Source organism: Barbatula barbatula (assembly GCF_947034865.1).
Source record: "Barbatula barbatula genome assembly, chromosome: 7".
NCBI classification, from domain to species: Eukaryota; Metazoa; Chordata; class Actinopteri; order Cypriniformes; family Nemacheilidae; genus Barbatula; species Barbatula barbatula.
The window spans coordinates 4,411,052-4,473,765 of NC_136770.1; the positions used below are offsets into that span (position 1 = coordinate 4,411,052).

Here is a 62,714-nt window from a genome sequence, read left to right on the forward strand (position 1 = left end):
AACACGTATCCCAGATCTTCTTGCTGTTCGGCGGTGCAGAAAAAGCATCCTCACAGGAGAGTGTCAGAGGTCACAGGCCGACAACCGTTAGACGCGTTCAGCTCACGGTTAGAAGTGAAATTAATCTGCAATGCTAACTGCCTCTGCTGTTGCTGTTTAAATCCCAACTGAGACCAACATATGAAACACAGTGATATAGCTCAGAAGCTGGAAAAACAGCTTGACATCCGATTGATTTTAAAATGTTCCTTTCTTGAAATTGTAATAAAGACATGAGTATGTGAGTACCCTGTGTCTTAACCGCACACATACATGGTGTATAGCGAATGTTGTTTCCAGTAATGATGGCAGGGGACGTGTCTTTGATCACAGGTGCAGAAACGACAGACATTTGACTGGCAAGAGCTTCATAGGTTTGATGGACAACTGACTCATTTGTCTCCAGATTCACTCGACAGGTTTTCTTACATTCACTACTCCCTGAAAGACGTTTGAAACCACTTTCAGTCTTGGACAGTTTTTTTCGGTATGGTCAGATATAGGTGAAAAGAAAGTTAAGGAAATGTCGAAAAAAGTTAACACGAGCAATCTCGTTTGTTTTTATAAATTCTGTAGAACAGCCATGAATATGTTTTTTTAAACATGGAATCCAACAATCTTTTATCAAAGGTTTTTAACTTCATGTGTAAAAAAGTTAAGAGATTGCTTTACTGTGGGATTCAGAGAGAAAGAGTGAATAGTCATGTAAAACCAAATTTCTGGTTTTGGTGCGTACATCCATATACCGTATATTTAACAACTTTTAGATTTTTTAATTTGTTAATCATGTAAATAAATCATTAGATATATTATACAAATTTCGTACATCAAAAAGTATTTTGGCATAAAACTATGTTTTGTCATCTCTCTTTAAACGAAACATCAAATGCACTGTTCGATTGGTGACATCATCATGACATCATACAACACCCCAACGGGTGCCAACATGTCCTCAGGTGAAACAACATCAAAGATGTCGGTCTGCTTTCGACTGTGTACTTATTCATCCGAACGACTCGGACAATTTCAGATCAATACGCTTTGCTTTCATAAAACAATAATCATTCATCAACTCAAATGGGCTTGTCTGGTGTTGGAGGAATATGCAGGTTGTTATGAATGATCCCAAAGTAAGAGCATTTTTAAAGAACCACTTTGCGGTATCGTTCGCTCAGGTATTTTCTCAGGTGGCGTCACACGTCTATCTGTTATATATTACAGAGACATTAATCTTTCCATTAGAAGCAACATTTGAGCCTTAAAACTGATTAATTGCGGAGATAAATTGGTACCAGCGAGAAGACCTCAGACTATGAGATTACAGTCAACTCATAATTCAATAATTGATAACGTCTCTGATTGTGATTGCTCTGCGAGATGGTAGACTACGAAGAAAAGTCATGGGAGAAAGTTTATGGGAGAAATGTTCGCTAATGGCCATTCAGAGTTGTTCAACGCACAGCAGTCCATTTCCTGTCCCTCAGAGTGCCACGTCCCATAATGCACTTCAATTTGTTATATCAGACAAGAACTTTTAAGACTGGTAATTTCTTCTGAGTCATAAGAATAATTTATATATTTTTCTTTTCTTAACAGAATCACTTTCATAACGTTTTACTTGACAAACAACACGCTACCTGTTTGTGTTGCTACTGTACTTCTTTAAGTATTCAGTTACAGCTTTGCTGTTATCCGGCGAGGACTGTTTGGCAAACTCCTTCAGATTGTTGTGACATCACCAACGAAGGGCGTTAAACGGACACGCAAGGTCTTGGGAAACGCTACGACGAGCGTGTCCGTTCATTTTCCGTCTCCTGTTCTTCGGCTGTCATCCTTACGTGTGTTTCATTGCTCGGCTCGGAGTGTGAAGGGAAGTATGTCAGAGTGATACACATGAGGGGAAATTTTATGTGGCACTCCTTCATTTCACATTCACACACACTAAGAGTTTGAATGGAGATGGGCTGGCTCATTTGTAATAATGCTAGAACATTTTTCAGGACTGTTGTTTATGTTGCGTGTGCGTGCGTGATTCGCAGTTAATGAAATATTAAAATGACTGGCCTACTTCAACCATTCCCTGTTAAACAAAATCTTTTTTGTGAACCGCCAAACCAGGTTCTTCGGAAAGATCATAATAGCGGAGCAGCTTTCACAACAGTGCGCACTGTATAAGTAAATTATTCTAGGCTTATTTTTGCCTACAAAGACACACCTTAACCGTGGTAAAATGACTTTAACATATGGCCTCTCGGGGAGTGTGCTTTTGTTTTACCCCACATTTCACTTGAGCTGTAAGGTTTGCAAGTTTATAATACCTTATTTTCTTCTAAAGTATCGATATTTTCCTCAAGAGGACGTGAAGAGTTCAAATAGGCAGCCACAGAATGATCACCGTCTCAGAGGGCCAGAAACATTACAGTGTAGTCCACGGAAATCAATACATTTAGCATCTGTTCCCTGTACACACGCATCCTGATGCAATTTCTTGCTCTCGTGAGAATACTCACTTCCGACCTTTCATGGTCTGATACTCATCGACAGATGTGATCATCTTTGTAAGTATTTATTTGAATATAACGTTTTTGAAGATGGTTCGAGGACCCTCATCAACCTAATTTTCTTGCTATATAGACGCAGACAAATGCCGCTAACGTGCACCTCCTCGGGAGGTGAGGCAAGAAGCTGTCCAGAGCCGAGAAATAAATGGCTTTTGAACAGAAGAATAATGTCCTGTCTGGAAGAGGAAGTCTCAGGAAGTCAATGGGAGCTGGGAAGCCAAAGGCCACGCAGCAGCTACAGGTGAAACTCATTCCTCTCCGACTGACGTAGATTGATTCTACCAATCTGCGCCGCTGGTGTCGCAGTAAGTCGAATCTAAATAATTCAAAGGGGGCCAGATATTTCAGATGACTTTATTTTATTCAAATGCGAGCGAGTGGCTGAGAATTGGCCGCCGTTTGCTGTGCAGAATTGGGTTGTGCGGCATCTTGCTGTGAATAAAGATGTGATGCGATGTGTCTCGTTGCATTTTAGATTTTAATTTAGATTTTCTGTTTTATTGTATATAGGCCTATATTGTATTCACATTGACTTGTTTTTCTTATGATTTTACGATTTTCATAACAACATTAGTCAGTTTTTGACATTTGTGAGACAAGACTGACATTTTAAATCAGGTATTTTGCTAAACTTAATATTAGCTCATCTAGCCTATTAGCATTTTGGATACGTTCTTAGTTAAAAGGGATAGTTTATCCAAAACTGAAAATTCTCCCAGAATTTATTCACCCTCATGTTGTTCAAAACCTGTATTTGACTTTTCTGTGAAACACAAAAGAAGATTTTTCGTGAAATATTTCTGTTGTTTTGTGTCCATACAGTGGAAGTCAATGCGGCCCAGTGTTGTTTGTTTACCATATTTTGGCTTCAAAATATCTTTTGTGTTCTGCAGAAGATAGAAAGGTTTGGAATGACACGAGTGAGTAAATGGTACAAAAATTGTTTTATTTCTGGGTGAACTATCCCTTTAAGATCAGAAAAATGCTCAATACCGCCAATGCATATATGCAATATTCTTCATATGCAGGTTTTGTACTGATCTCGGAAGACAAACAAAATGTGAAGTTCCCTTTACAAGTTTTAGCACCTGTTTACATTTAGACACAATGCAGCGCCCCTTGTGGCAGTACTGAGAATGCAGCAGGAATGGCACATTCTAGTTGATAAGTTAAAGGAACAAACAGTTCTGGGGTGCTTTTGACTGCCATTGTCATTTTGCCTACTATGGTAGTCAATGGTGGCAAAAAACTTTTTGGTTTGAAGCATTCCTCGAAATATCTTTCTCTGTGTCCATTAGAACCAAGAAATGTATATAAATTGGGAAAAACTCAAGGGTAAGTAAAGGATGACAGATTTTTAAATTTTTGGGGGAGCTGTCCCTTTAAGACAGTGATGTCATGCGATGTACAACTTGTTGTACAACACCTAACACAGGTACACATTCTTGTATATGTCGATTGCAGAAGGAAAAGGTACTTTTTCAATAGTCTGTGCTATCAAACCACATGTTATCATTTGGACATTGCTTTCAACTGTCAACTTGAAAACACTGAATGTCAAAAGGAGACTGATGTCACTGATGCCCACTACATGTGCGCACTCGCATCGCATTCTGACACATTTAAAAAAACAACTTGTGAGATGGAGATGAGTGCGTTCGGGCCTCGTTTTTAGATGGTTTCAATGGATTTTAAAGCAGCTAGCATTAAAATCTGCGCACGCTCCTCGCCACACAAAGCCTCTCATGTTCAAGGCCTCCTTCTCCTCCAAGACATGTGAATCTGTCAATCAAACGAAAAAATAACCAACCGCCCTCCATTGGTTTCAAGATGGCTCGTGATCAATATCATCAATCCAAGCCTCCCTCCTTGTTGTCTTCCCCACGGTTTCTCTCTCTTTCCGTTCGTCTTTCGTTCATTCGTTCTCTCGCTCTCTCCCTCTCCCTATCTCTCCAGCTGTATCCATTTCCTTCTGGCAAAAAGGGACTTTATGAATAAATGATACTGAATAGCTGAAGGTTCAGATACTAAATAATGAATTTCACCACCAAAAACACAACAACTTCTCCAATCATAAAATACCGCTCCCCTTCCGTATTGATTGTGCTTTGCTTTGGCAACCAGATGCAGAGCAACACGGGCAGCATCCATGTGTGCGTGAGAGAGTGTGATTCTGTGCAGGAGTTACACGACTTCCTCCCACCCAAAAGCAGTGGAAGCCAGGGCTGATGCTCCAGAGATGAGCCTGGGCACCGGCGCGGTCCCGCCGGCTTTTTTCCGTGCCCGAGATGGAGAGGCGGAATATAAGAGAGGCAGGGGGAGGGTGTTGGTGGAGGGGAGGGGGGTTAAATTCAGCGAAAGAACTTCTTCACGGGACGCCTGATACACAGTAAGTGCGGTCATCTGTTCTGTGGCTTTTTCCGGCGAAGGGTGATGGTGCTGTGTGTCAGCACGCGTGCGGCACGTTGAGGCGAGCGAGCACGCAAGCGATAGAGAGAGAGGGTGGGGTGGGTAAGGGGCTGAATGCACGCTCTAGAAAGTTTGATTCAGGCTCACTGGTGTTCTCTTATGGTGTTATGACCCATGTGGACGGGCGCGTGTGCGTGTAGATTGCTTCACACCTGCCGGAGCGTGTCATTGTGTTGAGCAGGCCGCAGTCTCAGAGCTTTTGAGACGGGTCAGGTATTGTTTTTCTCAATGGAATAGTGTTAAAATTATTGTTTTTTTAACTTACGGTTAGCATTTAAAATTAGGATGTCACAAAATAAAAAATATTTAGGAAGGTATAATTGATCGTATTTTGCATGTTTGTTTTTAAACATATAGTACTCAGCAAAATATTGATAATATTCATGTTTGTTTTTAAAAGTATAATAAAAATATATAAATGTACTTAAAGTCTATACCAAAAATACATACATTTAATGCATAAAGTACTGGAGTTCAAATATATTACAAAATAAATTAATAATTGATATTCAAAATTAAAACTGATTACGGTTAGATGTTTGTAATAAAAATGCCTAGAAATTCAACAATAACCATGTTTTAAAGAAAAAATAAATCATACATTTATTTGAATTGATATTAAATAAGTCTTTGATGCGACTTTGAATGCAGATTGAATCTAGAAATTAGATTCAGATTAAAACTCACCTCCCTCCCCCAAAGTCAAACAATCACATCTAGACTGAGTAAATGAGTTCAGGTTTACGACCTCTCTAGTAAACAGATTCAAAATTGCAGACTGAGTGTTAAATTATTGACATCTCAATGAATAAGTGAATGCGGCGATGATGTCATAACGCATGCGCGTGACATCACGACGGCCGAAATGTGTAACAGTTTAGAATTGGAACAAACCACTTGCGTCGAGATAAAAAACATTTAGGGTTTTGCTGTTGTTCGTTGGGTGCATTTAGCATTGTTTTGTGTCGTCTTATTTGCTTTGAAGTTATTGCGTCCCTTATGGACGAAAGTAGTCGGTTCATGTTTCATGCATTTCCAAAAAGGTTTAGCAGATCTGCAGGGACTGAAGTATAAACAACTGAACTTGTTAAAAACTAATTTTATTCTTCTTAGCTACTAATTTCTTACATGATATAGACGTTACATAGAACAATTCTGTATTTCAGCAATTAATTCTGCATGGACCACTTACTGTATATTTCTGCATATCTTACAGAAATATTATACTGTGCTAAGCAATGGAATGTAGATCATTTTAAATTTTAGTAATGCAACTTATTGTAGTTTTCTTATAAATATAAGTTTATATGATAAATATAGGTTATAACAGGGTTTTTTGTATGCTGAATTGCGACTGGTCTTGTCATCCTGTTATGTAATTCACCATGCTTTTTCTGCCTTAATACACTACGATTCTCCTCAGGAAATGTAAATGTAGTTTTCAAGGTTTTTGATACATAGTTTAGAGACTTTCGACTTTTACATAGTAACCTTAGATGTAGATGTGCTCCATTTTAGAATATGCGAGGACAGAATGGGGGAGAGAGAGAGAGACTTCATGGCCGAGCACACTATAAAAGTTTGATGTTAATAAGGTGATTTTGGATTAGAGATGACAGGTCCACTCTCCTCTACTTCCCCCTGTCTGACTCAATTAGACGCCGGCACAGAGAAACTTCACATTTTCACGCAGATGAGATGCTATCACACAAAGTCGCTAATACATTTATAGACTACATATTTTTACAGCATGTTTACAGTATGGCCCCGCTTTTGCAATATTCACGAGACTGACAAAACAAGCTTCTGGCAGGAAAAATAACACAAGGACATTTTGATATGCACATTGTTTTGCACTTGTTTTGTCAGTAAATGTAAATTATATTTAGTTTTTTGGGCTATTTAGCCGGGATTCATCTCATCCAGAACAAAAGTTTGTGTTTACTTAATATAAGTCTGTGCATTGTGTTTACATAAACGTCTATTTGGTTTTTGTATTTCATGTGTTTACAAATGCAAAATTAGTATAGACCGTACACAGACATATATTTTGTGAACACAAACATTTATCCTGGATGCGATATCGTAGAACAGTTCTATATGGTTTGAACTAACCTTCTGTTGATTTGCAGCTGGGTCAAAGACGAAAAAGGTTTTAAGGATAATAACAATAAGTGTTATACTGCTTTAAATTGCTGTTGTAAAAATACGAAAACGTTTTTAGTTTAATTTAATTGCATTTTTGTTTTGTTTTTCTGAGCAAGAAAATAAACATCATTCAATTTTTCTCTGATTTACAGAAGATGCCCACTTAAATGTCATTCGGTGTCACAATCTTGTCAGGCATATTTATAACAAAAATCAATATATGACATATTAAAAGACTAATAACTTTCACCCCAAATGCTTATTAGTTGTACTTTAACATTTGGAAATTGGCCACTATACTAGGTTTTGCCCATTTGTCAATAATATTTTATTATTTTTATTTAATACTCAAAGTACAATAAAATGTATTATGCTCCCTTATTCTTTAGTATATTTTAATATGTACAAGTCAGAATAAGCATGTTGTTTGAATTTGTACATAAATATTGTGTTACACTGAATGACAATGTAACATTATTTCAATTAAAATTTGACATGTTATTCTCCCAAAACTTAGTTGAGACCATAAAGTAGACATTTTACTTACTGTACATTTAATGTGCTTTCTATGGAAATAAAAACCATTTTGTAAATTTCATTTGAAATTTCATTTTTATCTTAACGTCTTTGACCCATCTATTTTTAACATTAAAGCACAAGGCCGTTCCTTAGGGTCACCAACTCTGTGGTAATAATATTTCGTCCAGTGTTCTACCCAGCCCACGTCTGTTTTACACCCACATCTCGTGTCATAACCACGACCCCTGACATGCATTGGCTCTGTAAATCACCCTGCGACTCGAGGGCCCCTAGTCCCCTCAGCTGCCCCGACCCCCTCAGGCACAGCAGACTCTCCCCTGGGTCTGAACCCTTCAGCTGGAAGTGACGAGGTTGAGCTGGTCATTATTAAATCTCTTGCTTGTCTCCCTCGCTCTCGTTTTCTTTCCTGCTATTCCCCTGTGAGCAGTAGAATCATCTCGGCCTGGGCCGCGAGCTTCCTTTCATGTCTGAGATTAGGGTACGGGGGTAGGGGGGTTCAGTGTGCTCTCTCAAAGCATCATGGGTAATAAGTGGAAGGCCCTTGGGGGCACAGAAGAGAAAGGGAGAGGGAGAGAACGCGATGGCTTTTTGAAAGTAGGAAGGTTGTTTGGTAAGTTGAATTGGGACAGTCGTGGCAGAGATGTGTCTCCTGCAGCAGGGCTTTTGTCGTCTGGAGAGATGTAGATTTTGTGGGAAATGCATTCAGTCTTTAGATGTTCACCAGTTCAGTGGTCCCAGTTGTCCGTGTCGTGCTATCTTCATGAAACACATTCCTCTTCAGTAAACTGGAAGTTGTCATAGGCTACAGGTGCAGGTGCTCTGAAGATCAGATCTGATGTGTCGATCAGAATATTCCAACTTTGCCTTTTTTATGTGTTGAGATGAAAAATCTATGAAAATAAATTGTTATAGAAATGAGTGACCAGCAGTGTAAAGAACTACATACAAGGGCTGTGAAATTGATTAATCGTGAATAGTCGATTAATCATGAATAATCGCTTACAATATAGATGTTTGTGTTTATATAAAAGATGTGTTTCTTGTATAACTTCTGTATTTGTATATTTAAATACACAAACATACATGGATATACTTAAGAAATAAGATATTTTATATTTATATATACAAAATGTAAATTATATTAATATATTTATGTACACTTTTTTGATCGATTATTTGCGATTAATCGATTTGACAGCACTATATACGGTAGTTTATGCATAAATGTATACATTATACATACGTTTTGATGTAAATGAAACCCAACAGAGAACTCCATCAGATCTCCTGAACTATAAAAGAGTAACATCTGAGCAATAAAACTTTCCTGTGGGCAACAAAACACAACAATATGTAAAGTAAAAGAAAACAATTTTGGATTGTCACCATGTTTACTCAACATCAGAACATTTGTGTTTAGTACCCTGTAAAATCTCATGTTATGATCTGTTTTCCCCATTCGTTCAAGCAAAAACAAATCTGCACCATAGCGCCTCAGATAAACCTCCCCTCTCACTGTCAGCCCTGAGCGATGTGGAGTTTTCGCAACTTGGCTCGGGATGTAATTTAAAGCTGCTATTTTGTAAAGGGTTCCTCTGTTACGACTTATCCTGTCCGAGTCCCCAGGAATTATTAGGAGCATCAATATCTTTAGCATATTGCTGGAGGCTCTCAGACACTATCTGGTTTCATTATTGGTGTCAGTTCAATTATGGCTCACACCCAAGTGTTTTTCCACCAGCGAATAGCATCAATCGACAGGACCGTTTGACGAGATGGAACCACACACGCTCGCACACGTTCTTGTCATCCGGCTAATGTACGCGGCCGTAAGACAGCAGCATGCGTAATGGATGCTGCATTCTGGGTCATGGTGCGCAGCTGAGGCAGCCGAACCCATTTTCATCAAATATTAATGAAATGGAAGCGTACACCCGGACTCCTCCACCACTGCGAGGGAGAGAGAGAGAAGTGGAATGTGTTTAGCATTAAGGTCTGATGACCGTAATTAGGACCTCGCCAATTAAAAATTCAACAGCAGCAGTTTATTTCTGAGCATGAATCTTCCTCTCGCTACACCATTTATTTCCCTTTACAAAGTATTTTATTTTACGATGCTAATTGAAGCAGGCTTTTTACCCAGCGAATCTCCTTCCATGTCTCTCGTCATCCATTTTCCTCTTTGGCCTGTGATGCTCTCGAATGGTACTATATTTCAGTGTGTTCATTTCTTGTTTTTATTGGGTGGACTCTTTATCCTGGTTTTTTTTGTATCTATTCTATTTGGTATTCTTTTTCTTTCGACTTTCTCCATTTCGTAATTTCTTATGATTTTCTCAATTCTGAAGCTTTTCTCCATCAGCTGCAGGTTATAATCGACCAAGACTTTAGGTCTGTTCACACTAAGGATAATAACTATAGACTGTTTTATCATCGACGACATATACAATAATGACGTTTCTCTTCAGTGTGCACATGGGATTACGATCAACAACGTGAGTCTGATTATTCAACCACTTTGCTATACATCGACAACCAAAAAGGAGAATCACTTCAGGCCATCCGGTTCAAGGTACATCAACAAATGAACAAAAGCAAAGTAGAGGCATAATCACAGAGGCACTTATCAATGTTCACCCGTAGTGCTGTCGGTTCCCTGAAATTTTTCACAAAATGTTTCTTTCTTAACACATCGATGTCACAATTGGTGAACAATCCCCGTAGTGCTATGAGAGCGGAAGTTACCAAGCTGGCTAAGATTTTAACGGAAGAACTTTCGGTGTGCATATACCCCATAGGACAGACGAAAACAGGGATACCTTTCAGATTGATTTTTTTTACAGCTGATGATCAACAACTTTAACAGCCAATTAGAATTTAAAGGGAATTTAAATGCTCGATGAAAAATAATAAATAGATTCCTACAGTTTTTTGTACACTACATATTTCCATTGTTATTTTTTAGTGGTGATGCTCATGTTATTCTGAAATGTGTAAAATAAGTGTGACAAATATACAGCCACGGAAAATAAATTTGATTATTTTTTTTATGTAATCAGCATTTCTAGATCATTCTAGGTCATTTTTTATCCTGTGTTTGTTGAATTTCAACAATATCAAACCTCAGGAGTGACAAAGTCATCCAACATCAATCTGACAGCAAAACACATGAAAACTGTGATAAAATCAAGGTTATAATATATAAAAAAATTATGTACTTTGCATGAATACATGTACAAATATTACTGTTGTATTGCTTAAAAGTGAATATGAACTTGTTTTCTTTCTGGTAGTAGAGGTCTGAAAAAACACAGAGCATATTTTATGTTATTTGGACCACTCCAGTTATAATAACTTGAATAAATCCAAATCGAAACAATATTTGTATTTAAAATTTGGGAGAAATATTGTTAGTCGTTGGGAGAACCAAAAAAATCGTAAATCCAGAAAATAATTTTGAAAGAGTCTCTAAATTCTTTCCGCGGATAAATGTATGCACAAACCTTTGACTAGAAGCTTATGTCAGTGTGAATGTGAGTTCCTACGAGTGTATGCATATTGTGTGTGTTTATTTCCTTGCTGTGATGTGATGTGTTTATTTGAATGAACCTCCATTCATTTGTGCACTTGACCGTACGCAACAGAACCAGTTATCTTTGGTGTTTGTGTGTATAACTCATTCACTCGACATGTGTGTGTGTTAAACAAAGCCCTGGAGAAGCTCAGTTTAGATGAACAAAACATAGAAGATGAGAGCAGAGAAACACTTTGGCCGCCACGCTTCTGATAAAGCCTGTAATCGTCTCCTGCTGACTTTAAAGTCGTATTGGGAGAGGAACAATGACAAAAGCTAGTGTTTCAGAGCACACGCACGCAAATGCAACAGTTCGGATGGTTTCAGTACGTTAAAATATCTTCCTTTCATGGCCCTGTCACCTTCTCTCTCTCTCTCTCTCTCTCTCTCTCTCTCTCTTTCTCTCTCTTTAGCAGCACTGCTGACAGAGACACAGAGAACAGTAGCACGAGAAGATGCCAAAGGGTTGAGAGAGAGAGAGAGCTTTCCCTTTGATGTCGTTCAGCAGGCGAAAAACTAAACCAAAAACCGAAAAGGAAACAAACAGTTGTGCAAAGGTGCAGCGGAGCCCAAGTCTCCCTTCATTCAGACTGAAATGCATTATCAACAGCACATCTAAATCCTGTCACAACCACAGCCGAGGCGGCCCACTGAACCACAAACCAAACCTGCTCTCATCTTCATCCTAATGGCATGCTGTTAACCTTAAAAGTATCTTTAAGAGCAGAGTGTAACTTCAAGAGCACGTCAAAATAAAAGGTTTACGTCCATAATAACACAATCTTACAGAATATAAGGCTGGTGTTATATTTTAGTGTGGATTTAAATCCATAGTGGAATAGTTTTACAAATATATTGTGTATATACTGTATTAGAATGTATGTCATAGAACTGTCTGTAATGTAGCATATTGCAACCATTGGCACGCTCGGCACTTCCGTTTCTATGCACCGCAAGGACTGACACAGAGCTAAGATATCATCAAGTTTACGCTTCTTTGCCAAAGGAGATATAGTTTTTACGAAGCGTGCTGTGTAGAGCAGTTTGTCTGTTTAGGGCTACTGTAGGAACAACATGGCAAATTCCATGCAAGGGGACCCGGGTTGTACAGTATGTAGATATTAACAGCACGGTTTTAAGCTATAAAAACATAACACTTCATTATAGTAGTAGTAGTAGTAGTAGTATACTTACTTGTTCTCAAAAGGACAATTGTCGTGGACAACATGTTGCTGCAAACAGATAGCAAATAGTAACAAACAATATATAACAAAAATAACAAAAATAGTAAAACGAAATGTGTTAAACAAATGCTCAGATACTGGTATAAAAGAATTTGTGAATTGATTTAATGTACACATCGGGACTCTGTATCTAAAGCCAGAGGGAAGCAATTCATTATACTGCATCTCTGTCTAGAGATCCTCCAAAAGAATTACACATTAGACCTGTAAAACCAACAAACATTTTTAGAAGGTTTAGCACAGACATATAATGTTAATATAATGCTTTGTGTTTAAAATGTTTTTATAACTTTGAGAGAAGAGTTAGAGAATGTTTACCAAAGTTTCCAAAAACATTCCCTCTTAGCTGGGTTTATACTGTACTAAAACTATGGCTGGAATAAAGCAGAATAGACTCAACTAGACCAGACCAGACTAGAACAGAACAAAACAGAAAAAAATACATGACTGGACTGGACTAGACCATAACAGAAAATATTAGACCAGAATAGAACAGTACTAGACTATACTAGATTAGAACATGTTAGATTAGACTAGACCAAGACCAGGAAAGACTAGACTAGACTAGCGAGACCAGACCAGACCAGAAAAGACTAGACTAGACTAGAACGGAACAGAACAGAACAGAACAGAACAGAACAGAACAGAACAGATTAGATAAAATGACCATACCGTAACGTAACGTAAAGTAACATGACTAGACTAGACTAGACTAGACTAGACTAGACTAGACTAGACTAGACTAGATTTGACCAAAATAGAATAGAATAGAATAGAATAGAATAGAATAGAATAGAATAGAATAGAATAGAATAGAATAGAATAGAATATATATTTTTTGTCATACAAATTTTAATCAATCTGCCCAAAACATGGTTACTAGTTTTAATTTTTTTACAGTTTTGGAACAACCATCTTTAACAAAGTTTTACATAACCCCTAACATTTTAGTTTTTCATATATTACATATTTGAACTAGTTTGGTTCTGATTAACACATTTCAATTCAATTCTTTTCTGTTGAATTTTCCGTACAGTCAGATCCCATGTGGGTTTGATCATTATATGTCAGGGGCTCTCAGAATTCCTGCAATCAGCTGTCCGTGTCAAAAGTCAGCTCGTGATAAATCTGTATATGCATTATAATTACCATTCGCCCCCAAATACTCCCTTATACACCTAAGCACACATAGATCTCAGGATAACTGCTCTACCTCTGCCTAATGAGCTCATAGATCACAGAGTGGAGGGGTGGGTCACATCTTCATTACATTTAAATGAGATCTGTCCGATTCATTGTTCAAACAGACTCTCACTTTTACCCCATGGAAGATTAAAAGCATTCAAAACCATTTTCTGTGTAAATTTGTCCAGGGTTCACAGTCTTATTGAGCATTATCCGGGACTGAAATGGACGAAATTCGTCCTCTGTTCGTTCTTCACAAACAATGTCTAATAAAAGCGGTTCCACGTCCTTACAACATAATCCTGCTCCATTATTTCATTTCAAATCGGATTATATGATGTCTTTAAAATAATTCATGTTATTTTTTTTAGTACTTGCAATAAAATTTTAGATATGCTACTGTGCTGCGTCTCACAGCATTTTTGCATTTATCAATTTTATCTCACCGCCTTAGGATGCAGTGGTAGGTGTACCTGTTTTTGTTATCTGTAAATTTAGGTTGCCTTTTAAGATTACAGTTTTAATATATTCCAGTGATTTAGCAATGATGACATCATCAGTAATGACATCATCATGTATAGCTGCAGTTAAACTATACAGCTGCTGTGTTTGACATCATGCAACCTACCATTTATAAAAAGACACATCTTTTCGAAAGATTGTATTTTTGCTCCACATTAGGATTTCTTTTAAGACCTGTGTATTGTCTTTTGAAATAAAGGCATGTTTTGCACATTAGTGCTGCGCATAATAGATCAGGAAGAGTTTTTTCTTCACACTGAGTGTGTGTGTGTGTGTGTGTGGGCAGTGCTGTGATTAAACCGTGCTGTATGATCACAGACAGACCCATATGTTCATTATTGCCGGGATCACAGACAGCTTCCGCCCACGGCCGTACACTGAGACAGAGCAAGTGTGCGACTCCAGGGGGACAAGGGTGGAGAGATTTACCCCATAGACCCCTTCATACATGCACACACAAATGCGTGCATGCAGAACCATGTATTCACGCTTTTCTCCACAGGTGACAGGGGAGCTGTTTTTGTGTGAAATGGTGGACTTAACAGTCCGAAAATCGTGAAAGTAATATTGAAATCTTCAATAATATTGACTTTTGATTGCAGACTTGGCCAATTTGAGCTCAGTTTGTGACATTGAGATCACTTCAGAAACTCTAATGGAGACATTTGCGAGATATCTGTGTCGTCTTTTTCAAGAGAAATAAACACAGGAAACTTTCGCAAGGTTCTCCATTTCATTTAATCTCGCTGATGCCGATACTTAAGAGAACTTTATGAATGAGATCTTATTTGTGATTTTGCTCTTCTATCGGGAATCCCACTGGTAGTTATCACAATAACGCACCACTTGTCTTTTTTCGAATACAAACAGAAACCCTCTTGGTTAAGCAGTTATATTATAGAATCCCAATTTATATGCATAAATTCTAGGTAAAAACGTAGGTAATCCTGGGACTTTTTGACATGTAGAAGTCAAGACATGAAGGCTCTAACTTGTAAGATGTTATAAATGCATATATGTAAAGACAACAGTCAAACCATGAAACAGTGATTCTGTGTCTCTCAACGTGTTCATTTTAACAGTTAATTACATTAACACAAACCTTACGTATTTCAAAGCAAAAACACACCTTGAACACTGACGCTTCCTGTTTGGCTGAGAGACATTTAGAGGATGAGAACTAGAAACTAAAATGAGTGAATCTGTACATGTAAACGGCAGGCGTCCAAAGTGTAAATTAGCATTAGTGAGTCTCTTGTGTGGTTCAGGTCCTGTCAGTGCTGTCTCGGGGGCTGTGAGGGCCCCTGCTGTAGAGTCTCTCATCTGCTCTCATAGCCTCCAGCTCTGTGCCATAAGTGCATTGATTTCCATGTACGTCTAATTACTGCTCATAATCTATTCATTCCAGCTCTGGCGGAGAGCGGCAGCTGTGACTGGACTAGTTTCTTACACCCGTAGACCCACAACACACCTACACACACATCTGATTTAATCATCATACAGACACATGCTGAAATGTATTAGTCGAGAATTACACGCCTTGAAACGAAAAACCAATGGAACTTTGGTGACAAATATACATTCATAGATGCCACATTGAATGCTGAATTTAATGCCAACAATGGCGTCATATTGCAGAGGTCAATAGAAGAGTTTTTTCTGGAAGAAAAGCACAAAGACGTAAAATTATTTTAGCCGATATCAATCATTTATGTCTCCAGTTACTTGTGATATAGTTAAACATGGATAGTTTTTCAGTATCAGAAGCATGTGGATAGTAATAAACAAATAAACCGCACATATGTGTCCTATGTTGTGACATAGCAAGAATTGAAAACAAACTCTCATAAAAAAGCTCTCTTATGCTATTTTATATTCTTAACATAAATAAATATACTTATTTTACACCATAGGACACATGGTACAGTCTATTTGTGAACTACCCATTTGTAAAGACTCATTCTTTATATAGCAATAATGTATGTTTTTTATTTTATTAGTAGTTGTGACAATTACATACCAAAGCATTCAATGCCACTTCTTTGAGTGTGGCGAAGCCCCTCTAACATATCTCAAAAACCTTTTTAAGAAATAATAGTTTAATATTTAATAATGATAATACTCTTCAATGGAATGAAAACTAAATAAAATGTAAAAAATATTTTGAGAGATGCACCGATATATCGGCCAATAATCTGTATCTTTTGTTAAAAGTGAACATACACACTATCGGCTATGAATTTGTGCTCTGTATATAGAAACTGTTTAGAAACATCACTAGTTTGATGTTCAATATTAATAGTCATTATATGAATTAACAACATTTAGAAAGTTCAGAAATATTCATTTACACTTGAGAATCGGTGTCGGCAGATATCACTCTGAATAATCTTCCAGTGTATCAGTGGAAAAATTTTGTATTGGTACATCTCTAATAATTTTTATTGTTGGGTAAACTATCCCTTTTATTGTGTTCAACAGTGATCTCTTCTTTTTCTCGCCTCTTTGTCAGCTCCAGTCCATTGAAGCCATCCTCAGATTTGCTGATTAACTAAGAATAATGAATGGTTACAACGGTGGATTCAGGTTCGGGTTGGTTTCTGTATTTAAAGTCACGTGGGGAAGGTAGACACGGGTCGGCTCGGATAGCCTGGTTCATGTATTATTAACTGACAGTTCACACTGGCCCACTGCAAACTGTATTGATTCTTCTTCAAAACTAACGTGATCGTGTGTTCAGATGCCATAATAATTAGATGCTTTACAAGAATGTTGGAGCCGTGTTGAGAATCATCGTAGTGATTTTTTGTCCTTTGCCATATTCTGCTTATGGTTGATCAATATAGATGATCGGGTAATATAGAGCCCCATCCTCCTGGGATTTAAGGTGGGAAGAATTGTACGATTTTCAAGGTGTCTGTCCTGGGTCGGATGTTGTGGTCCACCTTTAATTAGCCAGGGTAACATCTCAGATTACGTGACACTGATCACCATTGTCTCAAAAGACCAGGCCATTCTCACAGGGAGGAATGTTGTCATCCTCCGGGCCGCCTGAGTTTTGAGCGTTCCGTAGCTCACCTTGTAGGGAGGTTTGCAAATCAATGCTGACAGAGGTGCGGCGTGATGTTTGCCGGTTAATAAGATGGAGAGGAAGAACAAAGCAATCTGCTTTCCTTTGAATTCAGATGAAAACTTCTTACTGCTGTAATCTGGCACATCAAATATTCATACGGGAAAAATGAGTATGCATCAGCGATTATGCTTTCAAATTTACACAATAAAGGATACGGCCCTGTTCTTCTCTATACGTTTGAATCAAGGATGAACATTTTGAATATGGCTTTTTTTATTAGGTCTGTGTATATACTAGAGATGCACCGATATATCGGCCAATAATCGGTATCGGTCGATAGTTTAAAAACAGCCAATGATCAGGGCTGTTATATGCCGTCAATCAAAATGAATTTTGTCACGGGGTGCGTAGTGGAGAACCCAATTGCAAGGCAGCGGGGTGAAGGGGTTAGCAAACAGACTTTAATGAACAATAACAAAAACACCCTCGATGGGGAAAACACTAACTAAACAAGATACAAAAACAGGAAAAAATCACTCTGAATAATCAGTATCGGTGGAGAAATTTAGTATCGGTGCTGTACATACGCAAAAATGAAATCACATTTTGCTGAAAAGTAGATATGTGGTGAAGAGTCTCATTGGTTCAGATATGTTTTCAATATTTCAATATGGCAATTTGTTTAAAACCAGCCAACAATTTACGTGTTTTGCTATTAAATTAAATAGAGATGAAAGGGTGTGGTTGCTAGGGGTTGATATATAGTTGCTAGGGTGTTCTAAATGTTTCTGAATGCATTTCTATGCGGCTGCTTATGGTACATTTAACACTTATCTCACGGTCAATCTGATCTCAAAGGAAATGTTGTAATTGTTTGATGAGGTGATGATTTTGTGTACGTTTGTAAGATGTGATGTTATACAAAAATGTACGATCATTAAAAGCTCAAGAATGAAAAAAAGCAAGAATAAAGCCGTATTCCTAGCCTTAAAATAAAGACATATTACGGGTCACGGCACATTGACCAATGGTTCTAAAGATGTACAAAAGTAAGTTGGCATGGATCTCAAAGAAAGCGTCTGTGTCGTGAAGAGAAATGTTATTAGTGGGATCATCTGACAGTTGAGTTCCTCTGGGTTCGGTGTGTATTAACAGTCCCCTGTTTGTTTAATTCTTTTAATCTGCTGCCCTGCTCCGTGGGGTGTGTCTGATTAGTCTAATTAATTTACAGAGCCATTAGAAAGAGTAGATGTGCGCTAACAGAGCATCGCATGAGTTTGTGTAAATTGCACTCAATTTGCTGCTTGCATCAATTAAACCTGCTTGTCTGTTTCAAGGGAATATCAATCCAACACACACACACACACTGGCACAAATGTACATATACCCAAGTACACACTCACTTAATAAGCTGCTTTCTGATTTCCTCTTGCATACACATCAGAGTCCAATTCATTATGTTATTATTAACATTTACTAATACATTTTTACTTTCAAAAGTTGCAACAGTAGTGAATGCGTGATGGACTAACATGATCAAACCAGTTTTATTTATATTAAAGTCCCAGTGAAATAAAAAATGACAGTGACAGTATTTGTCACTGAAAAAAATACTGAAAATGACAGTATTTTTCCATTAAATCTATCCATCTAAAATGATGAATGTTAGACGATTTGGGCTGAGCATCCATTAACTCTTCCCCTGTAACAGTTAGTCTGCTGCCAGTTCTATTTAAAAATGCAACGGCTGTGTTTATACATCAAATCACAGCAAAAAACTTTCGAAATTCTATTTCACTCGGAAATGTGTTAAAGTACAGAAGCAAAAACAATCGCAAACTTCTGGATCACGGGGACTTTAACGTTAATTAATAAATCTGTAAACATATATCGTTTATTGTTTGTTTGTGATAGCGAATGCAATACTGTCAATAAATATAACCTTATTGTAAAGGGTTACTTGAAATTTTAAGTTGTTTTTTCGTAAACATAAAATCCTGGGTCATTTTCAACACATCATTGGGTGAAAAACGGACGAACCAACCATTTGGTTGTAGGTAAACCTATGTTGGCTTGTTTCAATTTAGAATGGTGGGTTTTTGAAAGCTATTGTCTGGGTTAAATTAACTCACGAATGGGTTCGTCTCTTTTGACCTAATACTGGTTTAAAAATAACCCAACAATTTTTATAGATTTTCTAAGTTTGACTTTCTTATGTATATGCACACATTCATAACATATGAATATTGTCAGGATAAATGTCAGCATTAGAAATAAAATTTATTTAATTTTCTTATTTGACAATTAAACTTTTAACATTTAATGAAAACATTGTTATCATTATAAATATATATTCTGTTCCCTGGAAATTAATTAAACAGGCAAATTAATTAATTTTACGGATGCATCATTAATCTGGTAATTCATTTGTTTTGTCACATGTTGGACTAATGAAATTCCTCTGTGTGGCATTTGAATTTGTAGTTCACTAAATTTCTACTCCCATCATTCCAAGTCATTCTAAGGGGCGTGGCTTATTCAATTCAAATTTACTCCCATGAATCGAGGCAATTCTTAAATTCTAGATTTGTCTCGACCCCGCTACACACACACACTCTACCCTCTGCCTCGTGCTGGTACATTAGCGAGGGGCGTTTCTCGCTGACTAATTAGAGCAAAGAGGTGTGATCTGTTTTTTCAATTAAGGCACACGCCCGGATCGCTCCAGAAGTCTTCGCCCCCCTCTTTTCCCATCTCAGAGTATGAGGGTGGCAGTCTATGCCAAACATTCAGGGGTAATTAGACTGGAAGAGTGTGTCTCGCACCAGGCCTGTTTAAGGGTTAATGAGGCCCAGCCGAGAAAGGGGCGGGTTTAGGACCCGGAGCTGCCCGCTTCAAGAGAAGAACCACCCATAGGGGTTCTCTTTGAAGTGTCAGAAGGTTCCCCTTGTTCCGGGTGGCGGGTGTTTCATTTGTGTGAGTGGTAAATCAAAAATTGATGAAGCTGCCAGGAGTCCCCCCCCACCCCATACACACGCCCCCGACATTATTCACAGATTATCTGACCCCTCCCACTCACCCCTTAATGACCCCCACAAAACCCAGTCGGAGTGACAATGGAATTAGACGTAACATGTTGTACCGAGACCACGGAAGATGGAGAGCTCCTTTTCCGGAGCATTCCAGTAAGCATCTCATTCTTTTAAAGTTCATTAAACTGAAGGCTGAACATTTTGCCCATGAATATTAAACCATCATTTGTTTAACTTCCTTTTATTGCAGGATGTTGTGTCATCGGGTTTCATTCATTCCCGCCGTTCTGTCTCTTGTATTGTGACTCTTGTGTGTGGAATGATGCTTTTATTTTGGGCCCTTGGGAAAACACTTTATTGGCCCTATTGTGGCAGGCCGTATTACATGTCAACATTGCCAAACATCTCCTATGGTCTATCTGGTCACAGCCAATGGAGAACATTCATGTTAGAGCAATACGAACAAAAGGCAGTTTACAAAAAAAAATCACAAACTGTGCAAATTAATATGAGCTTAAAGAAAAAGTTCTGTTTTATTTAACCAGGAAAGCCTCTCTGAGATAAAAAAATCTCTTTTAAATAAATGTTCTGGCCAAGATGAGCAGCAGTACAATCAGTTTCAAACACATCTCAAAACATCACACTAAAAACAATTACCATCATTGAACCATCTACCATCCATATACCATCATGTTGTTTGAATCCAGTATACGACTCTTTCTTCTGTGGAACACAAAAGAAGATATTTTGAGGATTGTCTCGGTGTTTTTTTGTCCATACAATGGAGGTCAATGGGGTCAATGTTGTCTGGCTACCAATGTTCTTCAAAATATCTTCTGTTGTGTTCTGCAGAAGAAAGTCAGACAGAATGACATGACAGAGAGTAAATTATGTAATAATATACATTTTGGGGTAAACTATACCTTTAAGATACATAGAAACGTATTATTCATTCTGCATAAATATATTGAGATATTACAGTGGAGGGTTAAAGTGAAATTATGTAATAATATACATTTTGGGGTAAACTATACCTTTAAGATACATAGAAACGTATTATTCATTCTGCATAAATATATTGAGATATTACAGTGGAGGGTTAAAGTGAAATTGCAAGAATGTGCAAGCTTTTAAATACCTGTATCCTACAATGTGCTCACGTCAAAGTGGTTGGGTCAAATATGGACAAACCCAAACATTCCAACCATTAAATTATCATAAACACTTCTGAATATCCAGTGCTACAACACAATAGATCTAATTGAACTGAAAAAAAAGCTTTTATAGAATTTTGGCTTATATATTCTCAAAAAACTGCAAATACCTCATACAATTCTTCTAAAATCAACAGATTGAATGTTATATCTGGTGATTGATCTATTCCCATCATTTATCAGACATCAGAGACGTTGGTAATTACATTTTCGGAATAAAATGATAAAGTTACTCTATTTCTCCTCATATAGGAATCAAGTTTGCGTTTCCTTCATTCACGTAATGACGTAAAGTGAATGTTTTTCTCTTATATTTCTCATCGATTGCGCTCTTGAAGTTTGAAAAGCACATTATCATGTCCGTGCGACGTTGCAATCCATTACCGTCCTAGTCAGCTGGCTGAACATTTCATTAGGGACACAAGAGACCTTCTAATTTCATTCCCATCCACTTTGTGGAAATCCAGAAATGTTATTATGTGCGGCAGTATATCAAACATCTCATAGCGGCTATTTATTTCTTCTTCATTCGTTTAAGTGACACGGAGCCCGCTGAGCGTAATTGTTTTAGGTCTGCATTTGGACTGGATATTAATAAATCATTCATCTTCTGTAGTGTTTTTAAATTACAACCTCAACAGCGACTCCATCAATGTTACCTGTCCATGTGACTTGTGTTGTAATGATGTGGACCGACAGAACTTCCAGCTTTTTCTTGGAAGTTTGAAGTTTGTCCGTCGAAGATGTGAAGCTGGTAATGACAGTCACTTTAATTACTTGCTAGGCTGAACGTATCCGAAACGTAGGTACGAGGACCGCTCGTATGTCTCATTGATGTGAATTTTCAATTGGCACGCAAATCAGACAGAGATAGAAAAGATGAGAGTTAGAAATAATGTTGGGTCTGACCCTATGAGAACAATGTGGTAATGATCTTCTTTGATAAGTGTGGGTAAATGATCAAAGTTTATCACAAGAGGATGATAGCGTCTCTTATGACAACATCTCCGGGAATAATGCAATGGATTTTTTTATTTTCACACTAAATCTCAGATTTGTGGCTTCTTCCTAAAATGCCACGTACAATCTAATAAAAAAGTGAACTTTGTCCTGGTAATGAGATGGTTGCTCATAGGCTGGTGTGTCATAGGCTGTGTGTGTGTGTTTAGACCTGTAAATGATTATTTGTGCATGGCTATCCTCTTCACGGCTTACCCAATTGCATTTTCTCATAATTGGAGAAGGCCGTGCTGTTTGATCAATGTGATGAATAGATGATGAGATCTTTATGAAATCAGTCATGCAGGGCCTCGTGTACCCGCCGTTCACGCTCGTGATCGGGGGCCGTCTGCCTCTCGGGGCCCGCTGGAGAACAGACCCCAGGGGAGACAGGAGCGGTCATCGGAGGTCAAGTTTATGGGTAATGATATATCAGCCTGGCGTATTTAAGGCTTTGCTAATTCTGGTCTCAATTACGCCCCCCCCCCCTCGCCGTCCCCTGGCCCCTCCGAGCACTGAAGCTCCACATTCAATTTGGAGAGGGTGTTTCTGGGAGATGACAGCACGCTTATGCTGCAAATAAGAGCTGCCCCGGCCCAGATGGGTTCTCCCTCTCTCTCTTTTGCTTTACATGAGTGGAGATTGTTCAAGAGGAATGGATACACGGTATACGGAAATGAAAATGTTCCCAACAATTAAAGGCATAGTGGGCAGCAGTGCGTGACACCATCCTGCGGTCTGTTTATAATGGGGGGAGACAACATTTAGTATTTATGAAATCGCATACTAGCATGCAACATTTTTTGCGGTTTGCAAGCTGCTGACAATTTAAAGCAGTTTAAGTCAAGCTGCCCTTTAAAAAGTAGTAATGTACACTATAATAAACATAAGTTATTACAGAGTAATAACAGAGTAGAGGTCAACCAATAGTGCTGTCACAATATCAGATTTTCACTTCACGGTTATCGTGGCTAAAATAATTTGAATAATTAGGATTTCAATGGATATTTATCTGTCATCAGCTGTTAAATCGCTCTAAGGCTGTCTACACGTATCCAGATACATTTGAAAACATGCTTTTTTTTAATGTAAGTTGTGTTGGTGCCGTTTATTTACTTTTCGCCCTTTTTGGAGTGTGACTCTAGGAAAGTTTTACTAAATGGACGGACAATGAGGTGGAGCTGTGGGTAACACAAGACTATATAGTAGACAGTAAATGAAAATGTAGACTGGAAATCATACAAATATCGGGAGGCAAAATATTGGGCTTCTTTTAAGTAATAAATATAAGTAATTAAATAAAAGAAAATTAAGAATTATCTTGTATGGCACAAACGTCAAAATTGCATTTTAAAAATGTCTGCTTTATGTGTTTTCAAAATTGACAGCAACAATGTCTTTGTGTAGACAGAAGGCCAAACCGATAGAAAAAGATGCGTTTTTACAGAAACATTAGTATGGCCTAAAAAGTAATCCCTATGTTTCTCTGTATTGTTGTCGTTATAGTTGTGGCCAGGACTATTTTAGTATGAAATATGTGTCTAAATGTGAAGGATGCAAGTTGAGTTGGTTGTAATCCCATAAAGCAATGTGATCAATTTACTTAAAGAGCGCATTATGTTAATTTGTATTTGAGTCATCAACAACAGGATTAAATGCATATAAAGTCAAATAACGCTGTAATCTTCTCAAAATATACATTTAATATCACCCCATTTCTCAAAGATCTCTAAACGGTTTCCTCCATGCAGTTCGAAGATTCAGTTTCTGTAAACCCCTCCCTTCCACAAGCCCAATGAGCTCCGATTGGTCGGATACCCCAGTGTTTAGTGATTTGTCTTTCCGCATAGACGCACAACTACATTTCAGCTCTTGGAGGCGTATTCGTAACTTACACAAAGGTTATTAGTACACAGAGATACAGTAAACACAGTACAGTAAAGCCACGTAAATGTGCTAGCCGCAATGCTAACGTAACTGACTTATGAAATATTACAGAATATCAATTAAATCCATCCCAAAGACAGACACTCTACATTAAACGACACATTTTTAGACAACGGTGGGCTCACACCTGATTATCAGAGCTATTTCAGAAGGACAGTAATCGCTGCTGTAAGTGTAACGTTACACCAAATAACACACAAAATGAGTGATTTTCAACAATCAATAGAAGATATAACTTACACGTCTTGTTAATCACACTTACAGGTTGTGATTCAGAGATGTTCATTGGTCCAAATAAAGTCCCATCTTTCATGGAGAAGCGTTTAGCACATCCCCACATTGAACCCACCATGGTTGGAGAAAAAGTTGACAAAAGGTTGGGATTATACTGCTGTGCAATCGTGGGGAAAATATTTTTATCCTCTGGTCCTTTGGATTTGGAAGTAAAAACATGCACTACATGCGTGTAAAGATTACACTCGAAGGACAATATCTTTATGTATCGTGGACTTTTTGGATTATCAACTTTGCAGGTCTTTAACATTGAAGGGAAGCAACGTTACACGCTGAAAGACAAGTATAAATATTACTTTTATTTGTTTCATTTCATTATTTTTGCATTTTGTGTACTGTTTTTAACTGATTGTGAAAACATAGTGGGTAGGCAGTATGTGTGTTTTGTTTTTAAGTATGGACTAGACGGTACACTTATATTCTATTTCACACACGAATATTCACCCACATGTGTCTGTTTAGCAGAAAACCAGTGGTATATGTCTAGAATAGAGTTATGTTTCTCCTATCGCCTGCCTCCAGAGTGACGTGTGTTCTGATTGCTGTAAATGATGCAGAAGTGAGCTGTACACACTCCTCAGCGTGTAATTGTGCACAGGAGCGATTCTTCCCAAACTCATCTGAATTCCTAAACAGCCCGATGTGACACACATACCAGTTCAACAAGCTTCCCAATCTGTTCCTCTCCACAGCGATGTCACAACCGCTTCCGTGGGGGAGAGAAACAGACAGACGTCACATACACTGTGTGTGTGTCTATTTATTGAAGAGAAGAGCAAGTTAGACAAAGAGACATAATGTGGGAAAGGTGTGTGTGAGAGAGAGAGTTTGTTGAGATGAAAATTTGAGATGTTGGGTTATGTGACCTTTGCACGCTTGGAAAGGGGTCTTAAAGGGATCGTTTACCCTGTCTGTACATAGTCTTTACTCGCCCTCTTGTCAATTCAAACCTGTATGATTTTATTTCTTCTGCACAACACAAAAGAAGATATTTTGAAGAATGTTGGTGTGACAAAATTTTCATTAACAACACCTCTCAACCTATAAACAACTTAGCACAGCATAACTGATCTCTTTTTGTCATTTTCGTTAGTTACAATACAAATTGTATATACGCCCTGCTGAAAAGTTCACGCCTGCAGTGGAGGGAATCCGGTTCACGGGGTCAAGAAAGAAATGTAAGGGAAAGAGAAAACATAACAAGCATCTGTCAGTTGTGTGCGCTTCATTCCTGGCAGCCTCTCTTCTGAACGCCTCATATCATCTGCTTCTATATTTCCATCTGTAAAGCTTTCTGACATTGCACACAGACCAACAGGACTCATCAGGTGTGTGTGTTTGTGTGACCTGTGTGTGTGTGTGTGTGTGTGTGTGTGTGTGTGTGTGTGTGTGTGTGTGTGTGTGTGCTGTCTCTGGTAGACTGCTCAGATCAGCGAGCTGTCCTTACTGTGTGTGTGACAGGAGATCCGAGCTGATCAATACAAACTCCTGGCATCTAACCCCTCTTCACCCACAACCCCTCCAGCCCAGCACTGCCCTGCTCTTAATGATATGTGGCTTCTTTATGCCCTGCGGCCAGAGACCCCGGATCACCCCCCACCACACACACACACACACCTAAAAACAAACATACAGAAAGGATAGTAGGTAGTCTCTTGTTTCTCTAGTATAGATGTATAGATACTGTATACTGTATCCATCCATATGTGACATAAGATGTATTATTTATACGTATCATGTTTTCGGCCTGTCTATCTATCCTTCCATTTGTATGTCTGTCTGTCTATCCTTCCATTTGTCTGTCTGTCCTTCCATTTACCAGTCTGTCTGTCTATCTATATGTCTATCTATCATACCATTTATCCGTCTGTCCGTCTGTCTGTCTGTCTGTCTGTCTGTCTTTCCTTCCATTTATCTGTCTGTCCGTCTATCTTTTTTTATCATCTGTCTTTCATTGTATCTGTCTGTCTATCCTTCCATTTATCTGTCTGTCTGCCTATCTTTTTTATAATAAGTCTGTCTGTCTGTCTGTCTGTCTGTCTGTCTGTCTATCTATCTATATTTCTGTCTATCTATATTTCTGTCTATCTATCTGTCTATATATCTGTCTGTCTGTCTGTCTGTCTGTCTGTCTGTCTGTCTGTCTGTCTGTCTGTCTGTCTGTCTGTCATCTATCTATCTATCTATCTATCTATCTATCTATCTATCTATATTTCTGTCTATCTATATTTCTGTCTATCTATATTTCTGTCTATCTATCTATATTTCTGTCTATCTATATTTCTGTCTATCTATCTGTCTATATATCTGTCTGTCTGTCTGTCTGTCTGTCTGTCTGTCTGTCTATCATCTATCTATCTATCTATCTATCTATCTATCTATCTATCTATCTATCTATCTATCTATCTATCTATCTATCTATCTATCTATCTATCTATCTATCTATCTATCTATCTATCTATCTATCTATCTATCTATCTATCTATCTATCTATCTATCTATCTATCTATCTATCTATCTATCTATCTATCTATCTATCTATCTACATTTCTGTCTATCTATATTTCTGTCTATCTATATTTCTGTCTATCTATCTATATTTCTGTCTATCTATATTTCTGTCTATCTATCTGTCTGTCGGACTATCCTTCCATTTGTCTGTCTGTCTGTCTATCTATATCCCTATCTGTCTGTCTATCTTTTCTATCATCTGTCTTTATTTATATCTGTCTGTCTGTCTGTCTGTCTATCTATCCTTCCATTTATCTGTCTGTCTGTCTTTTCTATCATCGTCTTTATTTCTGTCTGTCTGTCTGTCCTTCCATCTGTCTGTCTGTCTATCCTTTCATTTATCAGTCTGTCTGTCTATCCTTTCATTTATCGGCCTGTCTGTCTATCTACCCTTCCATTATCCGTCTGTCTATCCATACTTCCATTTATCTATCTCTCTGTCTTTTTATTTGTCTGTCTGTCTCTCTGGCTGTCTGTCTGTCATTGGTAAACACAAAGCTATGAATATATGATACTGTCTTTATTCCAGCGGGTGATTTTAAAACCGGTCTCATGGCTCTGAAGCTCTGCACACTACAGCAAAGAGAGTCAGAAACACTCCAGTGACATTTCAGTTCAAAGCCGCGTTCCTTCCTGGGCTTCAGAATGGATTGTTATCGCACACAGTAACCCACCCTGTGATAATTATCGTCAATAATTTATGCAGGCGGGCAGTGGATGGTGTTTTTAAATGGGGTTGCTGTCTGCAGTTGCGCTCTGGCTGCTGCTGCTCATTTACCTCACTTTAATGTGCCATCTACCATTATCTATATGGGTCTGCTGTGCTTGTTTTTCACTGCTGTGGTTTTGTGCAAAGGGGCAGTTTTCCCTGTCTCGTATAGCCTCTCTCTCTCTCTTTCTGTGTTTGGTTTGTTCTGTTCTTCTTTCTGTGCTTCCGTTTCCTACCTCTGATTTTGTTATATATTCTTTGTTGTTTATGACTAACGATTGTTATTTTGGACACCCAGCACAATGGTGCTAGACAGGCTTTCGGGCATTAAACATGGTTGTGCAATAAATATTTGGACATATTTTGGTTTTAAAATTGGAACTAAATTGGAAAAGCCATACTATATTAATATTGTGATATTGAAGCACTTGATACTGTTAAAAGCGGATATCTACCGTTCGGTCCTTCACATCCTGTTCTGTGTAATATTTGTTTGATTTTTGTATGCTGTTGATCATTTCAACTAGTTTTTATATGCAACCCGGTCTTTTCACCTCTGAAAAAGGCATTTGTTAGCTGTGATAGACCACTACAGTGGGCCTAATTTGTGTTTAAGGGATGGTGCTGTTTTCAGTCTGTTTTGAGCAATGGAACAACAACGTGTGTTTGTTTTGATCTGTAGATGCCTGCTGTAATGGTGAGCTGTTTCTCTTTGTGAACACGCCGGCGTTTATTTGGTGCTTTCAGGCAAAGCGGTGCTAAAGGAGGAGTCCTAGTGCGCGAGACGGTGAGAGCGCAGCTGGCGTTTTTTGAGGCCGACTTCTGTCAAGAGGTTTGTTGGCTCGCGCGCTGATGTGCTGAGCTTCCAGTCAACTCGGGCAAAACGTGAGCCATTCTGCCAGCTTGCTGCACACATTGTGCTGACAAAGACCTTTATGACAAAAGATACACATTTTTAGTTACCTAAGAGAAGTGTTAGCTGTAGGCAGTGTGTGTGTGTGTGTGTGTGTGTGTGTGTGTGTGTGAGAGAGAGAGAGAGAGAGAGAGAGAGAGAGAGAGAGAGAGAGAGAGAGAGAGAGAGAGAGAGAGAGAGAGAGAGAGAGAGAGAGAGAGAAAGGGACTAGAACATGAAAGCTTTGTTTTCGTTTGTAAACCCACCAGTTGCACATCAGATATTTTAATATGAGAGCCATTTCCATAAAAGGAATTATTTAAATTAAAGAAGCTTCGATTCGTACATTTTGTTTGAGCAGAAGTTCTAAGCAATGTTTCATATGCTGTGACATTTCTCCCCGTCTCTCTCTCTCTCTCTCTCTCTCTTTCACGCGCATAAAAGAGGCGCTCGCGGATCGTTTTGCCTTCCTTTGGCAAAATGAAAGTTCAGGGTCAGCATTGACTGAAAATGATACACTCTCCCAGGGGAATCTGTGCACTTTCCAAAATGTAAATCGCACCTTGGAAAAGAAACACGCGCTTTATGTGTGTAACCGCGGGCGCGCGCGCGTCCGCTCCCCCGCTGTTCTATAAACTCGCGCTGCTCACCTTTAAACAGCGCAACAATAATCAATGGTCCGTTATTAATGATAAAAGTCATTTATGTACACAGTTCTCGGCTCCCGCAGGGCTCGATGCAACTTTGTAGTGCTGGAGAGCATTTCTCGCTTGATCTGTCCTCCGTATCGGATTCTTCAGCAGTGCGCACAGAGGTCCAGAGCATCCGGATCGGCTCAGGCGCGCGGCGGATTGATCCAACCTTTCAGAAAATATGGATGCGCTCGATGGCAAATGAATTCAGCAGGACGACTGTTATATGGACGTATCTTTGTTTCAATCTCAGTGAACTGAAAACGAGTGAGGCAAATGTTTGATTATATTGACTGGTCACCGGTTCCCCTCAAAAGCGTGAGACATTTGGTTTGTAGGAAGGGAGAAATGGATTATGTTATTGATATCAGGGGAGCAGAATCACTTTCCTCCGATCATACTTGGAGAGTGTGCCTGGAGCTGCACAAAATATAAGTGACAGTAATACAAACGAGTGTTCTCTGTTCCGGCATTTCAAATTCCCATGAAAAATCAAAAAATTGACAGTATAATTTGCTAGTGCGCTTTACTTGTTTTGCACTGAACAAATCATCCAAGTCAACCTACAGAAAAAATGCATACTAGCCTACTGCTCTGAATTTATGATCCTTTTCTGATGATGACTGTTTGATGGCTGGGGCTGTGAAGTTGAACTTCCTCTCTGGGTTACACAGATTTGAAGGCATTCTGGTGACCTTTTGCAGTCAACAACATTACACTGAAAGTCTAAATGTATTATCTAACATTTAGTTGCTGTCCTTCTGAAACCTTGCGTGTCGAAAAGCAAAGAAAATGGTTAAATAAATAAATACTTTAAAAAAGCACTTTTTAGCACCTTTTATTGGTTTCATATTTTCAAAACTCAAACGATGTGGATATACACGGTTTCGGTAGGACCGCATAGATATGGTTGTTAACAAAAAATGAAGCCCCAACCCTAATTTAAACCCCTTATACTAAAACAGACAAACACAATCTAATGGCAATTCATAGATCATCTCATTTGTACAAGATCTGAGTCCCAAAATGTATTGAAAACACAGCGAACCCCCGAGGTGGAGGATACCATACTGTCTAAGTAAGTCGTTTTGGAGCAGTGCACCAGAGTTTTTCTTAGTTGTCTGCTAGATGATCAATGTTAAAGATAGCATAGTTATGGAAAGAGAAATTGAATTGGAGAAAGAGAGCAAGAGAGAGAGAAATCCCACATCACAGTTCATTAGGCTAGCCATGCATAAATCATATTAATTACGGAGACAACGCTGTATTAAGAACTCGTGGTGGGAAAATGAAAGGATCAAGTCTCATCTCTGGCCGGAGTTAATGAAAATACTCATTACCTGATGATAAACTGAGAGCGCGGGGAGATGGAGAGACCGTGAGCACATTTGTATTAATCGAGAGGTAATAAAGTTTCCATTTTATGCTGAGTCATACTGTTTGACTGGTTAATTGACCATCACTGCACAGATTTTATTGGTCAATTACATCGCAGCATCTGATGACCCAACCGTGCCATGCTCAATTATTTATTACTCATTATAAAGCGGATAGTTTATGTGCTGGATGCTGATTGGACAATATGAGATTCCAGGCATGCAAAATTGCACAATATAGTAACAGATGGGATGCAAAACACCTGTTTATCAGGTATTTTTTTAATTGGTTCTAATACAATTTTATGTTTCTATATTTAAAAAAGTGTATCCTATTATTAGCTATTGAGGACCACCTGATACACACTAGTGACCCCCACACACACCCAGATGGAGTCCCGCAATCATACCAGGGACTCTGAAGCCGTCTTTGTTTAATTTGCAGTTAATATCAGATTTTGTCCCCATTGATTTTCTCTGTGTTTTCACTCTAAATAATTCAGTGACATTCCTCACCCCCCCCCCCCACCTTCTCCCTCTATAGTCATTTAATGGTCAATAAGTGGGGTAAAAGTGTATGATGTCGGATGGGGTCGGTTTTGACGTTGAGCGGTGTGGGTTCTGTCCTCTAGAGGTGGGGGTGTCGGGGGCGGTGATACGGGGAGCTTGTGTAAATTTAGACAGATGATGCAGCACCGCACTCAATCAGAACGATCAAGACGTACATCAATAGTGGTTTCTCTGTTTGAGCTCTGGATAATGGACAGAGAGCAGAGAGAGGATGATGACAGTAAGGTGAACGAGTTTTAAGTGGTGCTCAAACATCCTTCATTGAACCCAAAAATTGTAAGGAATATGCTCGTTGATATTTGTGATCTGATGACCAAAGACAATCCTTTTTCTGATTCCATCCTCATTCATATCTATAGACTTGCCAGAACAATCTCACGGGCAATTCAAAACTGTTTTACGAGATGGCTAGTTCATATGAATTCGTATGATTTGCTTTAGTAAGGTTATATTTAGGGGCTTCAGCATTGCTTTTTTTTAAATAATCATACATTTTAATATGATTCACATTAGTGTGCACTATAAAGACTTCTGAAACCAAGTCATATTTTGGATTCAAAACATAGAAAGTTCTGAAAGTTATTTACCAATAATCGTCTATTGTGTCTAACCCTCTAATATCATTAATGGCAAGCATGATACAAGCATCTTAATGCGTCTTTCTTAAACCGAGCAAAGGTGTGAATGAGAAAAGTTTCTTTGAATGATGACTTCTGTTCCTGGCTTCAGAAAATCTGGAATAGAGAGCACCATTTGTGTGTGGCTTTTTGAACAAATATATTTTACCATATTTCTTATTGTGTTTCCAATCTTTCAGTTAATGTCTTGACCAGCTATAAATGTGATCCTGGTAGCTTGATACCATAGAGAGGTGGTGTAAAGCACTATTTATAAAGAATAATCTCCACCCGGAATTATGTCTGTAATGCATAACAAGTTCAAACATTTGTCCCAGTTCAAAAGTAACATTTATTCAACTATACAGAGCTCAAATAATAATAAATAAAATGTGATCCTAACATGCATGTTTCATTTTGACCCTCAATAACATTTAGATTATACTGCAGTTGCGCTACTTTAAACACTTTTACAACATGAGAAAACGTGACAAAAATATGTTGTATTTAAAGGGATAGGTCACGCAATAAAAGAATATTGTCGTCATTTACTTTATGCATTTATTTGTACTGCTAAACACAAATAAAGATAGAATGTTGGCATTTTTCAGCTCAGAGACGTCATTTACTACTATAGAGAAAACTTGTTTTTGTTCTGTTGAACACAAAAGAATATATTTCGAAGAATTTCTGAAAGCAAACTTTGACTATTATTATCATATTTCCTACTATGGTATGTCCCAGAACTAAAAATTGCTAACATTCTTCCAAATATCTTTCTTTGTGTTAAGCAAAACAAAGAAATGTATACATGTTTGGAATAATATGAGAATGCTTAAATAATGACAAAATGTTCATTTTTTGGTAAACTATTCCTTTAACCTATCTCAGTTTAGGAAATTTCCATGTGTTTAACGAATCTCTTCAAGCATGTGTCAGAGATTTGGGTAGTTGAGTCAGACAGAGCAATGATGATGTTGTTCCTTTCGATCTGACCTCTCATTCACCTTCATTTCCTGCCCTCACCCTGACAGCTTGATCAGGTCGGCCAGCAATAGGGGAGTGTCAGAGCAAATCCAGCTCGGTGGGGCTACGGCCTCACCTGTCACTCTCAAACATCAGGGGGCTCAAGGTTTCCCTGGTGGGCTCTGGTTAGAGACAGAACTCACTCCTGATGACCTGCAGCCGTCTCAGCCAGACACAGAACCGACATGCTAATCAATGATGGTCTGTCAGGATGACGGGCTGATAAGACGAGAGGAAAATGACTGGGAATGAACTACAGTGTGTGTTTCAGGGTGTTGCAACTGCTCTGGTTCAGTTCTGCCTGAGTGGAACGGAGGACTCCAAGCGAAATGATGCTATATTTACCCCCAAATTGTATTCACACGTTCACTCTGAGGGGTTTATCACAACTAATTTGTGTTTAACTTTGAATTGGTTCAAAGGAATTTATCTGTGTATATCAAGAGCGTGTGCGTGTGTGCATGCTTGTGTGTCTCCGCACCTAAGAAGTGTGTAACTGGATCTAATCGATGATATTTCAGTCTGGCTGCAGAATATGAGCACACTTTTACAGATTTTGAAGCGAAACTAGTGAATTTCTTTCATAATCAGACACAGGAAAGATGTTTATTATAGCCTAAATATTATAAATAATACATTACAGACACACAATAAGCAGTGTCCATTGAGGAAGGAAACAGTTGTACATTAATTCTGTTTTTATTTTGAATATGAATTAATTGCAGTTACAGTATGGCAACATTTTCGTAGGTCAATTCAGTATAATTGCGTTGACACACAAACTGTCACAGATCAAAAACAAACAGTGTTATTCAGTCCCGGGCATTGGCGACGTCGTCAATTATTCATAGCGTTCTTCTTTAATAACCAACCAAATATTTAAAATATCATTTAATAATTCATGCACGGAATATGAATTTATGCACAAACTGATGAGTGATGTCACAGAGTTCAAATCACTGATTCAAACTAGACTTTTGCATTTTTATAAGAAAATATAAGTAAAGCTTTTATATTCAGATTCTAATCTATGTGTGGTTACCATGGTATTGCTAGAGTAATTTGAGTGGTCCTTTTTTGGTTGCTAGGGCGTTGCTAGGTGATTGCTTACATGGCTAAAGGCACAATATACGCTTTAAATTAATACTCGAGCTAATTTGATCACATCTCTTGCCCTTATAAGAACAGTTATTCATATGTGAAAGGTTTTCTGTTGGCTATGATTTCAGATGATTGCTTAAAGGAACGGTTCATCCAAAAATGAAAATTCTGTTTAGATATTTTATATATATATATATATATATATATATATATATATATATATATATATTTATATTACAAAGAATGCCATAGTAGGAAAAATGTATTTGTTCTGTTAAACACAAAATAATATATTTTGAAGAATGTAGGAAAGCAAACAGTTTTGGGGACACTTTGACCACCAATGTTATTTTTTCTATTGTGGTAGTCAATGGTGGCCAAAAAATGTTTGTTTGCAAGCATTCTTCCAAATATCTTTCTCTGTGTTCATCTGAACAAAGAAATTCACACAGATCTGATGACAGATAAAAAATTGTTATGGGAGAACTGTACCTTTAAATATTTTTTTGTAATGTAAGAGCAAACAACTCAGTGACAATACTCCAAACACACATCTAAATCATCTCTCTCTCTCTGTCCCGGTGCTGTAAATGAGTTGGGCTAACCTCTCTGACCACGCTCTTTCCTGTCTCTGCTGAACCACACATCTCATGAAATATTTAATGTGCTCGGGAGTGACCGACCTCTCTTCTCCTCTTCTCTCCTCTCTTCTTCCTTCAATTTATTTTCTCCACCCATCTATTTCACGATTCCTGTCCTGTCAAGTTCATCTGCCCGATCCACTTGCCCACTTAGTACATAATGAATGTGACGTCATAATTATTGTCATGAACATATACAATGTTATAATAGAGCATCATCTGAAATTGATGTCAATCAATAATTTATTCACCATCAAACCGGTAGGAATTTATTTTTTCTGTGTAACGCAAAAATTGTTCCCCATATTTCTCAAAATATGTGTCCCTTTAAGACACAGTGTGTTTTATTTCATATCAGTGGCATTTACCTACACAGCCGTCAATGCCGTTGACTCCCGATTTTTGTTTCTCATTAGATTTTAATATTAATGAAAAAATCTTAAATTATGGTCTAACACATGACTTCAGATGGTTTATAACCATCTTCCTTTAAGGAATCATTTGTTCCTCTCTCCCATCATCATCTCCGTGTCTGAAGTCGCGTCTGCAAAATTTGTGACGTCACGTCCGGGCGCTGCCGATGACCTCAGACTGCAGGACACTCCATCCAGTTTCATTCGTCCTTTTTGCATATGGTTTGGCATTCTAGTGCCACTAGATCTGGGGCCGGTGTCTTGTTTAATCAACACTGATGAATATTTGATGGTGTGGTGGTGAGCACAGGGGTGGCCCAGGACGGTTCTCTCATTATCTATACACACACACACAGTCTGCGATACACACGGCCTTTAAACCCGTTAGAACGCACACAAAGTTTGCAACTTCGACTATAGACTCTAGCTGATGAATGTATCCAAGCGTCCGTCGCTAGATCACGATTATCCAGATTGAAATGTGACGACTGGATGAGTTTATAGTGACACAGTGTTGGCCCATGCTGTCAGATCTTGTTTGGGATGTGTTTCATGCATAATGTATCGCATTAGAGCTATCTTTACCTCTACGTGCAGACATATGTGATCGATAAGCCATTCATTGGGATAAATGATCAGCTTCCTATTTTTCCCATGTAAAGATCTGTGGAGGGCCTTAGCGGAGATGTTCGCTGTCACTCAATGGCCGATGGTGGCTGGTTTATTTTTGATGCATTGATATTAGAATCTAAAGTCATATCTTTTAATTGTATTTGCATTGTTCATTAAGATGCTGTTCTCTTATTATTAAGGACACTTAGATGTTTCACCTAAAATTCGACAGGAGAAATAAATACAGACACAAATGGGTCAAAAGTTCACGTTACGAGAGTAGCGCTAAGATTTGTAATTTATTATTAAAATGAGTTACTACCTGGATCATTTCATTGGTAATTTTGGTCTTGAAAGAGTTAAAATATGCAATCTTGACGTTTTTGCAGGATAAAAATCTAAAAGGAGAAGTAAAAGTCTCCATTTAATCTCATCGCTGTCAATGAGAAATCATTGAGATGAAACCATTCTGTTTGTTTATGTGTTTTCTCTGAAGGCTGTTTACTGCAACGCCTTGAAGCATTACGTGAAATGTGAAAGCCATAACTCTTATTTATTTACAGTAAACGATCTTGTCATACCAAAAGAGAAACTTTTACATGGATTCTTTGGGCAACAAAACTCCATTTTAAGGGCCCATTCGTAAATAGTGTCAGCCAGAGCTGGTTTGTAAATATCTCCACGCTGTGGTGAAGAGGGATCTCGGGAACAAACGATGAACTCCGGAGGCAAAATGAGGATAATGATGAGGGGCGAGTGTGTTCAATAGAAGGTCAAAAAGTGCAGGGCCCGGGGCCACGAGAGCGTTAAAGAGACAGGATGAGAGAATGCACTTGACATTTATACGGCCCTTCATAAAGAAACAGACTGACAGTTCCTCTAATGATCCAATGAGAGACTCAGAATACCTCACAATTCTCACAGCTAAAAAACCCAGAGCAGGATATTGTTTGGCAGAAAGAGCTTGCTGGCTCTTTAATTTCTGCCAGTTTGTTCTTGAAGGATGCATTTGCTTTTGGAGTCAAGGTGTCTGTGATAGAGCAGCATTTGATGCACAGATAAATGCAGAGAGCAGAGCATGTTTTGATCTGCATAAATACTTTAACCTCTATTTTGTTCCTTGCTGCCACAGCGGTGAAGGCTCTGGGTTGGGAAGCGGGGAGGGGTCAACCTTGCTTATCAAATATTTTTCTACTTAAATGACGGATTTATTAAACAAATAGGTTTTTGGTCTGACTCTGAACCCCATGTGATTGAAATATGCCGTTGTGTCAACAGCCTGGCACCTCTTGACGCTGGAAGATCACTGAATAAATACAAGTTGGAAATGAACACAGATCCCGAGGATTCGCTCTCCAACCCCCTGTTTGACATTTCCGTCCACGGGCCATCCTTCATTGACATTGTTATAACCAATAAAGAGCTGTGAATTTGCCCTGGCTGTGCGTGTGCTGCGCGTGTTTCCCATTAACCACAAGTCGTTGGATGCTGGTGGCCAAATGACTAATTACGCCCATTAAAATACCTTCATAATAATAATACACTTTTTATTAATTCGATCTTTAAGTAGCCTACAAGAAATTGCATGCTTATATAATTACTAAATATATCTATAGATCTATTAATTATAGAAAAATATATAATAATAAAATAACAGTATTGTACAATAATATTGCAATAACTCGTTATGCAATCACTGGGGCAACGTGTGAATAACAGCAATATTTACGAAAAAAATTAATCGTATTTAAATACGTTGGATTTAAATAACTCAAATTTATGACACACAAATCCAAAAAGGCCAATGCTCGGCTGTGAGTTCACCTGGAGTTCATTTTTCATGTAAAAAACATATTCGTATAAAGATCGCTTCGCGTAATTCATCTGGAATAGTTTTATTTTAAACTTTTTTCCTCCTATAAAACCGCACGTGATCACAACAAGGATGTTCGTAATTGGAGCAGAAAGACAGATTTTTCTGTTTATTCGTGCATTTGCTGCGTAAAGAGCATCAGAAACGTCTGTTGACATCTCACATCTTTAACTGTTCCCCATCGTTCGCCTTTTCTCTTTCAAATCCGTTTGTGTTTTGCTTGAAACGGGCTGCCTGTTGTTTTTTGTTGTTTGCTGAACTTTGAGGGTGGGATGCTGTTGAGTTGTGTTGATGAAGCATCTCTTGATTAATAGATCCACGAGGCAAACCGGCTGACATATGGCTCATGAAGCAGCTGGGATCTGTACCTGCGGCATCCCCTCCGGCCATTAACATATTAGAGGCTTTAGAGCAGGCAGAAAGACAGCAGCACCCTAGAGCTGTTTGATATAGACTCTCAATAATGCATTATTCTTCAATCTGCGAGGGAGCTGTTCGTGGTGCTGAAATACGGTGCGCGCGCGTCCTCGCTTTTCGGAAAATGCAGCCAAAATGTAGTTTATTGCTAAGTTTTGTATGAATATAAAAAGAGGATTTGGCAAAGCATAAGAGAGAATGCACATTTAGTGGAATAATCATTTTTATAACTAAATGATAATGACAACAGCTTTATGCATCGCGCTGTGTAAAGGGGAAAACGGGCAGTTATTCGTAATTTATAGTTGATCTGACTTACGAATTCGTATTGATGCAGTAAAATGATATAGGTCATTTTAATATAGCCAGTAATTTTGATGTTATCACAATAGATTATTTAGCTATTTTGGAGTAATTTACAAAACATACAGTATCTTTGTTTTGTTGAATACTTAAATCACCAAAAGTCACCAAGTCAAAGAAAATCTAATTACAGTAAAATAACAAAAAGACAAATATTTTGGTTGCCGCTGTTAGAAAATAAAGCACACGAAAACATTTTAAAACCATATTTTTAATGTAGCTAACGTTGGTGAGTGCCGTGTTGTATAGCACAAAGTCGCTCGATATCACTTCTAAACTACAGATGGAAACGAAAAATACAATTTGCACTTGCTTAGAAAGCTGTCGAATTTAAGAGAGCGTCGAATTTTGACGATTGAATTAAAAAAAGCAAGTGCCAGTCAAATGATATCATTCATTTGTACTGTGAAGAAAATGTCCATATACTCACGCAACCGCGTTCCTCTCTTCGTTGCCAAAAGCCAAACAGAAACAATAAATGTGTCTTTTTCCAGTAGCACTGCAGCTGCGACCTGCTTTCATCAAGCGCTTCCCTGAAAAAGCCCGATAGCTGTCTGAAAATATTGCATTTTATATCAGCAAAGCGCGATTAATATTGCATCACCTACATATAACATATCTTTTTAAAGGCAGCAAAATGTAAAGCTCCCACCCCTTCCTTCTATATTTTCTCCTCAATTTTACACCGCGAAAGACTTGCAGAGTAGTTGTTTTTATGAATAAACAAACGTATTCGACAAATTTAACACCTTTCTTTAGCGTGAGGTCCTATTAAGCGACTTCTTTATTGCTGTTGTTTTGGAGACGGCCTGGTCTCAACCTTCATTAAATGTTTATTGTGAGTTTGGTCCTCTCGTGTGGTTCTGGGGCTGGTGTGATGCTTTTCGAATTACGAGGGATTTTGAATGGCAGAAGTACATTTGGTGGAGTTGTAATGTAAGTCTTATGTTACCTCATTTAGCAGACACGTACATGGCCAAAATACCATTTGTTTGACACACTAAGATCCCATTAGGCGCCGATAACAATTACTGAGGTTTTTAATTAGTGTCTTGTTGTATTTCGTTTATTAATTTTCCAAACCACAGAGCATGAATTATTTAATAAACCGTAGTAAGGGTATTTAAAATGAATGCTCATAAGGCAGAAAATGGCGCGACAGTGATGGAAATGTGTTCATTATTATTGTTATTATTTTTATGCAGTTAGTAAATAAGCCGGATAATACAGACGTTTGATATATATTGCGTGAAACCAAATACAGATATTTTTAGAAAGCAGAACAAAAAGGGAATTGTGATGGCGAAAGACCAGTCTGTATAGTCTGGATTGCAGAACTTAAAATGATGGGAAATAATGTATAAATAATGTTTGCTTTCTGTTTCTCTAGTAATGACTGCATATCAAACGTTTGCGTTTGTAAGAAAAAGAAAGGAAAAGAAAAGGTTTATGGATCTCCGGGAACAAAGTTTATGATGTCAATTTCTCTCTCAGAAAACAAGGGAGGCTTAGATTTTGCGCCATTAAATTTACTCGTGACCCCATAGTAGTCTTTTGGGAGAAGGGTATTTCATTTCAGTCTGGCCTTTTAATTTTGGCACCGAACTTTTTTGCATGTAATGGGAAACTACTGTACATATAACGAATTGTATTGTGCATTGAGTACTATTTAACAAAATAACATAAAAGGAAAGTTATAAAATTTCAATATAAAATGTACTTTTTTTCCGTGACCTTTAACTATATTACAACTGTTTGGATACAGTGGCTAAATATGTGTTTAATTGGCCTTCTTAATTGAAGGTCTGTCTATCCATGCTGTTAAATGAGATTTTCATCCGAAACACCCCAATGACAGCATTGACTTGGATTTTCCATCGTTTATTTAGAAGATTTGCCGGGACTTGAGCCCCTGCAGCTGGATTTGGCTTACAGAATGGAGAAAAGTTTGGATGTTCAGATGGTAAGACAGCAGACTGTTGGACAGGTGCACAGGTATGACAAGAGTGAGACGTCTCGTGATGCGCACGTGGCCGCTGTTTGTAAACATACTTGTGCACAAAATAAAATCATTACTTACACAGCTTCTTTTCCCCCGAACATTAACACGACAAACAACGTTGTGTCTTTATGTGAACACAGGCATTAAACAGTGACTTACACCATCCACAAAGGTCTACCAGTAGATACTCTATGTAGTGCTTAGTATTTTTTTCTTTCGATGCATAGAATGTTTGCACTGCAAACCAAAGTATACAAACCAACAAACTCATATTGTAGGACAATTTCTTTGTAAGTATAATTATCTTAATCATGCGATTGAACTAAAATCCGCCACTAACATTTCCAAAGGAAAAGTCAACGCCGGAGGAAGAATCCCGATTTTCAACAAATACGAGCGGTGGCTGCCACCTTTATGTCGCACTCATCAATTAAAAGGGACTTTCGAATACTTTCGTTTCCTTTCTGCTTTTCCATTCCGTATTTTTCCGAGCAAACATTTGAAACACTGAACGATAACATTATCAGTAAGACTGTGATCCACTGGGTCTGCGTTTAACACATTTAATAATCAAAAATAGAGCAGTTCCCTATTACGCATGAATACATACACAAATATGCTGAAAATAAATAAATTCATAAATCATAAATAAATTAGTATAGTATTACACTATGAGGTAATCCATAAATGTCTATTTTCATCATTTTAAATAAACGTCATTGTTGAAAAAATCTGGCTAAAATAAAGCTCGATTTAACAATGGAATTTTATCGTGACCGATAAAAAGCATTGAACATATGAAATGTAGTTCATCCGGATTACCTGTTATTTGCATACTTTACATTCACTAGTACAGTGAAAAGAAAGAGAGCACGTGAGTTCTGAAATAAAACGGTAATAATCATATTTGTCGTGAGCACACGGATGTGAAAACCAGCAGAGCCAAAGCGATGTTCCTTGGTCCCAAAAAAGTCAGTCCAACTCAGTCTTTTATAAGTAGTCCATCAGTGGGCTGCAGAAAATTTCAACCTCTTTTGCTTTTGTCTTTGGTTGCAAAACCATACTCGCACCACGTTCTTTTTGAGGTCCAATTTTTCAGCTATAGCCGCGATTTTCTCCGAAGACGGTCGAGGCTGAACAGCAAAATAAGCCTCCAGAGATCGTTTCTCCGGAGCCGCTATGGAGGTCCGCTTGCGCTTCTTCTCGCTCCCGTTGAAAATGTCGGGTTTGCTCATTTTTTCTCGCTGCGCGCCCTCGGCCTCCTCCAGCCACGCCTGAAGGATCGGTTTGAGCGCGATCATGTTGTTGTGAGACAGAGTTAGAGACTCGAACCGACAAATGGTACTTTGGCTCAGCGAGCCCACGCCCGGGATCTTGAGGTTCGCCAGCGCGCCCCCCACGTCCGCCTGAGTCACACCGAGTTTGATCCTCCTCTGTTTGAAGCGCTCCGCGAACGCCTCCAGCTCCCTCGGGTCAGTGTCCGAGTCATTTATGGAGGAAAGTCCGTTGTTACAGAGTCCCGGTGCGCCCTGATGCGCACCGCCGTGGTGGCCCGGTAAGAGGCCGTGGTGGGTGAGCGGCGAGTTCATGTTCATAGCAGCCTGGTGAGACAGGTGGGTCAACCCGTGCATGTGAGAGTGCGTGTGGGCCGAAGAGGAAATCAGACCTCCTCCGCCGCCCCCACCGCCGCCTCCGCCGGCTCCTTCGTGCGCGCTGGGCATCAGGGCCAGCGACGGAGAGCTGATATGGTCCATGAGGTCGGGCGGCTCGAGGTTCTGGTGGTGGTGGTGATGATGATGGTGGTGGTGGTGGGCGAGTGGCACGGTGGAGGAGGACGAGCATGGCACGGTGTTCATCGTGTGGTACGTGGCGTCGGGCTTGAACGGGTGACTCTTGCTCTGGGACACGGCGATGTCCACGGCCGCCAGAGCCTCGGCGCGGGCCAGGAGCGTCTCGTCCAAACTGGCGAAGATGTTGCTCTGTAGCTGCAGTCGGGGAAAGAGAGAGAGAGAGAGCGAGAGGAAAAAGAAAGCAGATATATCAGCTGGGGAATAGTGTCAACACATAACACACAGAAAATCCTTTTTTAGAAGCTTCCAGTCATAAACATTTATACAAAAAACTGGCGAAGTCTAAGCCTTCAGCGAGCATGCCTTCAGAAAAGATCACAGACGTGCGGATGATTGCCGTGAATTACATAAAAAAAAACATTAAGGCAGTGTGTGCCTCGCAGCGCTCCTTATTATTACGCGCACCTGGCGCGCGGAGGAGAAACCGGGCGAGAACGACAGAAGTTTGCTGCTCGTTTACCTGTGGAGTTTGCAGACAGGCTCTCCTGATCGCCTCCGAGCTCGAGTGCAGAGTTGTGTACTTGTGCTCAGGTAAGGTGGGATGCATGGCGAAATGATGCTGTTTGCTGTTCATGGACATCATCTTTGCGAGTGATCCCGCCCGGATAAAGTGCACGAAAGGCTTGAAAAATACAAAACAAAAACAAAAATACAACGATCCGGTTTCCTGTGCTCTTGTTCCCTGTCTTCGAGCAGTCAGGCGGATGCTGGAGTCGCCGGCTGCTTGATGGTAAAGCGGAGATGCCTGTAGTGCGTCTGTCTCTGTTTGGCTGCGCTGTGTGCGGATGAGGAGCGCTCTTACACCTGAGTCCCTGACATCTCGTCCGGCAGCCTCGCCTATTCTCGCGAGACGAGCGCGATTGACTCCTTTCTCGTCTTCGCCTCTCCCTCTTTCTGCCCTCGTCTCATCTCGTGTTTGGCCTGCCGAGAGAGGGAGGCGTCCACACCTGTGGATTCAGCGCGCATGCGTGCTGCGCTGACGGGTTTGTAAAATTCGTGGCTGTTTAATGCGTATGAATTTTGTAATCGTTTTTATTGATTCATTTGTTGTGCTCATTTAAACCTTAAATAGAATGAAAGCATTTAACATGATCAGAGATATTGTGTTTTAATATTTATAAAGATATGAATGCGATGAATATATTAAAAATCGTATTTACAAACCTGTTCTAAAGTAATAGAATAAATATTTGAGTACATGTCGATTTAAATATGGTAACAAATTATACAATACATATTTTAAAGCAATTGTCACACTACTTATACATTCATTTCTAACCTTTTCTTTATTTAAGACATATTATAAGAAAAGTACCTAAATATCACATATTTAAAGATCCTATATATTTTATACATATATACCAAAATATGTAATCCAATAATTTACTAAAACAAATAATATAAATTCTAAATATACAATTAATGCAATAAAATAAAATGACTTATTAAAAGATATGTTTAGAAGAAGAGTCGTCAAACATCACTGATGTTTATCGCAGTGATGTCACGTTGTGAGTTATTACACAACTTTAACTATCATATATATTTCACTAAACTGAGCACTGTATGCATTTTTCAATGTCTAACGGTTTCTAGTTGGAGCTAATGAAGTGTTAATAAGGGTTAATAACTAGGATTAATTCATTCTTTAATAGACTGTTCACAGGGTGGATATTAAATGGATTTGTTTAGTGGATAAAATTAAAAAACACTGTGATTATTGTTGGGACAAAAACATGAAATTATTTTTAAAATTATGACCGTGTGAATGTCAACACCTGACTTAAAAAAGCATTTAGCATACATTTCTAAAAACATCTCATTTCAAACTGGTTGCTTAGATTGAATTTATTGTTTTTACAGTTCAAATACAATTAAGTGAATCTCTTCAATGCCACATTACTTTGGACAAAGATCTAACTCAATTCATAAGAATGAATGTTTGATATTCGCACCTTCCTGAGGATACGGATGTTTGGACTGCTGTCATAATAATGAACAACAAGGTAAATCTGTAAGAAAGTCCAGAGAGAACAACGGTGCTCAAGAAAATATCTGCAATATTTTTGCTTCTACTTTAGTTTTGAAAGTTTGGAGGGGCTGGAGATGTCCGATCCTGTGGGACACTTGCGTTTGGTGGACTGCCCGGGATGTTCCACTGCAAGATCAACAAATGAAACTTTTTCCTCAGAAGTGTTAACGGCATCATGGGTGTTCTCCTGCGTCGCTGATGTGGCCTGGTTCTCTCTTGCCGTTCCGGGATCAGCCAAGAGGTTGCTACAGAAATCCAGCTCTGGTATTTGTGTGGCATCAAAGGCTGGTGAACGCGATGAAGAGGAAGCTATGGGAAGGTGAGAGACTTGACCGCTGGAGCTCTCACCATCAGCCATCATAGAGTCCAACTCAGAGATCTTGTCCAGATATGCCGCATCCATGGAAGCTTCGCTGTTTCCCGCCGGGTCCTCCTCCGAAGATGTGCTTTCAGGCCGCTTGAATTTCTCTCCGTTTTCATCCAGCTGTGGAAGCTCAGGCCTGCTGTCCATCCAGCCCATACAGGAGGCCTCTTTGTCCGAGTTCACAGAGGGTTTCTGACTGTAGGAAGCACCTGTGCTCACTTGGAAGGTTCTTGGGTCTTGGTTGACAGAGCTGGTTGAGCTCTGACAATCGTCAAAGCTGAGTCTTCTCAGGTACGTGAGAGGCTTGAGATCCAACTTCCTGTCACTGCAAACCCCAGGACTCTTTAAGCTCAGAGATCTGAGAGCCGAGGAAGGCGTAGAGGGAACTGTAACATCCTTCTGAGGAGTCAAGGGCCCTTCTAAAAAATCCACGCTTTGGCATACATCGGATGTTGTCAGGAGGTGCGCGTGGTTGTTGGGGAGCTGTGTAAGCTCTTGGTCCAGATCTGTACAAACAGAAGTCTCCTCCATTTGACTCAAGCTCCTCCGCATTAGGGTAATTCTTTCAACTCCTCCATCTTGTGTTCCCCCAGACACAGTGCTCGAGTGCACGGCCTCTTCAGACTGAGGTTCGTCCCTCTGGTTTTGGGCTTCGAGTTCTTCGATGTATTTATCGCTGCGCTCTAGAGCTCTCCTCAGCTGGGCAATGTCCCGCTCATACTGATGGATTTTAGCTTCCAGGGCTGCAACAGTATACCTGCCGAATCTCAATGGAAAACACAAACAAGCCCCTTAAAACATGCATCTGTACATACTATGAAGAGGAAGATACTGAGCACCTCGAAATCTTACGTAGTGCATCACATGCAAAGTACTTACTTTTGTGGAGATCTGCTGTCCACTTCGGCTTTCAAACGCATATTTTCTTGGATTAGGTCAAAATTCTGTGACCGTAGAGTCTTGTTAGCCTGGGGGAAAGAAGCAGGTTGCTTTCAGAACTGTTTTCTTTTATTTTCAGGGAGCTGGTGAAGTCTGTGTTGTGCAGAGAGCACAAATAACACTATTTCCCACACTTTCTGGGGTGGGGGAAACTTTATATACTGCACAGAGAAACTCTGGGAATACACATTCCTCCTCAAAAATCAAAGTTTCAATGTTTATCTATTTATCCATCCATAAAGTCATTAAATACGAAGAGAGTAAACGAGTGTATTTACATTGCACAACTTAATTAAGCTAGTGATATAAGACAAATGCATATTTTGTTAAAATTACACACAAATATTTATATTAAGTAAAAAAGCAAACCCATGCAAAATTATATTTAATCTGCATTTATGCAAGAGGAGTTTTTTCAAGTTAATTCCTGGTATCATTTAAAAAAGGACCCACAATCGTACCTCTTTTAGTCTGTCGAGATCCTGGTTGACATTCCTGTAGAGGTCATTAGCAGCTCTAAGCTTATTGGCCGACTCTTCAAGGACACTCGGGTCAACAGTGCCGCTGGTTTCAGTCTGAGAAACTAGGATGGAGGTCGGTTCCAAAGCGGTCTTGAGTTGCATCTCAAGACTCAAGGTTTTGCTTTTCAACTCCTCGTTCTCTTTCAGAAGGGTTTCGATTTCATCCTGTCGGACACATGATTCATAACCTCCGCTAAGACATCTTACTGACTTTCAAAGCGTAGCTGGTGACTTTTATACAGACATGAGTTGAATCATTTCAAACTTGATTCAGCTTTTGAGTTTCTTAACTTTTGGTTGAGGTCATCTATATTCCAGTGTACTGCAGAAACTGGACAATATTTTCAGATGTTTGTTAGCTCGGTCTTGCTCTTCTAGAGAAATTGGCCAAAATACTGAGAACTTGTTCACATGGCAATATACAAAGTTTTGTCCAATAAATTGCTCTCTAGAAATACAGCGTTTCTTCGCATGTTTTGCTTGTATACTACATAGCCAAGTGCTGTAGGTCACATGAGTGTTCTGTGTATACAAAACATTTGTCTACCTTGCACAGTATACATACTCTGGTGATATGCTATTCTGAACATGTTTTTATGAGCTGTGGCAAAACTAAAGACTACTCAATGAAAAGGCATTCGATTTGCCCAACCTTTGGTTTACATAAGCACTTCAAAGAAAACTGCTTTTATAGAACCATTTCCAAGTACCTCGTATTCTCGAAAAAGCAGCTCTCCTCGAGACCTTCTGAGGCGTCTCTTTACAGAGTGGCTCTCGCTGGACTCACTGTCAGCTGTGGCTCCTGTAAGCGCACACACACACACACACGAAGAGAGACATTTATTCCATTTACACAAATGTTAAAATGTACAAGTGATGTTTTATTACCAATGATTTCTCTGCAGGGGTTTTCCGCTGTGATGGCCACTCTACAGGTCGGACACTGGCTGTTCTTCTCCAGCCAAACTTGAATGCACTTGTTGCAGAACACGTGGTTGTTGCAACAAATGACCGGCTGACGCACCTTTGATGCAATAGAGCAAAGCAACAGGTAAATGCAATGTTATCATGATATTATTATAATACATTGAAGAGTGGAAAAATATTTATTGGTTACAATGGGAGTTGTATTGATTTAAATGAAAACTATAATAATGGACTCTACTTGGTGTTTGTTTCTATTGGGATGTTGCCTGGCAGAACCAAAGGAAGACCATTAAATCCTATGGGAATACGACTGAAACATATATAACATATAGGAATTCTGAAAGTGGTTTTAATGCTAAACAGCTAATAAACCATAGCGGTTTATTACATAAGGTTTATGTCAGGGTAATGCTGATCATAAAGCAGAAAGTCAAATATTTCAAAATGGTTAACTTAACGTAAGCCCTTAGTTACGTTGTGTTTACACTAATATGGTAGTTATGAGTGAGATCTTCATCTTAAAAGCTAACTTTCTCATATTAACTTTAATAAGCATATACAGCCTCTTGCAAGCTTACATCGATCATAAAACGACCAAACACACAGTTGAGATCAAGTCTGAGATGCAACATGCGCATTTTAAAATTAAAGTTCGTTACCTTTCCTAGGCATATCTGGCAGGAGATCGGCAGAGTCAGAGAAAGAGTCACGTTTTGAAATGGCTGATACATGTTTTAGCTGTAAAATAAATAAAGGCATCAGATGTGAAACTCCACGATACAAAACTCCCTCCGGCAGAAACAATAGCACGCGACTACGGCAAGCGCAGAGTGCGAAAGTCGACCTTCTGCGGAACCGCGCAAACCAATCGGCGTATGACATCAAAGAACCGCGAGAGTGGTTTCAAAGCTGTCTTGTATTCTCGCGGGACCTTGATGGCAACGGTCGATCGAGCCCTCAGCGTTGCGCAGGTGAGGTCGAAGACGGCTGTTCATTTCAATAAACTTCACTTTATATCGGTAAATCTCACGAAAACAAGTCAAGGTGAGAACGTGTTAGTTGTAACTGTGAATTAAGTAGTTAAAACCCCGTATCAACACGGTTTTATTAGGGTACAAGTGAAGTAACTACTCAATCAAACAATAGAAACAAAAGTTCCTTCATTGAGGTGGTTCGTGGCTAACAGTTCCTCTTGTTTAAATAGTACAGTTATTATTACTGTGGTTAGTTATTATAAGGCAGGTTTTTTCATTTATTATTTTATTATTTTGATGATATTAAGAGTTTTAATTGCAGTGCACTATGAATACTTGTCAGATTAAGATTTCAGATTTTTTTCTTGACGTGCCAATATTCATTCTGCCAAGCTGTTAAAAAACATCTTACATCAGTCCTTCCTCTTCTGCGCCTGTCCTTCCTCTCCTTTCGGTTTTAGATCTTCCGTTTGTTTCAATAATTTTATCACGATAATGTAAACGGTTTGTTTTTTATTATTTTTTATTAGATCTCATAATTCATTGGTCATTGCCAAATGATGGGTTTATTATCCCATATGGCAGAGCCAGCGGCCGGGTGCTTGTGACATAACTTCATTAGCATCGAACTGATGCAAAACATTGTTGTACATTGATTGCATCAAGCAGACTATTGGTGCTGGGACTACATTACTGTCATTTGTTGCAAGTCTTTCATGTCAACGCACCCCACGGAGACTCGACTTTGTCTAGACTATGAATAGTCTACCTGTAGACTTCTAGCCTTCGGCCCAAGACTCAAAATTAGACACAACATCTGCATTTTGTGGTGATTTTGAGCAGGGAAAATACTGCAGAGTGTGCTTTTACATACAGTTATGATATAAATGTGCCACGTTTTCTTATTTTCAACGCCCCCACATTCCTTTTGTCTCCTGTAAGGGGGATCAGCGTACACAATGCACACACAAAATTCCTTGCTGACTGTATTCGTAAGTGAAACTAGGGCTGTGCCAACGAGCCACGTCCATATCATCATAAAGTCCCATGTGAAATGATTCACACGGTGTACAGAATCACCTCATCATCACATGAATCTATAAAAAGCATGTCTTCTAATTTTAGAAAACAGAATAGATTGTTTTAGTTAAGATATATTCTTCAAGATTTTCAATATGAAGTTTGCACATTTGGTAGACACTTATCCAAAGCAACTTACAGTGCATTCAAGGCATAATTTTTAGTGTGTATCTTCCTTGTATGTATAGTATGCATCAAATCCACAACCTAGCACAATGCTCTACCAACTGAGCTACAGGAACACATATTTCAAGGGATAGTTCGCCCATAAAAATGAAATTCTGTCATCGTGTACTCACCCTCAAGTTGTTGCAAGTATACAAGTTTTAGTTTTATTGAACACAAAAGAAGATATTTGGAAAAATTAAGGAAACCAGACAGTTCTGGGTCACCATTGACTTTCGTAGTAGTTTTGACAATGGAAGTCAATAATGCCACAGAACTGTTTGGTAAAAAATTTGTTTTTATAAATAGCTGTATACAGTATGTATACAGGTTTGGAACAGCTTGAGGGTTGGTAAATGATGATAGACTTTTCATTTTTAAATAAACTAATGTTTTAACAATTTAAGTAATTTGTAATGTTTGGCTTTAGATTTCAATTCAGTGGCCCATTGGAAATGTATATCTTGCATCATAAATGGTATTTGATAAGCAAAGAATTCCAATCACTATTAATATTCTTATACTTAAAATTAGCCATGTAAACACAAACCTAACCCGAAGTAACTTTGTGGGTTTCATTCACATACGGTACTGATAAAAAACGATGCCTTGAATGCTTCAGATAAAACCGTCTGCCAAATGCATAAATATAATTGTGTTCATTGTACTGCCTGGCAAATGATAAAACCGACCAGATAAATCCCATAGACTTTCATTGACGAGATGAGGCTTTTACTCAGTCCAGTAGATTGACACCCCCCTCCAAAACATCCTTGCAACCAAAAAAAGCAACATGCCAAAAACAACTCGCATCTTAACAAATACATACTGTACTTTCAACCACTTTTTACATGTTCAGCTGAGCATGAGCGAATATTCACCTATTCTATATAAAATGTACAGATGTGGTTCAAATTATATTCAGTTCTTCTCCCCCTCCCATGCTCTAAAGATCGTATTTTGCCCACATATGCTTCAGACAATGGTTTGTAATCTTTCCCTCATTAATTGGTGACAGTCAATTAATCACAGTTGGTTGAGGACTCAAGCGTCTATTGATCTCGTTGGAGACCTTATTTATCATCCCCTAAATGACACAGATCGGCACATTTGCCTTGGCCGGGTAATGGAGGGTGGAGAGCCAATGACCCGTGTGTCGGGCCTACATGTGTCCCATGCTCCCCCATTGTGAAATGGCATATTTACCATTTAGCCAGGAAAGGTTTAGACTGCCCTAAGAGCAGGGTGGTGGGACGGGCCTTGCTCCGCTGTTCGGCTGACCTTTACTGTTTAAAGCTTAATCACTGACAAATGCTTACATTAATTAGCCTGTCCTCTCTCTCTCTCGCTCACTTTCTCCCGCCCACCTGATCCCCCTCACGCACACACCAGTGTCATGGCTTTTGCCTCGCTGGCTAAACGGAGCGATATGAGCACATCTTAAGCATATTAAGACATTTTCCTCCGCCCTCCCGCAGACTTCGTGTATTGATTAGCGAGGCCCCTGACCGCGATCGCCGCGGTGTGAGAGAGCATGTCATGGAGATGAGGGGCCCCCGTTGTCCATGGGGGTCTTTCCTAAGCCCCAGTTCTCTCTCTGCAGTCGAGCAACTCCACAGAGCTCCAGATGCCCCCTCCACCACGCAGCCGCGCGCTCGTTGCCCTTTCACAACCCTGCCCTTTAAAAGTCGGAATGGTATCCGGTCCTTTACGTTTCGTGGATTGAAGCTCACGGCAGCTGGGTAATAACTGTTAGAAGGCGCGCAAAGAAGACAAAAGGCCTGTAGGGGTCGTGCAATAAAGGTGATGTGTGTGATTTTTCAGACGTTGGAATATTTCCTCCTATACTTGAGACAGTTATAAGTGAGCCACTCGTAGATGATTCCTCAGAAAGTGCAAACATTGTTTGATAAAAAAAATGTTTTTGTAGTAAGTGCTACTGAGATAAGTTCAGTCGTGTTTATTTAGTTGTAATTCAAATGTATTTCTATAATGCTTTTCACAAAAGAGATTTTTATTAGTCATCATTTTGTTTGTCACTGGGTTTTGCGAACATCTAACCAATAAAAAGTATTACATTTTGTGATGATTTTGCGTGACATAAATGAAACGAACAACACAAGTTGAGTTCAAACTAACACAAAATGTGTTGTCCCATAAATAACACAGAAATGTGTTCAGTTTGTGTTTTGTATGTTGTCCTTAACTAAACACAAAATGTAACACAACAACAGTTTATAGTGTTTGTTTAAAAAATAGATTTTAATAATTAAAAAGTAATTAAAGCTGCCATAACACAGGCAGTTTCTGCCAATCTCATATTAATCTTGAGTACCTATAGAGTAGCATTGCATACTTCGTATCTTCAAAGAGTATTTGGTATGATCACATTTATAAACAATAGATACAGCTGTACGACTATTTCCGGGAAATAATACGACCTCCTCAATCACTAGAACACAATAGCTTTCCGACATTTTTCGCAATATCCCTGCATAACTATTGATTTACTATAAGTTTGTGTTTACAAAATGAACGAACGCGCCGATTGCCAACAAAACACAGATATGACTTAGTTTCACTTACTGCTTTTCCGCTAGAACTACCCAATAAAAGGAATAGGATCCCTGTTACGCAAGGGATGGGCATCCAGACTTATAAAACACTTTCTGAAACAAGTTGGAGTGCTGGGGGAGTGTATCAAGCACAGAAATAGTATGTCATACGTCCAACTCGTTGACCATGTTAAGAATGAGAAGCTGCGTCTTTAAAATTGTAAATCAGTCAGAATGCATGAAACACCATTTTATGCCTCCTTTATGTTATTAACAAATCCAAATCTATTGATTTTAAAATTGAGATGAATACATAAAATTTGGTAGGATACAAATGATATATAATATCAAAAATCGTGCAGAGCGGCCCCTAATTCGAGTCTGGTTGCTCTGCCACGGGCCAAATGCAATATAAATACATGCACTTCATAATGGAGAGAGAGAAGGGATGCCACTCCAATTATTAGTATCAAAGTCTGCTCTCTAGCTGTACCACCACCCACTTCCTCCCTCTCTCTCTTTCTCTCATTTCTATATGCCTCCGCGGGTGCTGTTTTAGTGGTGGGCCATGCGTCGCGGTGCAGCGTGCAGTGTTTTTATTGCATTGCCTACAGGCTGGATCAGCCACTCGACACTCTCGTTCTACACCCCCCTCCCCTTCATGGTGCAGATGAGGCTCCGCTCATCTTGAGAGACACCCTTCTTCCACTATTCTCTCTCTAGGGGCCCCTGGGAACCAAAGGTGGATTATTATGGAAATATCATCCACTGGCCCCTAAGAAGGCATCGTGGGTAGGGCTGACGTTAACGTCACGGCAAAGATGATACTGGCACACATCACATACAAAAAGAATGTGATGCTGGGTGAAATGCAAAAAAACTTTGTATGGTCACCTTATATCAAGTTGTTGCGAAATGACCTCGATAAATTTAGTACTTTTTGCCTCCGGTTTTATTACGGCTCGCAAGCAGGTATATCTTAGGGGACACGTGTAAATAAGACTATAAATACATTTCCATCTCAACTATTTTATGTCCACCCGCATGTTGCGCTTTGGAATAATTTGATCAGTTATTTCGTTGGTGTTTAATGGTGTAATGTTGTGTTACAGTGCTGTAGTAAATGTTTAGGGTTTGGGTCCTGTTGAGGGACGGATGGGGTGTATGTACAGTATCAATCATGGTGTCCGGTCCGAGCACTGACCAGACTCTGAGTGATTGCGCTTAGTTCCTTACGAGATATTTCTGCCATTCTTGTTATCAGATTAACCCCCCACTGAGACTTATCATTCACTGCCCAATAAACGGGGTCAGTCTCATCCGTCAAATTACTGTACTCGAGCCTTCTGTCTCAGACTCTTTCTCTCATTTTCAACTGTTTTTAAGTTTCATTGTTCAAACGCCCTTTTCATGTAGACAAAACTAAATTATAAAATATCACTTCATGATGTAGTTGTATTTTTAGAATAACATAATCTCATGTGTAAAACAGGTACATGTCTCGTGAAATTTGTCGCAGTGATCCATTAAATATGAATAAAACCCCATTAACTTTTGCTTAACCAGAGCGTTCTTTATTATTATCTCTTTCTTTTTACATCACTTCCTCCCTGTAAGAAAAACCGCTAATGAGATCTCTGTTAAGTCTCATTTATTTCTACCAGGCATCAGTGAGATTAAATGGAAGATAAATGGAAACTTTTGCTCAAATCAAATCCGAAGAGATGTCAACACTATCTCAAACTAAGCACAGATTTGTCATGTCGTAATCACAAGTCAATATTATTGAAGATCTCAATATGAACTCAAACATTTCTCATCAAATTGATCTAAATAAAGATCATTTTAACCAATATACATTCATCTACAATTGTTTTTAACAAGCTTCTTATTTGCTTCTTTTTTTATTCCTCCAAAGTAATTTTAGAAAAAACATCTGAGACCAAGTTGATACTTCATGAAATCTCGTGAGCTATGAAAGAGCAACCACTGAGCAATTTTGTTTTCTGGATCTTTTATATTTTAATTCATGAGGGCATCAGGATCTTGAAGTCAAGGATGTGATCTGTCGAACCCATCAATTGAAAATTGATTGTAACTGCGTTCATAAACGCAAAACCCCAAACTGTGAAAAGTCAGACCGAATCATTTTTAATTGCGGCCGCACGGCAGACGCGTGGGCACGCAGAGAACACGCCTCCTGTAATCAAACACACACTCGACATAAGGCCTTATTAATTATTAGTGCCTGCTTGACTTCATATTGTGCTGCCGGTGGCCTGGTCAAAGATTATAATTACCACTTTGCTGTTTGTATCGTATTCATCTCGGCTTGCCGGTAGTACTGTATTACTCTCAGCATCTCGCTCTCTCTCCGTCTCTCTCTCTCTCCCTCACCCGTACACAAGACCAAAAGTGCAGGCACATCATTTATTGATAAGACAAAAAGAATGTAATGAAATTATCAATGTTCTTGAATTAATTATGAACATGATTAAGAAAGCTAAAATCTCAGGAGCCGAGATCTCATTACCCATTCTGTCCCAGGGATTGCTTTCATTCCGGGAGACGCAGTAGAAGCCGTCCGCCCGGCCCGGCTCAGGCACTCCTCTCTTGCCCCTGCACGGAGCTCATCTCTGCTCCTGTGTCCCGACCCTCTGATTTATCTTCTCCCGGCTCAGTGGCCTGCAATGGTCGGGAGCCAAAGAGATCTACGACCGTTTGCTCGCCGAAAGGTCCTGACCTTCCCCCCAGACGTCAGTTTCTCTTGGGAGGTAAGAGACACAAACGGGTTTTACCGGAGTGCAGCTGCCCAGCTGGACTTTAGTTTGGTGTTTGTACAATTTTCTTTGTAGACGTGGGAGATGGCTTTTAAAACTGTAATTGATGGGATAAGTGTGCGGCGCATGCTGATTCCTCTGTCCCGGATAATGACTCTCCTGAACTGCAGAGGACAAACTTTTGCTAAGAGCTTTATGAAGGTGCTTTGCGTCTGTGTGTTTGTTGCTTGATTTGAATGTTTTTACGTTCACAAAAAATTTTGGAAAGTATGTTGTTCATCAGAATCTTAAAGAAAAATTATTTAAGGGATTTCATAACAGAATGAACGGTTACATCCAAGGCCACTGAATGTGATGACTCTGAGTGCTTTGACTGCTATGATTTCAGATGTATTTAAATTCACGGTTATCAAAAATCCTTTCTGTCATAATAATAAATAATCTAAAGTACATTATTGTTATGAAATGAAACTGACAGGCTTTATGTAAAAAGACAATTAAATTTGCAGTACAATGGCATGAAGTTTAATTCACATTTTTATTAAGCAAACCGGTTATTATCATACTGTATAACTTCTTAAAATTATTAAAAAGTAGAATATTTAGTCATAATTTTTTCCTTGTGTGAAATCTCACTTGACTACTTGTTGTCCAGTCGTGCATGTTTTGTAAATTATGCCTTCATTATGGATTATTTGTTTTTACCGCTTGTTCAGCACGAATTAGAATAAGTCGCTGCCGTGGAAACGAGTGTAAGAATGACAATTGGTCGTTATTCATTTCTTTGGTCACATGGGAAAATGTGCACCAGCAAAACTGGGATCCCAGAGGAGTTTCTGAATCCCACTTCTCTCCCTACCGGTCTCTCTTTCTCATATCTCTGTTTTCTTGTTTTTTTTCTCCATCTCTTGTGTCTTGCTACCATGGTTCAAACATGCACGCATGCTCACACACGTTTCTCGCACCTCTGCATTTTAAAGCCACCCACCCAAATTTCGCATTATGAGTTTACTCTCCGAACTACTATTAGGTCCTAAGGCAAACATGCATGAGACCTGATGTTTTTACCCAGAGGAGAATGGTCATGCTCAGTGGTCGAGCTTTCATAACTCATTAGAATGAAAAGTAAAATTTTTGTATCAACGATGACCCAAATGTTTCAGTAAGAATTAAATAGACAAAACTATAAATAATTTATTGATATACGGTAAGTGTATAGAGCTGTAAAATGATGGTGGAGAGTATAAATAAACTAATTGAAAGAAGGAGTTTATATTAAAATCTTTTGAGTTATGTTTTGTAAAAATTAAGAGATCTATTGAGACACACATGATATTGCTGGGGTCTTAAGAAAGAAAGTGTCAAATACAGTATGTCTCCATTTAATCTCAATGCCATCTAGAAGCATTTTGATATTCAAAAGATCGCAATTGTGTTTTTGTAGCGTCCTTTAAATAGTTAGCAACTCGTAAACAGTAATATTCTTATTCTCACAAACCAAAAGGTTTGCTTCTGTGTTATTTCGTAAAATCCTGCTGTGATGTTTTGTGCCCGGACGACGAGGATAAGAAATCCTCCGGAGGATAATGAGAGCTCTCTGGCCCCAGGATTGATCCACGTATTGGATCTCACATAAGACTGCTGTTACTGGATATTACCCAGTGCTATCGGCCAGTCGTGATGGCCTCCCGATAAGAAGTGCTTACCAAAGGGGAAGCTCCTACAGGGCAGATACGGTTTCTCAGCGCCTCTCTGGGGACCGTCAGCTTAGGCTGCTGAGCTCAGGAACTTTTTACCTCATCAAGTAAATTCAGACCCTTATCAAGTTACCAAGCAGGCCGGTTGCAGTCGAACAAATATTTCTGGCCGTTGTCATTGTTGGTGCTAAAATACCCGGAATGGTCGCATTACAGGCAACCTGTTTTTCCTTGATAACCGAGGACGTTCGTGTGCCGGTGGATTTGTTTGCGTAATTCACATCTTGTGGAAAAGTGAGAGCACTTTGGATGTACCAAACTTTAGCTGTCTTGCCAGTGTACAGCGAAACTAAGTCAAGTTGTTTTACTGAAATTTTTTTATTGAGTCATTACTTTTAAGATGCTAATTTGCGCAAGAACAAGAATTCCCATACGAAGGATTTACAATTGACAACGGGTTTGTTGAAGTTTAATGCACTTTAAAGATAATGGCATTGTTGACAGTGGCCGTCCACTTCCTGTGGTGCTGTTTAGTGTGTCTAAGCTCTCGGATAATGAAGTGCTCCAAACATAATGTGCCGTCTCCGCGGCTTCAGGGGGAGATTCAGAGTTTCACTGCAGTATTTAGGGCCCAGCCGAGAGGCAACGTAGCACCCGCAGTGGAGTTTGTCAGTTCCGACGCTACCGCTGCGGCAAAATTAGCCAGGTGGCATCTGGTACCCGTCGGCTGCCAGAGAAGGAGGGCCCAGATGGCGCGTTAAGCAGGCTAATTATTTCAACACAACACTCTGATATCGCAGCCCGCCAGGGTCCAGTTTCCCTCTTTTGAATGTTACTCATTGGGCTTTGTCTCGGAACCTCCCCCACTCTCCGCCACTGAATGTGTCCTCGCGGGTAAGGGTAACTAGATCCCACGGACCGTGGTAAATTGCGAGCGATCCCATGCAGTGGAAGATGACAGCTGTAATGTTAGTGCTGAGAGGTGGCGTTCTAGAGAAGGACAGACTGGTGGAGTTTTTGTCATTTACATAGTGAGAATTGAACCAACATCCTTAAATCAGCCCCTTAGCATTTTAATGATGCACACTTTGTCACAGATTGTAGGAGGTGATTAGATGATGTACTTCATGCTGTCTGCTTGGGTGTATTGTTTCAGGAAGTCTTGAATTGCCAAAACTTAGTACAGTGGATTTTTTCGCTTTATTTGTAGTGTAGAGAAGGGGTTTTCAAACAATGGTAGTAATAGTAAGTGTGATATTATAGACAACATATTGTTTGTAAAAATGAAACTGCAAAAAACTTCAGTAGAATTTTTCAACTTTTGCTGTGTTTGGTTCTTGGGACCCCTTCAAACATTCTGAAGGCCCCCTGGAGGTCAGTTTTAAAAGCACTGGTGTTGAGGATGTGATAGTTAAACTCAGGTTAGAACAAAGTCATTAGAAATATCAGAAACACAAATTGTGCAATTTCCTATTGAGTCTATATGTCATGTTCATAATTTTGCATATTGTTGCATGTGTGAAGTTTATAGTTATACACAAATAAAATACTTTGTTGGTTTTTAAACACCAGTGGCCTTGCAGTTGTCAGTGCTGTGGTGCATTACGCTGCAGAGTTCAAGCAGGCGATGCAGGTTCCAGTCTGGGTCATTTCATTTCTTTATAACATGTCCTGTTATGTCTTTTGAGGGATCGCAGATAAAGGTAACAAAATTAACAGAAATGTAGGGGTAAGTTGTATCTGTGACTGTAAAACACAAATGCTTGCCAAACTATATTTCAGTTCTCATCAATGTGAAATAAAACCGTAGTTTCGCTGCAGAATGTTCACCATTTCCTCATTCATTGACCGGGCCGTTACTGTCCAGTGATAGGGCCACTGAGTAATGGGTCAATAAAGGCCAAGCCGGTGCTGAGAAGCCGCTATCAGAGTTCAGCAATAATACCGCAATACTGCCTGCTTTCCCTTCAGAGACCTCAGACTTCGTCGTACTGTCCGATCCCAAGTCTTTCTCATAATAAGGGTCACTAACCGAGTCAACGTTAAAAGCCCATTCCACAATGAGTCCAGAATTTCACAAGACTTTAACGGCTGCCAAAAGTAGCAGTTAACGCTACGTATATTAGCAGCACATGTTGAAATAGTCATGAGTTTATTACCCTATCACATTTTCGAAAGTTTGACAACACGATGGGTTTATTCATGGCATACAAGTCATGCTTTTCACGTGCCTCGCGATGGTTCCACTGGGAACCGGAGATTGTAGGAAAACGATATTAACCGCCAGGCGAATTTTCCCCTTTGAGTTAAAGCATTCATTCTCTGCCCCGAAGCAACACCTTCACCTCGATAAAGACAAGGTGCAGGCCTCCTGCTGATAACCTGCTGACTCCTACATCACAGGTTTCTCCGCTGAGATTGAGTCCTACATCATGATCAATTGGGTGATGTCACGGATGAGTAATGCCACCATCCCAAACACGCATGTACATTTTAATTAACAAACAGACTGAGACGGAGGGAAAGTGTCCACTGGACTGTCCAGTACACAATCTGCTCTTGTACTGTTTGCTTTAGGCTGTAACACATGAGTATATATACGCAAAACCAGTCACTAAGCAGGCTAAATGACCATACAGGTTGATATCTAAATGTTTTACTTCAACTGTGGAATCGTAACTGGGAATCGATAAGGATCGGAATCGATAAGCAAATTCGGACTCGATAAAATTAAAATGATACCCATCCCTAGTTTTAAGACACATTTTGTATTGTAGATGACTCATCTTTATTTGTGGGCAATTTTTTTGGGTAATTGTAACATCCACCGTCCTTGGCATCTGAAATCATCATTCGCTTTTGGGTGACATGATGAATCGCTTAAAATGTTCAGGCCCTCCCATCAAATCAATCAACAATAGATAATATCACGTCTTAACATTTTTTTTACATTTACCTAATTGTCTTTTGCCTTCTGTCTGTACCACAAGTATCAAAATGCTTTTTATTGCTAACAAATTGGGTCCTTGAAGCAACAGTTTGGCCAGAAGATCAAAATGTGTCGTCACATTAACCCCCATGTCGCTCCAAACCACCCAGCTTTCATTCTTCTTTAAACCAAAACACAGACTTGTTAAAAAGTTTTTGTTTATAATAGAATTGAATATGTTTGAAAAGGTGATTCTGTATATTCCTGGTGTCCCGAAACACCATTTTTATTTGGTAATAATATCTGAACAAGGAAAGCCATTGAGGGGTTTTTATGGCATGAGGGCAACCTTTTTAAATGAACAAACTCTTTAATGTACAATTTTGACACATTAATCCAAAGCGATTTAGAATGCATTCAAACATCAGCATTTGTGTTCACTGGGCGTCGAACCCATAACCTTTTGCCACTTACATGATGCTCCGCCAGAAAACCCAATTATATATTAATGAGTAAATTAACTGTGACAATAAAGATTGAGAAATAGCTGCATTGACGATTTTCTTTGTTGTTCTGCTCAAGCTCCACTCGGGATGACTACATTGTAAAGAAAACTAAGATGAGTAAATTTCAGACACCTGCTTTGTGAAAGTTAATCATTTTCAGAGCGTCCCATTGATCAGCGCTGCATCTGGAGACTGGCCCGCTGCCCTTTTCCCAAGAGTATTAATGCCCTGTGAATTAGCAGCAATAAAGCTATAAAACTGTTCATTTGTTACCGCACATCTTTCTCCCCCCTCTTCAGTCCCTAAAGTGTCTCCCATCTGCTTTTGGGACTGTTGGCTGCGGCCGTACAGCAGGAGTGAGATAAGCACAACGTTTTCTTGTCGATATGTTTCTATTAGCCTCTTCAGCTGCATCCATCAGGCGGGTCTTTAAGGAATAGTTCGTTTTGCTGTCTTCGGTGGACACTGAGGATGAATCTTTGAAGAGCATCCTTGCCTTTTTTTTATTACAAAGTGAAGAGGAGATGTCAAGCAAAACATAGCATCATAAAACGTTAGGATGACTTGTGTGCTGCATTTCAAATCATTTGGTTTTACAAGAATCAAAATAAGTTATTATTATGAACAAAGAAAATGTTGTACAATTATGTTTTTCTCGATATCATAAATGGCATTTTGGAGGGTGCTTTATCATTTAATATATTCCAAATGTTTTCAGCTACTTGATCTGTTATCCATGTTAATTTTGGCCATTGTAGCTGTGGATTTAGAGGACGAATGGACTTGTATCAAGGAGGATTTTCACCAAGCAATTAGCGTCAAGTGTGTTCATTTCTAATCCACTTTAAGAGCGTTTAAAGCAGATGCACAAAGCCACTAAAGAAGACTAAATCAAACATGCCCTATTGATATCGCCAAAGGTCACGACCTGGAAATGATGTTCCCTGTCGGTCTCTAACCTTTCTCGTGTGGTATGACGTTGCAGGATGACAGCGAATATTGAGATCTAGGTGACAATGTTAATGTCCCATTTAAACACAATAGAAGAGCTCAGTCACAGTGAGATTGGTTATTGATTGCTTGTTAACTACTTGAATCATGGGATTTGTGGATTTGAGCTTTCCAAGGAAAGGGATTTTCTTCCGTGCAGGGAGGAAATAGTAGCGTACGAATGATGAAATTCTGTCCCGTTTAAATATATTACAGCTCGCCGGGGAAAAATGTTACGTTGAGAGGTCGCTCTTTCGAAGCTCCTTTTCATTCAATATATTTTATACGGCATCTCAGGTGTGGCTCTTTAAATTCCTTAGGATGAATAAAAATGTAACATTTAAAATGAGACATATGCTGAGGTAAATATAGGAACGCAACAATGAACTGGCCTATTTTTTATTTTAAAACAATTGGCAAATGTAGCAAACTTAGTATCTAATGTTCTAGGATAAAAAGTAAAGTATATAGTAAATAAATAAATGATCTCTGAAGGTTATCATGTGCAATTTGTCTTTTTTTATATAATTATGTTGTGTGGTTCGATGAAAATGAATAGATGATGCAGCCGAAGCTCAATTGCATATCTTGATGTGTTTTTAATCAAATAAGTTCTTATAAGTGAGCAAGTGATAAATATCAACATCTATAGAATTTTAGTATAAAATAGCATTTAGGAATGTCAAACCTTGGTGTCTTTGCTAATTTAAGATACCAATTCTTGTGAAAGATTACAGAGGCTTTTTTAGAAAAACAATTTGTGAGTTATGAGCATTTTAATTTGCTGTCTTTCAATCTTATTGCTCATTGAATAACATATACACACCATACCTCCATCTGCAGTTTTTTAGCAGTGGGATAAGAGACCTTTTTAAGCGTCAGGCTCTTTATGCAACGACAGCTTGGCCTACTTCCCGTAACGGGCCTCAGATTGAAACAAAAGCACTACAGGAGCTACATCTAAAGCTATTGATTCAGTAATGTTGTAAGAGAGAAGAACACTGGGCATGAATGGGCTGTTAAAGAGACAGCGGAGTTACTCGCACTGAGCTCAAGGCTAAACATGAAAGATTCATTTGAAAGAGTTTTCTCACTTATGTTACGTTTTTTGGAAGCTACACTCTAATAACTGTAAATCCCTCAATGCACGCAGATGTGAACATACAAAACATGGGCACGGATATCTGTATTGTGAAGATGTAAGCATATGGCTGTGAACGACATTTGGGTTTCCTGGGGACAATTTTCCAGATGTTTCCAGAGGAGAATGCAGACAAAAAATGTCACCTCTCTCCCTCTCGCTCTCTCTCTCACACTGACTCTCTGCCTCTGGCAGGTGTCTTGTACATGCTGTCTGTCAAGAACGATAATCACACTGCCCATTGTGTGCTGTGTGGCCAGAACTGTCTTTTATCAGATATGGTAAATCTCTTCGATTCTTTGGAAGAATGTATTATTATAGTGTAGCATTAATGTAATGGCCAACAGAGATTACAAGGTTCATCTGGGGGGGATGTTGTCATGGCACTGTGGATGGTGGATGTTGTGGGTGGTTGTCTGGGTTGTCAGCATGTTGTTGATATCAGGGACTGCAGTTGTTGTTGTTGGGGGTTGCGAGTGATTGTTTGTGAGGATGTTGTGGGGATTATTGTTGGTTGTCAGGGTGTTGTTGATGATTTTCATGGGGTTGAATGTGTTTTATTTGGTGGTTGTCGGGGTTGTGGATGGTTGTCAAGGTGTTGTTGATGT

The 62,714-nt window shown here is 39.1% G+C and overlaps 2 protein-coding genes across 2 annotated transcripts; both read right to left on the reverse strand.

The window, feature by feature from the left end:
- Positions 1-40,521: 40,521 nt before the first annotated feature.
- Positions 40,522-43,380, reverse strand: pou4f1 (POU class 4 homeobox 1). Its single transcript, XM_079460272.1, has 2 exons — positions 42,967-43,380; positions 40,522-42,641 (listed from the first exon to the last, which is right to left on the reverse strand). Exons 1-2 carry the CDS (start codon positions 43,087-43,089, stop codon positions 41,661-41,663), a joined length of 1,104 nt encoding a protein of 367 aa, XP_079316398.1. The 5' UTR covers positions 43,090-43,380; the 3' UTR covers positions 40,522-41,660.
- A 957-nt stretch (positions 43,381-44,337) lies between these two features.
- On the reverse strand, positions 44,338-48,177 carry obi1 (ORC ubiquitin ligase 1). Its single transcript, XM_079459824.1, has 6 exons — positions 47,949-48,177; positions 47,251-47,386; positions 47,073-47,164; positions 46,303-46,527; positions 45,782-45,870; positions 44,338-45,668 (listed from the first exon to the last, which is right to left on the reverse strand). Exons 1-6 carry the CDS (start codon positions 48,018-48,020, stop codon positions 44,579-44,581), a joined length of 1,704 nt encoding a protein of 567 aa, XP_079315950.1. The 5' UTR covers positions 48,021-48,177; the 3' UTR covers positions 44,338-44,578.
- Positions 48,178-62,714: the final 14,537 nt, after the last annotated feature.

Coding starts and splice junctions, on each gene's coding strand:
- pou4f1 (XM_079460272.1), bottom strand. CDS start 43,089: ATGATGTCCATGAACAGCAAACAGCATCATTTCGCCATGCATCCCACC. Junction 42,642..42,966: donor CCTGTCTGCAAACTCCACAG/GTAAACGAGCAG, acceptor CCCCGACTGCAG/CTACAGAGCAACATCTTCGC.
- obi1 (XM_079459824.1), bottom strand. CDS start 48,020: ATGTATCAGCCATTTCAAAACGTGACTCTTTCTCTGACTCTGCCGATC. Junction 47,165..47,250: donor CCCCTGCAGAGAAATCATTG/GTAATAAAACAT, acceptor GTGCGCTTACAG/GAGCCACAGCTGACAGTGAG. Junction 46,528..47,072: donor TGCTTTTTCGAGAATACGAG/GTACTTGGAAAT, acceptor TGTGTCCGACAG/GATGAAATCGAAACCCTTCT.